Here is a 70677-nt window from a genome sequence, read left to right on the forward strand (position 1 = left end):
AGCCCCAACCCCAGCCCCAACTATCCCAACCATAACCCTAGCCCCAACCTAACCCTAGCCCAACCCTAGCCCCACCTAGCCCCAACCCTAGCCCCAACAACCCTAGCCCAACCCTAGCCCAACCCTACCCAAAGCCCCACTAACCCAGCCCACCACCTAGCCCCAACCCGTACCCTAGCCCCCAAACCCTAACCCTAGCCCCAAACCCTAACCCTAGCCCCAACCCTAACCCTAGCCCCAACCTAACCCACCCTAACCCAACCCTAGCCCACCCTACCCAAACCCTAGCCCCAACCCTAACCCAGCCCCAACCTAACCCTAAGCTAGCCCCAACCCTAACCCCAACCCTAACCCTAAAGCTCCCAACCAACCCTAGCCCCAACCCTAACCCCAACCCTACCCTAAGCCCCAACCCTAACCCTAGCCCCAACCCTAACCCTAGCCCCAACCCTAACCTAGCCCAAACCCTAACCCAAACCAACCCTAGCCCCAACCTAAACCTTGCCCCAACCAACCCTAGCCAACCATAACCCTGCCCCAACCCTAACCCTAACCCACCCTTACCCTAAAGAGCCCCAACCCTAACCCTAAAGCTAGCCCAACCCAACCCTAGCCCCAACCCTAACCATAACCCTAGCCCCAACCCAACCATAAACCTAACCCCACCTCCTAACCCACAAGTCCCAACCCTTAACCCTAAAGCTACCCCAAACCTAAGCCCAACCCTAACCCTAGCCCCAAACCTAACCTAGCCCCAACCCCATCCCTAGCCCCAACCCTAACCCTACCAACCCTAGCCCCAACCCTACCCTAGCCCCAGCCCCAGCCCCAACCCTAACCCTAACTAGCCCCAACCCAACCCTAGCCTCAACTCTAACCCTAGTCCAAGCCTAACCCTAACCCCCTAGCCCCAACCTACCCTAGCCCCAACCCAACCCTAGCCCCAACCCAACCCTAACCCTAGCCCAAACCTAACCCTCACCCCAACCCTAACCCTAGAACCCCACACCCTAGCCCCAACCCCTAGCCCAAAACCCTAGCCCCCAACCTAGCCCCAACCCTAGCCCCAACCCCTAGCCCACCCTAGCCCCAACCCCTAGCCCCAACCCTAGACCCAACCCTAGCCCCAACCCTGACCCTAGCCCTAACCCTAACTTAGCCCCAACCCTAACCTCTAGCCCAACCCTAACCCACCCTAACCCCAACCTAGCCCCAACCAACCTTAGCCCCAACCCAACCCTACCTTAGCCCTAACCCCAAACTACTAGCCCCAACCCAACCATAGCCCTAGCCCACACTAGCCCCAACCCTAGCCCCAACCTTATCCCAAACCCAATAGCCCCAACCAACCGAACCCTAGCCCAAGCCTAACCCTAGCCCCAACCTAACCCTAGCCCAACCCTAACCCTAGCCCAACCTTCTAAACCTGCAAACCTACCCCTAACCCTAGCCCCAACCCGGAACCCTAGCCCAACCCTAGCCCCAACCCTAACCGACCTAGCCCCAACCCTAACCCTAGCCCCAACCTAACCCCTAGCCCCAACCTAACCCTAGCCCCAACCTAACTAAACCCTCCCCAAACCTACGCACCCAACCCTAGCCCCAACCCTAACCTTAGCCCCAACCCTAACCCTGCCCCAACCCTAGCCCCAACCCTAAGCCCCAACCCCTAGCCCCAACCCTAGCCCCAAACCTAGCCCCAACCCTTAGCCCCCAACCTAACCCCCAACCCTAGCACCAACCCTAGCCCACCCTAGCCATAGCCCCACCCTAACCCTAGCCCCAACCCTACCCTAGCCCCAACTTTAAGCCCTAAAACCCTAGCCACCAACCCGTAGCCCCAACCCTAGCCCCTAACCTAGCCCCCAACCCTAGCCCCAACCCTAGCCCCCCAACCAAGCTAGCCCCAACCCTAGCCCCAACCCCAACCCTAGACCCAACCTTACCCTTACGCCCAAACCCTTGCCCCAACCCTACCCCCAACCCCTAAACCTAGCCCCAACTCTAGCCCTAGCCCCTAACCCTAGCACCCAAACCTAACCCTAGCCCCCCTAACCTAAGCCCCAACCCTTAGCCCAATACCCCTAACCTAACCCCAACCCTAACCTTAGCCCCAACCCTAACCTTAGCCCCAACCCATAACTCGTAGCCCCAACCCTAACCTTAGCCCCAACCCTAACCTTAGCCCCAACCCTAGCCCTAGCCCTAACCCTAGCCCCTGACCCTAACCCAACCCCACCCTAGCCCCAACAACCCTAGCCCCAACCCTAGCCCCAACCTTAACCCTAGCCCAACCCTAAGCCCTAGCCCCAACCCTACCCTAAGCTCCACCTTAACCTAGCCCCAACCCTAACCCTAGCCCCAACCCGATAACCCTAGCCCCAACCCTAGCCCCAACCCTAACCTCAACCCTAACCCTAACACTAGCCCCAACCCTAGCCCAAGCCCCAACCCTAACCCTAACCCTAACCCTAAACCCTAGCCCCAAACCCTAGCCCCAACCAGCCCCAACCCTAACCTACTAGCCCCAACCCTAACCTACCCTAGCCCCAACCTAGCCCCAACCCTAACCCTAGCCCAACCCTAACCTAGCCCACCTTAAACCACCTACCAAACTACCTAACCTAGCCCCACCCTAACCCAACCGCCCCTACCTACTACCCTAGAACCCATCACCCTACGCCACTGTACACAAACCTACCCTAGACCCCAACCCTAACCCTAGCCCCACCAACCTAGCCCCAACCCTAGCCCAGCCCCAACCTACCCTAGCCCCAACCCTTGCCCTACCTAGCCCCTAACCCTAGCCCCAACCCTAGCCCCAACCCTAGCCCTAGCACCCCAACCCCAACCCTAACCCTAGCCCCAACCCTAGCCCCAACCCTACAACCTAGCCCCAACCCCTCCTAACCTTAGCCCAAACCCTAACCCTAGCCCCAAACCCCATTAGCCCAACCTAGCCCCAACCCTAGCCCCAACCCGAACCCTAGCCCCAACCATAACCCAGCCCCAACCTACGCCCCAACCTGAACCCTAGCCCCAACCCTAGCTCCAACCCTAGCCCGCAACCCTAGCCCAAACCCAAGCCCCAACCCCTACCCTAAACCCAGCCCAACCCTAGCCCAAACCCTAGCCCCAACCCTAGCCCAGCCCCAACCCTAGCCCCAAACATAACCCTAGCCCAAACTCTAGCCCCAACCTAACCCCAACCCTAACCCTAATAGCCCCAACCTTAGCCCCAACTCTAGCCCCAACCCTAACACTAGCCTAGACCCAACCCTAGACCCAACCCTAGCCCCAACCCGAACCCTAGCCCCAACCATAACCCCAGCCCCCAACCCCAACCATAACCCTAGCCGCAACCCTAGCCTCAACTCTAACCCTAGTCCCAACCCTAACCCTAAAGCTAGCCCCAACCCTAACCCTAGCCTCAACCCTAACCTTAAGCTAGCCCCAACCCTAACCCCAACCCTAGCCCCAACCCTAACCCTAAAGCTAGCCCCAACCCTAACTCTAACCCTAACCCCAACCCTAACCCTAAAGCTATCCCCAACCCTAGCCCCAACCCTAACCCCAACCCTAACCCTAAAGCTATCCCCAACCCTAACCCCAACCCTAACCCTAGCCCCAACCATAACCCTAACCCTAGCCCCAACGCTAACCCTAGCCCCAACCCTAACCCTAGCCCCAACCCTAACCCTAAAACTATCCCCAACCCTAGCCCAAACCCCAACCCTAGCCCCAACCATAACCCTAACCCTAGCCCAAACCCCAACCCTAACCCTAGCCCCAACCATAACCCTAATCCTAGCCCCAACGCTAACCCTAGCCCCAACCCTAACCCTAAAACTATCCCATAACCCTAACCCCAACCCTAACCCTAGCCCCAACCATAACCCTAACCCTAGCCCAAACCCCAACCCTAGCCCCAACCCCAACCCTAGCACCAACCCCAACCCTAGCACCAACCCCAACCCTAACCCCAACCCCGACCCTAGCCCCAACCCCGACCCTAGCCCCAACCCTAACCCTAAAGCTATCCCCAACCCTAACCCCAACCCTAACCCTAGCCCCAACCCTAACCCTAGCCCAAACCCCAACCCTAACCCTAGCCCAAACCCCAACCCTAACCCTAGCCCAAACCCCAACCCTAACCCTAGCCCAAACCCCAACCCTAGCCCCAACCCTAGCCCCAACCCTAGCCCCAACCCTAGCCCCAACCCTAGCACCAACCCCGACCCTAACCCCAACCCCGACCCTAACCCCAACCCCGACCCTAGCCCCAACCCCAACCCTAGCCCCAACCCCAACCTTAGCCCCAACCCCAACCCTAGCCCCAACCCCAACCTTAGCCCCAACCTTAGCCCCAACCCCAACCTTAGCCCCAACCCTAATCTTAGCCCCAACCCAAACCCTAACCCCAACTTTAGCCCCAACCTTAGCCCCAAACCTAACCTTAGCCCCAACCCTAACCATAGCCCTAGCCCCAACACTAGCCCCAACCCCAGCCCCAACCTTATCCCCAAGCCGAACCCTAGCCCCAAGCCGAACCCTAGCCCCAAGCCGAACCCTAGCCCCAAGCCGAACCCTAGCCCCAAGCCGAACCCTAGCCCCAAGCCGAACCCTAGCCCCAAGCCGAACCCTAGCCCCAAGCCGAACCCCTAGCCCCAACCCTAACCCTAGCCCAACCCTAACCCTAGCCCCAACCCTAACCCTAGCCCCAACCCTAACCCTAGCCCCAACCCTAACCCTAGCCCCAACCCTAACCCTAGCCCCAACCCCAACCTTAGCCCCAACCCCAACCTTAGCCCCAACCCTAATCTTAGCCCCAACCCTAACCCCAACTTTAGCCCCAACCTTAGCCCCAACCCTAGCCCCAACCCCAGCCCCAACCTTATCCCCAAGCCGAACCCTAGCCCCAAGCCGAACCCTAGCCCCAAGCCGAACCCTAGCCCCAAGCCGAACCCTAGCCCAAGCCGAACCCTAGCCCCAAGCCGAACCCTAGCCCCAAGCCGAACCCTAGCCCCAAGCCGAACCCTAGCCCCAAGCCGAACCCTAGCCCCCAAGCCGAACCCTAGCCCCAAGCCGAACCCTAGCCCCAAGCCGAACCCTAGCCCCAAGCCGAACCCTAGCCCCAAGCCGAACCCTAGCCCCAAGCCGAACCCTAGCCCCAAGCCGAACCCTAGCCCCAACCCGTACCCTAGCCCCAACCCGAACCCTAGCCCCAACCCGAACCCTAGCCCCAACCCTAACCCTAGCCCCAACCCCAACCCTAACCCTAGCCCCAACCCTAGCCTCAACCCTAACCATAACCCTAGTCCCAACCCTTACCCTAAAGCTAGCCCCAACCCTAACCCTAAAGCTAGCCCCAACCCTAACCATAACCCTAGCCGCAACCCTAGCCTCAACTCTAACCCAAGTCCCAACCCTAACCCTAAAGCTAGCCCCAACCCTAGCCCCAACCCTAACCCTAGCCCCAACCCTAACCCTATCCCCAAACCTAACCCTAGCCCCAAACCTAACCCTAGCCCCAAACCTAACCCTAGCCCCAACCCTAACCCTAAAGCTAGCCCCAACCCTAACCCTAGTCCCAGCCCCAACCCTAACCCTAGCCCCAACCCTAACCCTAAACCTAGCCCCAACCCTAACCCTAGCCCCAACCCTAACCCTAACCCTAGCCCCAACCCTAACCCTAGCCCCAACCCTAACCCTAGTCCCAGCCCCAACCCTAACCCTAGCCCCAACCCTAACCCTAAAGCTAGCCCTAACCCTAACGCTAGCCCCAACCCTAAAGCTAGCCCCAACCCTAACCCTAACACCAACCCTAACCCTAGCCCCAACCCTAACCTTAGCCCCAACCCTAACCCTAAAGCTAGCCCCAACCCTAACCCTAGCCCCAACCCTAACCCTAACCCTAGCCCCAACCCTAACCCTAGCCCCAACCCTAACCCTAGCCCCAACCCTAACCCCAACCCTAACCCTAGCCCCAACCCTAACCCTAGCCCCAACCCTAACCCTAAAGCTAGCCCCAACCCTAACCCTAGCCCCAACCCTAACCCTAGTCCCAACCCTTACCCTAAAGCTAGCCCCAACCCTAAAGCTAGCCCCAACCCTAACCATAACCCTAGCCCCAACCCTAACCATAACCCTAGCCGCAACCCTAGCCTCAACTCTAACCCAAGTCCCAACCCTAACCCTAAAGCTAGCCCCAACCCTAGCCCCAACCCCAAACCTAACCCTAGCCCCAACCCTAACCCTAGCCCCAACCCTAGCCCCAGCCCCAACCCTAGCCCCAACCCTAACCTTAGCCCCAACCCTAACCCTAAAGCTAGCCCCAACCCTAACCTAACCCTAGCCTCAACTCTAACCCTAGACCCAACCCTAACCCTAGCCCCAACCCTAACCCTAGCCCCAACCCTAGCCCCAACCCTAACCCTAGCCCCAACCCTAACCCTAGCCCCAACCCTAGCCCCAACCCTAACCCCAACCCTAGCCCCAACCCTGACCCTAGCCCTAACCCTAGCCCCAACCCTAACCTTAGCCCCAACCCTAACCTTAGCCCCAACCCTAACCCAAACCCTAACCCCAACCTTAGCCCCAAACCTAACCTTAGCCCCAACCCTAACCCCAACCCTAACCTTAGCCCTAACCCCAAACCTAACCTTAGCCCCAACCCTAACCATAGCCCTAGCCCCAACACTAGCCCCAACTCTAGCCCCAACCTTATCCCCAACCCTAGCCCCAACCCGAACCCTAGCCCCAACCCCAACCATAACCCTAGCCCCAACCCTAGTCCCAACCCTAAAGCTAGCCCCAACCCTAACCCTAAAGCTAGCCCCAACCCTAACCCTAAAGCTAGCCCCAACCCTAACCCTAGCCCCAACCCTAACCCTAGCCCCAACCGTAACCATAACCCTAGCCCCAACCCTAACCCTAACCCTAGCCCCAACCCTAACCATAACCCTAGCCCCAACCCTAACCCTAACCCTAGCCCCAACCCTAACCCTAACCCTAGCCCCAACCATAACCCTAGCCCCAACCCTAACCATAACCCTAACCCTAGCCCCAACCCTAACCCTAGCCCCAACCCTAACCCTAACCCTAGCCCCAACCCTAACCCTAACCCTAGCCCCAACCCTAACCATAACCATAACCCTAGCCCCAACCCTAACCATAACCCTAGCCGCAACCCTAGCCTCAACCATAACCCAACCCTAACCCTAGCCCCAACCCTAACCCCAACCCTAACCATAACCCTAGCCCCAACCCTAACCATAGCCGCAACCCTAGCCTCAACTCTAACCCTAGTCCCAACCCCAACCCTAAAGCTAGCCCCAACCCTAACCCTAGCCCCAACCCTAACCCTAGCCCCAACCCTAACCCTAGCCCCAACCCTAACCCTAGCCCCAACCCTAACCCTAGCCCCAACCCTAACCCTAGCCCCAACCCTAACCCTAGCCCCAACCCTAACCCTAGCCCCAAACCTAACCCTAGCCCCAACCCTAACCCTAGCCCCAACCCTAACCCTAGCCCCAACCCTAACCCTAGCCCCAACCCTAGCCCCAACCCTGACCCTAGCCCCAACCCTGACCCTAGCCCCAACCCTGACCCTAGCCCTAACCCTAGCCTCAACCCTAGCCCCAACCCTGACCCTAGCCCTAACCCTAATCTTAGCCCCAACCCTAACCCAAGCCCCAACCCTAACCCTAGCCCCAAACCTAACCCTATCCCGAACCCTAACCCTATCCCGAACCCTAACCCTAGCCCCAACCCTAACCCTAGCCCCAACCCTAACCCTAGCCCCAACCCTAACCCTATCCCGAACCCTAGCCCCAAACCTAACCCCAACATTAACCCCAACCCTGACCCTAGCCCCAACCCTAACCCTATCCCTAGCCCCAAACCTAACCCCAACATTAACCCCAACCCTGACCCTAGCCCCAACCCTAACCTTAGCCCCAACCCTAACCTTAGCCCCAACCCTAACCCTAGCCCCAACCCTAACCCTAGCCCCAACCCCAACCCTAGCCCCAACCCTATCCCTATCCCCAACCCTAGCCCTAACCCCAACCCTACCCTGTTGAGACAGTCACTTATGACGGGTAAGTTCTGTATAAAGGGGCACATAAAATCCCCCAGTGTCCCCTATAAAGCCAACCCAAGGCAGGTGAGGTAGGAGATAAAGGTATATAAATATACTATATATGCAAGGTATAAAGTAGAATATAAAAGTCAAATATACCATCTTATAAAATCACAAGGGCCAGACACGATAGTGCTGATTGGCTAAGCCCCTACATGCACTTAGTATTTGCCCAGCTGGAAGCCCAGAGCCACATACAGTTGTACAAGGGGCATCATATACTATTTAGATAAGGTCTGTCCTCTATAAAGGCTGAGACTGTCAGGGCCTCGTTGGAGGCCGTTAGTGACCCATTTCAGTTGCTGAAGCCCCCCAGGCTCCGTGTTTGATGAATAAAGCCTCAGTTATAGTGAGAGCCGTGTCTCAGGGGCTTGTTGTATAGTGAGGTTCTGATTGGTTAAAATTACCAACAGGGTCGGACGCCCCTTTCACAGGGGTCACATAAGACTATGGGAAAACACATATTTCCGACGGTTTTGGGAATCATTTTATGGGTGGGGGTCCCCCCTGTACATGAGGGGCTGTTATAGGGGCACGGCATTAGGGAGAAGCACTGGTCTAAGGTTCCTCCCTCGGCAACGGCCATAGCAACGAGGCAGCGGTGTATGGAATTAGTGGGGCGACTGGGTAGTGAGAGCCCTAGGGACTTACCCCCCGTCACTCTGTTGGGTGCCTTTACCCTGCCCGTACTCTACATGAGAGGGATAAACCCGGGGACTTACCTGCCCGTACTCTAGAGAGAAACTTACCAGAACCCCCAGAGCTTGCACTCTTTCCTGCCATTCACCATAAGGTTCAGTCGTGCCCTGGGGTTGGCAGCTTCCCATGGGCATCACAGTGTTATGGGCCCAGTTGGCCACACCCTCCAGCTCCATGTGTTTGTATCTAATTGGCCCATTCCCACCCCGTGGGCACCCACAGGGAGCAAACAGGAATAAGACCATGTGATCCTCATCTCCTTACTATACCCATGGTGGGGGCACAACCAACAAGAATGAGCCCAGCGCCAAGCCCCAGGGTGGCACCGGAGGAGATCAAAGTCACAACCAACCTGAGTGGCTCCTATGGCCAAACTACCACCCTATAGGGCGATGCCACCCTGACCCACAGGTAGGAAAAAGGCTGCTGCCTAGAGGAGGGGCTTATGGGTGTGGCTGACGTTTGGGAGGCGGAGTGTTTCCTACCTGTGGGAGGGGACATCTCACCCCCCCCGGCGGATCAGTTCCCAGTTGTTCTGTTGCAAAAGAAACAAACCCGGGGGAGAGAACGTTCTATAAAACAGAAGTCATTTATTATGTGCAATAGATAAAGGGAGAATATGGGCGGTACCGGTACCTCGGCCCAGTTATATAAATCCTACCGTTTGTATCAAACTCATAGTTATAAAAACAAATAATAAAAAAATGTTTGTAAAACAAAAAGAGAGGAGATAAGTCCTGCCCTGGCGGAGTCCTTCATGATACAGGCACTTAGTGTGAGGGGTAGAGGTTCTGCCAGGGACCCCCACAGGGGCAATTACATCCCAACTTGGGCCCCACTAATCCCTATGGCGTGGGTGTCAGCCACGAGACCAGTCGGGCCTGTAACAGAATCACAGGAATTATGGGTCATTGTAGTGACGTCACTCAGAGAGAGAACCCCCCGCAGGGTATTTGCCCTTAACAAAAAGCACAACAGCAGCACTGAGTGGGGTAACAGCATGGTGGGGTAACAGCCCTGGGGGGGGGGGGGGGCAGAGGGCCCGGGAGGAGCCAGACAGAAGGTCCAAGGGCCTGAGAGGAGAACAGATAGTACATCCTTCATCTGAACCTTGGGGCAAACATAAATGGCAAAAAAAAAGAACTAAATGCCCCGTGCTCCCACCTTGAAAGTGCTGAATCTCCTGATTCCAGTTCCTAGTTGCACAGTTACCCCTACATGGGCCAATTTGAGCATTGCCTACCATGAATAAAGGGCAAGGATCAATCTTGTCAGGGATAAAGGTCCCCCATGGACCAATCCGCCCATCTCCTGCCAGGGATAAAGGTCCCCCATGGACCAATCCGCCCATCTCCTGCCAGGGATAAAGGTCCCCCATACGCCCAGCTGCCCATCTCCTGCCAGGGATTAAGGTCCCCCATGGACCAATCTGCCCATCTCCTGCCAGGGATAAAGGTCCCCCATACACCCAGCTGCCCATCTCCTGCCAGGGATAAAGGTCCCCCATACACCCAGCTGCCCATCTCCTGCCAGGGATAAAGGTCCCCCATACACCCAGCTGCCCATCTCCTTCCAGGGATAAAGGTCCTCCATAGACCAATCTGCCCATCTCCTGCCAGGGATTAAGGTCCCCCATAGACCAATCTGCCCATCTCCTGCCAGGGATAAAGGTCCCCCATAGACCAATCTGCCCATCTCCTGCCAGGGATTAAGGTCCCCCATAGACCAATCTGCCCATCTCCTGCCAGGGATAAAGGTCCCCCATACACCCAGCTGCCCATCTCCTGCCAGGAATTAAGGTCCCCCATGGACCAATCTGCCCATCTCCTGCCAGGGATAAACGTCCCCCATACACCCAGCTGCCCATCTCCTGCCAGGGATAAAGGTCCCCCATACACCCAGCTGCCCATCTCCTGCCAGGGATAAAGGTCCCCCATAGACCAATCTGCCCATCTCCTGCCAGGGATAAAGGTCCCCCATGGACCAATCTGCCCATCTCCTGCCAGGGATAAAGGTCCCCCATGGACTAATCTGCCCATCTCCTACCAGGGATAAAGGTCCCCCATGGACCAATCAGCCCATCTCCTGCCAGGGATAAAGGTCCTCCATGGACCAATCTGCCCATCTCCTGCCAGGGATAAAGGTCCCCCATGGACCCATCTTGTTCCAGGGATAAAAGTCCCCTATGGACACATCTCATGCCAGGGATAAAGGTCCCCAAGGACCAATCAGCTGTTCTCGTACCAAGGGTAAATATCCCACAATGAACACCCTTTCCCGTACTATTTCGATAAAAGACACTGGAGGAGGGGAAAATAATGTGAAAAGAACGTTCCATGCCAAGGTCTCCACTAGGAATGGGGTCACATAAAGCAGCTTCGGGGGGCCCCCTCACCCCTTCCCCAGGGCTGTACCCCCTTGTACCGATAATGTAACATGATGGAGACTGAATAAATATGGGGGTGCATGAGACATACAATTAGTGTTAATGAGCTGATGCTTCTCTATGTACATACGGGCATCAGAGCGGGCATGCATGCTGCCAGGGGGCGGAGTCTCTGCTTGTGCTTGTGAGGGTTCCGCAATAGGAAGGAATGGAGACGAGTTCATATCAATCCCCCCGATCATCGGCCTGTGCTTTATATCCCGGTGTATATGGCGTGGGCACCGGTGCCAGCCTGGCAGCAGGGTCTGTGTGGCCAAATCTGCCTTTACCTGTAGGCATTTCCTGAGGCAGACTCTTTCTGGGGATGGCCGGCCCGGCAAGCTCACCCTTGGGTTTTGCTGCTGGAAGTTAAATCCCCGAGAGTGTTGACTATTTCACTAAAGGAGGGTCGGTCCTTGGGGCTGGGGGCCCAGCAGCGCTGCATCAGTCTGTAGATCCGGGAGGAACAGCCCTCGGGGGCCGCCAGTTTCAGGGAGCCGTTCTGTAGGCCTAGGGGGCAACACACAGCGTATTAGAACCCGGAGAGAAATATGGGACCCAGGGTAAGCCCCTCCCACTGCAGGGCGACACACAACGAAGGAACAGGAAGTTAGCAGGGCAACAATGGCTTCCCTCCATCCTGCGTCTGTGGCTAAACCTTCCCTGCCTCCAATACAATCAATGGGACTGAAGCCAAATTATGGGCGGAGCCTGACACCATTACTGGCACCACCAGCTACCTACCAGCAAGCACCTCCTCATCGGGCAGAGAGGTGTAGGGCAGCTCCCCCAGGGTGAAGACCTCCCACATTAGCACCCCAAAGGACCAAACGTCAGATTTGGTGGAGAAGTCGTCTTCCTGCACTGCCTCGGGGGGCATCCAGCGTAGGGGCACCTTGGCCTGGCGTAGGGGGTGGTACTCGCTGGGAGGGAAGAGGTGACAGTTAGAAACTTAGAACAAGGTGCAAGGGAAGCAGTTAAAGTCAGGATTCAACTCTGAGCCGTGTCGCAAAGGGGCACCTTAGCCTGGCACAGGGGGTGGTACTTTGGGCATAGAGGCGGTGACTGATAATATGGGATCCCCAGTCATTCATCCCAGGGTTCTAAACGGGCTCAGCTCTTCCCTTAATTTCCCAGGATTCATTGGGGTCTGGCATGGTGCCGTGAGACTGGTGAATTGCTAATGTGGTGCCGTTATTCACAAAGGGATTCCGTTCTCAGCCTGAAAACTATAGGCCTGTTAGTCTGACTTCAGGGGTAGGAAAGCTTCTGGAAGGGGTAATAAGGGATAGGGTACTTGAATACATTGCAGCTCACAATACTATTAGTTTGTGCCACATGGGTTTATGGGTAACAGATCTTGCCAGACTCATTTATTTGTCTTTTATGGGGAGGTGAGTAGGAAGCTAGTCTCTGAGATGGCAGTGGATGGGATTGGACTTTGCTAAAGCGTTTGATACAGTACCTCACAGAGGGTTAATGATCAAATTGAGGAATATTGGCCTAGAACATAATATTTGTAATTGGATAGAGAACTGGCTGAAGGGTAGATTACACAGAGAGGGGGGAAATGGAATAGTTTCTAATTGGGCCAGTGTGGTTAGTGGGTACCGCACGGTGAGGGCAGCGAGGAGGTTGGGGAATGCCCTGCCGGGGGTGTTGGGTAGGGGGTTCCCGAACCAATATGTCCCAAGGCAGGTGGGTCATGCCCAGTACCAACATGTCCCAAGACAGGTGGGTCGGGCCCAGTACCAACATGTCCCAAGACAGGTGGGTCGGGCCCAGTACCAACATGTCCCAAGACAGGTGGGTCGGGCCCAGTACCAACATGTCCCAAGACAGGTGGGTCGGGCCCAGTACCAACATGTCCCAAGACAGGTGGGTCGGGCCCAGTACCAACATGTCCCAAGACAGGTGGGTCGGGCCCAGTACCAACATGTCCCAAGGCAGGTGGGTCGGGCCCAGTACCAACATGTCCCAAGGCAGGTGGGTCGGGCCCAGTACCAACATGTCCCAAGGCAGGTGGGTCGGGCCCAGTACCAACATGTCCCAAGACAGGTAGGTCGGGCCCAGCACCAACATGTCCGAAGGCAGGTGGGTCGGGCCCAGTACCAACATGTCCCAAGGCAGGTGGGTCGGGCCCAGTACCAACATGTCCCAAGGCAGGTGGGTCGGGTCCAGTACCAACATGTCCCAAGGCAGGTGGGTCAGGTCCAGTACCAACATGTCCCAAGGCAGGTGGGTCGGGCCCAATACCAACATGTCCCAAGGCAGGTGGGTCGGGCCCAGTACCAACATGTCCCAAGGCAGGTGGGTCGGGCCCAGTACCAACATGTCCCAAGGCAGGTGGGTCGGGCCCAATACCAACATGTCCCAAGGCAGGTGGGTCGGGCCCAGTACCAACATGTCCCAAGGCAGGTGGGTCGGGCCCAGTACCAACATGTCCCAAGGCAGGTGGGTCGGGCCCAGTACCAACATGTCCCAAGGCAGGTGGGTCGGGCCCAGTACCAACATGTCCCAAGGCAGGTGGGTCGGGCCCAGTACCAACATGTCCCAAGGCAGGTGGGTCGGGCCCAGTACCAACATGTCCCAAGGCAGGTGGGTCGGGCCCAGTACCAACATGTCCCAAGGCAGGTGGGTCGGGCCCAGTACCAATATGTCCCAAGGCAGGTGGGTCATGCCCAGTACCAACATGTCCCAAGGCAGGTGGGTCGGGCCCAGTACCAACATGTCCCAAGGCAGGTGGGTCGGGCCCAGTACCAACATGTCCCAAGGCAGGTGGGTCGGGCCCAGTACCAACATGTCCCAAGGCAGGTGGGTCGGGCCCAGTACCAACATGTCCCAAGGCAGGTGGGTCGGGTCCAGCCCCACCCAATAACTTATCTACCCAATAAGCCACATGTGGAACCCTGGCATCAGGGGGACAGCACTTAGGGAGCAGCTATAGGAGCTTCATGGCGACACAAAGACCCTGGGCCCCTATTTACCCCCCAAGTACAAATTAGAATGACAGCATCAGCAGCCAGTAATGGGGGGCTCCCCCCACTAACCTGCTGTACACGTCCTTGCTCAGGCCCAGGGCAGAGACCTTCACCAACCGCTGGGCACTGACGAGACAGTTCCGGGCTGCAAGGTCCTTGTGCACAAAGCGACTGTTAGACAGATGCTCCATCCCCAGAGCCACCTGAGAGCAGAGAGAGACCTGCCACAAGCACAGACATGGGGGTAAGAAGGGGGTAAGAGCTTGGGGAAACAGTGGGGGCAATCCATGCACTGGCTGAAGTATCTGAGTGCTGGTGTGAATGGAGTTTATAGGAATGTGTGGGGCGACATCAAATCCCATCCCATAATATCCCCGCCTCTATCATAGGGAACCCGCCCTCCCATAATATCCCCGCCTCGATCATAGGGAACCCGCCCTCCCATAATATCCCCGCCTCTATCATAGGGAACCCGCCCTCCCATAATATCCCCGCCTCGATCATAGGGAACCCGCCCTCCCATAATATCCCCGCCTCTATCATAGGGAACCGCCCTCCCATAATATCCCCGCCTCTATCATAGGGAACCCGCCCTCCCATAATATCCCCGCCTCTATCATAGGGAACCCGCCCTCCCATAATATCCCCGCCTCGATCATAGGGAACCCGCCCTCCCATAATATCCCCGCCTCTATCATAGGGAACCGCCCTCCCATAATATCCCCGCCTCTATCATAGGGAACCACCCTCCCATAATATCCCCGCCTCTATCATAGGGAACCGCCCTCCCATAATATCCCCGCCTCTATCATAGGGAACCCGCCCTCCCATAATATCCCCGCCTCTATCATAGGGAACCCGCCCTCCCATAATATCCCCGCCTCTATCATAGGGAACCCGCCCTCCCATAATATCCCCGCCTCTATCATAGGGAACCGCCCTCCCATAATATCCCCGCCTCTATCATAGGGAAACCGCCCTCCCATAATATCCCTGCCTCTATCATAGTGAAGCTGCAATCCCCTTTACATCCAATTAGAAGAATCCCATGGAGCTGCCCGATTGGTTGTAGGGCTGATGGGTAAGGGGGGGCAGTAGGGTGGGGGTAGGGGAGAGGGTGCTGTATATGGGGGAGAAGTGAATTCACCTTGTGCTTGGAGCTTAGGGGCTTCGGCTTCTCATCTCGACTCCTGGAGATCCGTAGGAACTGCTTCAGATCCCCCTGCAGCACAAACAAATGGGGGTTACCCCTTATACTGGCATGTAGCATAGAGCAGAGAGGAAATTGGGGGGTCAGTGCTCCCTATAGGACCCACAGGTAAGTACCACCGGCAGGTACCATAGGGCAGAGAGGAAATTGGGGGGGTCAGTGCTCCCTATAGGACCCACAGGTAAGTACCACGGGCAGGTACCATAGGGCAGAGAGGAAATTGGGGGGGCAGTGCTCCCTATAGGACCCACAGGTAAGTACCACGGGCAGGTACCATAGAGCAGAGAGGAAATTGGGGGGGTCAGTGCTCCCTATAGGACCCACAGGTAAGTACCATAGAGCAGAAAGGAAATTGAGGGTGTCAGTGCTCCCTATAGGACCCCCAGGTAAGTACCATGGGCAGGTACCATAGGGCAGAGAGGAAATTGGGGGGGTCAGTGCTCCCTATAGGACCCACAGGTAAGTACCACGGGCAGGTACCATAGAGCAGAGAGGAAATTGGGGGGGTCAGTGCTCCCTATAGGACCCACAGGTAAGTACCACCGGCAGGTACCATAGGGCAGAGAGGAAATTGGGGGGGTCAGTGCTCCCTATAGGACCCACAGGTAAGTACCACGGGCAGGTACCATAGGGCAGAGAGGAAATTGGGGGGGTCAGTGCTCCCTATAGGACCCACAGGTAAGTACCACCGGCAGGTACCATAGGGCAGAGAGGAAATTGGAGGGGTCAGTGCTCCCTATAGGACCCACAGGTAAGTACCACCGGCAGGTACCATAGGGCAGAGAGAAAATTGGGGGGGTCAGTGCTCCCTAAAGGACCCACAGGTAAGTACCATGGGCAGGTACCATAGGGCAGAGAGGAAATTGGGGGGGCAGTGCTCCCTATAGGACCCACAGGTAAGTACCACGGGCAGGTACCATAGAGCAGAGAGGAAATTGGGGGGGTCAGTGCTCCCTATAGGACCCACAGGTAAGTACCACGGGCAGGTACCATAGGGCAGAGAGGAAATTGGGGGGGTCAGTGCTCCCTATAGGACCCACAGGTAAGTACCACCGGCAGGTACCATAGGGCAGAGAGGAAATTGGGGGGGTCAGTGCTCCCTAAAGGACCCACAGGTAAGTACCACGGGCAGGTACCATAGGGCAGAGAGGAAATTGGGGGGGCAGTGCTCCCTATAGGACCCACAGGTAAGTACCACGGGCAGGTACCATAGAGCAGAGAGGAAATTGGGGGGGTCAGTGCTCCCTATAGGACCCACAGGTAAGTACCACGGGCAGGTACCATAGGGCAGAGAGGAAATTGGGGGGGTCAGTGCTCCCTATAGGACCCACAGGTAAGTACCACAGGGCAGAAGTTGGGGGGTCAGTGCTCCCTACAGGACTCACAGGTAAGTACCACGGGCAGGTACCATAGAGCACAGAGGATATTGGAGGGTCAGTGCTCCCTACAGGACCCACAGGTAAGTACCACAGGCAGAAGTTGGGGGGTCAGTGCTCCCTACAGGACCCACAGGTAAGTACCAGTGACAGGTACCATAGGGCAGAAGTTGGGGGGGGGGTGGTCAGTGCTCCCTACAGGACCCACAGGTAAGTACCAGTGACAGGTACCATAGTGCAGAAGTTGGGGGGGTCAAGTGCTCCCTACAGGACCCACAGGTAAGTACCAGTGACAGGTACCATAGGGCACAAGTTGGGGGGGGGGTCAGTGCTCCCTACAGGACCCACAGGTACGTACCAGTGACAGGTACCATAGGGCAGAAGTTGGGGGGGGGTCAGTGCTCCCTACAGGACCCACAGGTAAGTACCAGTGACAGGTACCATAGGGCAGAAGTTGGGGGGGGGGGGTCAGTGCTCCCTACAGGACCCACAGGTAAGTACCAGTGACAGGTAACATAGGGCAGAAGTTGGGGGGGGGGGTCAGTGCTCCCTACAGGACCCACAGGTAAGTACCAGTGACAGGTACCATAGGGCAGAAGTTGGGGGGGGGGGGGGGGGGGTCAGTGCTCCCTACAGGACCCACAGGTAAGTACCAGTGACAGGTACCATAGGGCAGAAGTTGGGGGGGGGGGGTCAGTGCTCCCTACAGGACCCACAGGTAAGTACCAGTGACAGGTACAATAGGGCAGAAGTTGGGGGGGGGGGGGTCAGTGCTCCCTACAGGACCCACAGGTAAGTACCAGTGACAGGTACCATAGGGCAGAAGTTGGGGGGGGGGGGTCAGTGCTCCCTACAGGACCCACAGGTAAGTACCAGTGACAGGTACCATAGGGCAGAAGTTGGGGGGGGGGGTCAGTGCTCCCTACAGGACCCACAGGTAAGTACCAGTGACAGGTACCATAGGGCAGAAGTTGGGGGGGGGGGGTCAGTGCTCCCTACAGGACCCACAGGTAAGTACCAGTGACAGGTACCATAGGGCACAAGTTGGGGGGGGGGGGGGGGGTCAGTGCTCCCTACAGGACCCACAGGTAAGTACCAGTGACAGGTACCATAGGGCACAAGTTGGGGGGGGGGGGGGTCAGTGCTCCCTACAGGACCCACAGGTAAGTACCAGTGACAGGTACCATAGGACAGAAGGTGGGGACAGGCTACTAACTAACATGGCAGTTAAGAGAAGCAAGAGGGTAGAGGATTGGGACGAGATCAGAACCAAAAACCTGCTCTTCTCACCAGGTCAACATATTCCAGAACCATATAGTGAGGTTCTGCCTCGCGGCACTGCCCCACCAGGCGCACCACGTTGGAATGGTTCAGTTTGGAGAACATGTCCAATTCCCGCCTGAAATCCATCTGGAGCTGCTCGTCCCGGGTCTGTAGCGCCTTCACCAGAACCACCGACTCCCCCGCCGCCGAATCTGCACTGGGGGCCTTAGCCAGGAACACCTCCCCGAACTCACCCCGACCTGCCGGAGCCAACACACGGGGGTCACTTACTGTGCAACGGGGGGTACAGCACCCAAAGCTTGGGGAATGCAGGGGCACAGTAACATATAGGGGAGTAGAAGGTTATCGGGGCACAGTAACATATAGGGGAGTAGAAGGTTATGGGGGCACAGTACCATATAGGGGAGTAGAAGGTTATGGGGGCACAGTAACATATAGGGGAGTAGAAGGTTATCGGGGCACAGTAACATATAGGGGAGTAGAAGGTTATGGGGGCACAGTAACATATAGGGGAGTAGAAGGTTATGGGGGCACAGTAACATATAGGGGAGTAGAAGGTTATCGGGGCACAGTAACATATAGGGGAGTAGAAGGTTATGGGGGCACAGTAACATATAGGGGAGTAGAAGGTTATGGGGGCACAGTAACATATAGGGGAGTAGAAGGTTATGGGGGCACAGTAACATATAGGGGAGTAGAAGGTTATGGGGGCACAGTAACATATAGGGGAGTAGAAGGTTATGGGGGCACAGTAACATATAGGGGAGTAGAAGGTTATCGGGGCACAGTAACATATAGGGGAGTAGAAGGTTATCGGGGCACAGTAACATATAGGGGAGTAGAAGGTTATCGGGGCACAGCTTTGGCTTTAAAGAGAGCGAATGCCTGGAGGAACATAAGAAAGAGAGGGGGGGGGGCAGCACCCACACACATTCGTACCAAGGGTGGTGATAGGGTGCAGACTGGCACGTGGGAAAGTGATCTTGTCACCAGAGCTGTGCCTTTTGTTGCCCAGTGTGGTGAGTGGAACCTCCTCAGGGATCTCAGCCGTGGTCTGGCCATTCTGCAGCAATGTGCCACCTGGGGAGAGACTGGGTCAGCCAACTGTGCCAATATAGTGCCGCCCCCCACTGCCCCTTAATCTGCTCATTAGGTGCCAATATAGTGCCGCCCCCCACTGCCCTATAATCTGCTCATTAGGTGCCAATATAGTGCCACCTCCTAATCTGCTCATTAAGTGCCAATATAGTGCCACCCCCCATAATCTGCTCATTAGGTGCCAATATAGACCACCCCCCATAATCTGCTCATTAGGTGCCAATATAGTGCCACCCCCCCATAATCTGCTCATTAGGTGCCAATATAGTGCCGCCCCCCACTGCCCCTTAATCTGCTCATTAGGTGCCAATATAGTGCCGCCCCCACTGCCCCTTAATCTGCTCATTAGGTGCCAATATAGCGCAGCCCCCCACTGCCCCATAATCTGCTCATTAGGTGCCAATATAGTGCCGCCCCCCCACTGCCCCATAATCTGCTCATTAGGTGCAAATATAGTGCCGCCCCCCCACTGCCCCATAATCTGCTCATTAGGTGCAAATATAGTGCCGCCCCCCACTGCCCCATAATCTGCTCATTAGATGCCAATATAGTGCCACCCCCCCACTGCCCCATAATCTGCTCATTAGGTGCCAATATAGTGCCGCCCCCCACTGCCCCATAATCTGCTCATTAGATGCCAATATAGTGCCACCCCCCACTGCCCCTTAATCTGCTCATTAGGTGCCAATATAGTGCCGCCCCCCACTGCCCCATAATCTGCTCATTAGGTGCCAATATAGTGCCACCCCCCCACTGCCCCATAATCTGCTCATTGGGTGCCAATATAGTGCCGCCCCCCACTGCCCCTTAATCTGCTCATTAGGTGCCAATATAGTGCCACCCCCCACTGCCCCTTAATCTGCTCATTAGGTGCCAATATAGTGCCGCCCTCCACTGCCCCATAATCTGCTCATTAGGTGCCAATATAGTGCCGCCCCCCCACTGCCCCATAATCTGCTCATTAGGTGCCAATATAGTGCCACCCCCAATGCCCCTTAATCTGCTCATTAGGTGCCAATATAGTGCCTCCCCCCACTGCCCCATAATCTGCTCATTAGGTGCCAATATAGTGCCGCCCCCCACTGCCCCATCTGCTCATTAGGTGCCAATATAGTACCACCCCCCACTGCCCCATAATCTGCTCATTAGGTGCCAATATAGTGCCGCCCCCCACTGCCCCATAATCTGCTCATTAGGTGCCAATATAGTGCCGCCCCCCACTGCCCCATAATCTGCTCATTAGGTGCCAATATAGTGCCGCCCCCCCACTGCCCCATAATCTGCTCATTAGGTGCCAATATAGTACCACCCCCCACTGCCCCATAATCTGCTCATTAGGTGCCAATATAGTGCCGCCCCCCACTGCCCCATAATCTGCTCATTAGGTGCCAATATAGTGCCTCCCCCCACTGCCCCATAATCTGCTCATTAGGTGCAAATATAGTGCCGCCCCCCACTGCCCCTTAATCTGCTCATTAGATGCCAATATAGTGCCACCCCCCACTGCCCCATAATCTGCTCATTGGGTGCCAATATAGTGCCAACCCCCACTGCCCCTTAATCTGCTCATTTGGTGCCAATATAGTGCCACCCCCCACTGCCCCTTAATCTGCTCATTAGGTGCCAATATAGTGCCGCCCCCCCACTGCCCCATAATCTGCTCATTAGGTGCCAATATAGTGCCACCCCCAATGCCCCTTAATCTGCTCATTAGGTGCCAATATAGTGCCTCCCCGCACTGCCCCATAATCTGCTCATTAGGTGCCAATATAGTGCCGCCCTCCACTGCCCCATAATCTGCTCATTAGGTGCCAATATAGTGCCGCCCCCCACTGCCCCTTAAGCTGCTCATTAGGTGCCAATATAGTGCCTCCCCCCACTGCCCCATAATCTGCTCATTAGGTGCCAATATAGTGCCGCCCCCCACTGCCCCATCTGCTCATTAGGTGCCAATATAGTACCACCCCGCACTGCCCCATAATCTGCTCATTAGGTGCCAATATAGTGCCGCCCCCCACTGCCCCATAATCTGCTCATTAGGTGCCAATATAGTGCCGCCCCCCACTGCCCCTTAATCTGCTCATTAGGTGCCAATATAGCGCAGCCCCCCACTGCCCCATAATCTGCTCATTAGGTGCCAATATAGTGCCGCCCCCCACTGCCCCATAATCTGCTCATTAGGTGCCAATATAGTGCCTCCCCCCACTGCCCCATAATCTGCTCATTAGGTGCCAATATAGTGCCGCCCCCCACTGCCCCATCTGCTCATTAGGTGCCAATATAGTGCCACCCCCCCATAATCTGCTCATTAGGTGCCAATATAGTGCCGCCCCCCCACTGCCCCATAATCTGCTCATTAGGTGCCAATATAGTGCCGCCCCCCACTGCCCTATAATCTGCTCATTAGGTGCCAATATAGTGCCGCCCCCCACTGCCCCTTAATATGCTCATTAGGTGCCAATATAGTACCACCCCCCACTGCCCCTTAATCTGCTCATTAGGTGCCAATATAGTGCCGCCCCCCACTGCCCCATAATCTGCTCATTAGGTGCCAATATAGTGCCGCCCCCCACTGCCCCTTAATCTGCTCATTAGGTGCCAATATAGTGCCGCCCCCCACTGCCCCTTAATATGCTCATTAGGTGCCAATATAGTGCCGCCCCCCACTGCCCCTTAATATGCTCATTAGGTGCCAATATAGTGCCGCCCCCCACTGCCCCTTAATCTGCTCATTAGGTGCCAATATAGTGCCGCCCCCCCACTGCCCCATAATCTGCTCATTAGGTGCCAATATAGTGCCTCCCCGCACTGCCCCATAATCTGCTCATTAGGTGCCAATATAGTGCCACCCCCCACTGCCCCATAATCTGCTCATTAGGTGCCAATATAGTGCCGCCCTCCACTGCCCCATAATCTGCTCATTAGGTGCCAATATAGTGCCACCCCCCACTGCCCTTAAGCTGCTCATTAGGTGCCAATATAGTGCCTCCCCCCACTGCCCCATAATCTGCTCATTAGGTGCCAATATAGTGCCGCCCCCCACTGCCCCATCTGCTCATTAGGTGCCAATATAGTACCACCCCGCACTGCCCCATAATCTGCTCATTAGGTGCCAATATAGTGCCGCCCCCCACTGCCCCATAATCTGCTCATTAGGTGCCAATATAGTGCCGCCCCCCACTGCCCCTTAATATGCTCATTAGGTGCCAATATAGTACCACCCCCCACTGCCCCATAATCTGCTCATTAGGTGCCAATATAGTGCCGCCCCCCACTGCCCCATAATCTGCTCATTAGGTGCCAATATAGTACCGCCCCCCACTGCCCCTTAATCTGCTCATTAGGTGCCAATATAGTACCACCTCCCACTGCCCCATCTGCTCATTAGGTGCCAATATAGTGCCGCCCCCCACTGCCCCTTAATATTCTCATTAGGTGCCAATATAGTGCCGCCCCCCACTGCCCCTTAATCTGCTCATTAGGTGCCAAAATAGTGCCGCCCCCCACTGCCCCATAATCTGCTCATTAGGTGCCAATATAGTGCCGCCCCCCACTGCCCCATAATCTGCTCATTAGGTGCCAATATAGGGCCGCCCCCCACTGCCCCATAATCTGCTCATTAGGTGCCAATATAGTGCCGCCCCCCACTGCCCCATAATCTGCTCATTAGGTGCCAATATAGTACCACCTCCCACTGCCCCATCTGCTCATTAGGTGCCAATATTGTGCCGCCCCCCACTGCCCCTTAATATGCTCATTAGGTGCCAATATAGTACCACCCCCCACTGCCCCTTAATATGCTCATTAGGTGCCAATATAGTGCCACACCCCACTGCCCCATAATGTGCTCATTAGGTGCCAATATAGTGCCGCCCCCCACTGCCCCATAATCTGCTCATTAGGTGCCAATAAAGTGCCGCCCCCCACTGCCCTATAATCTGCTCATTAGGTGCCAATATAGTGCCGCCCCCCCACTGCCCCTTAATATGCTCATTAGGTGCCAATATAACCCCCGCCTTAATGCCAAGGCCAAAGGCCGCCCCCACTGCCCCTTAATCTGCTCATTAGGTGCCAATATAGTGCCGCCCCCCACTGCCCCTTAATCTGCTCATTAGGTGCCAATATAGTGCCGCCCCCCACTGCCCCATAATCTGCTCATTAGGTGCCAATATAGTGCCGCCCCCCTGCCCTTATCTGCTCATAGGCCAATAGTGCCCCCCTGCCCATAATCTGCTCATTAGGTGCCAATATAGTGCCGCCCCCCACTGCCCTATAATCTGCTCATTAGGTGCCAATATAGTGCTGCCCCCCACTGCCCCTTAATATGCTCATTAGGTGCCAATATAGTGCCGCCCCCCACTGCCCCTTAATCTGCTCATTAGGTGCCAATACAAAAATGCTGGCACAGAATTGGTGGCCTGTGACAAGAAGCTCACCGTTTAGGCACTCCATCTCTGGCTCCTCCCCCTCAGGCTTGTCCCGCCTCCTAGCTTTCCTGCGCTTCTTGCAGTACAACATGAGCCCCAAGACGATGATGATGTAAGTGACAGCGGCAACCACGGAGAGCACAATGGTCTGGATGAGTTTGTATGGGGAATCCGTCTCGCTGGCGCCCCCTGGTGGCTTGTCTGTAGGGAGATACAACTGACATTACTACAGGCACCCCGGTGGCACAGGATCCGGATCCATGCCAAGGTAAGTACATTGCCCGCAACATTGCTCCGCCCCTTACCCACAACATAAAGGAACGTGTCTCGGTGCTTAATGTCGCAGGCATTCCCCGCAATGCACGTGTATTTCCCAGCATCCTCGTTGCTCACGCGGTAGATGGCTAATGAGCCATTTGGCATAATCTGTATCCTGGGGAGGGAGAGACTTGTGTTACTTACTGTACTGCGCTGCGGAATATGTTGGCGCTTTATAAATAAATGTTAATAATAATACTGCAGTCGGTAGGCACAGAGTGGGTGGCAAAGGGCAGGTGGGCACGCAGAGGGAGGGCAGTAGGGAAGCCTGTGGGAGGTACATTGGCAAGAGGAGGGCAGAGCGGGGCAGTTCCCGGGAGAGAGAGGAGGGCAGAGCGGGGCAGTTCCCGGGGAGAGAGAGAAGAGCAGAGCGGGGCAGTTCCCGGGGAGAGAGAGGAGGGCAGAGCGGGGCAGTTCCCGGGAAGAGAGGAGGGCAGAGCGGGGCAGTTCCCGGGGAGAGAGAGGAGGGCAGAGCGGGGAAGTTCCCGGGGTGAGAGAGGAGGGCAGAGCGGGGCAGTTCCCGGGAAGAGAGAGGAGGGCAGAGCGGGGCAGTTCCCGGGGAGAGAGAGGAGGGCAGAGCGGGGCAGTTCCCGGGGAGAGAGAGGAGGGCAGAGCGGGGCAGTTCCCGGGAAGAGAGAGGAGGGCAGAGCGGGGCAGTTCCCGGGAAGAGAGAGGAGGGCAGAGCGGGGCAGTTCCCAGGGAGAGAGAGGAGGGCAGAGCGGGGCAATTCCCAGGGAGAGAGAGGAGGGCAGAGCGGGGCAGTTCCCGGGAAGAGAGAGGAGGGCAGAGCGGGGCAGTTCCCGGGGTGAGAGAGGAGGGCAGAGCGGGGCAGTTCCCGGGAAGAGAGAGGAGGGCAGAGCGGGGCAGTTCCCGGGGAGAGAGAGGAGGGCAGAGCGGGGCAGTTCCCGGGAAGAGAGAGGAGGGCAGAGCGGGGCAGTTCCCGGGAAGAGAGAGGAGGGCAGAGCGGGGCAGTTCCCAGGGAGAGAGAGGAGGGCAGAGCGGGGCAATTCCCAGGGAGAGAGAGGAGGGCAGAGCGGGGCAGTTCCCGGGAAGAGAGAGGAGGGCAGAGCGGGGCAGTTCCCGGGGTGAGAGAGGAGGGCAGAGCGGGGCAGTTCCCGGGGTGAGAGAGGAGGGCAGAGCGGGGCAGTTCCCGGGGAGACAGAGGAGGGCAGAGCGGGGCAGTTCCCGGGAGAGAGAGGAGGGCAGAGCGGGGCAGTTCCAGGGAGAGAGAGGAGGGCAGAGCTGGGCAGTTCCCGGGGAAAGAGAGGAGGGCAGAGCGGGGCAGTTCCCGGGGAGAGAGAGGAGGGCAGAGCGGGGCAGTTCCCGGGGAGAGAGAGGAGGGCAGAGCTGGGCAGTTCCCGGGGAAAGAGAGGAGGGCACAGCGGGGCAGTTCCCGGGGAAAGAGAGGAGGGCACAGCGGGGCAGTTCCCGGGGAGAGAGAGGAGGGCAGAGCGGGGCAGTTCCTGGGGAATGCGCAAAGGGGAGCAGATGATCCCCAGGAGTGGGCATAAGTTCAGACTGGTACTGTATTTGCCTGGCACATTAGGGGCACAATGCCATAGCTCCGTACCGTGGGTAATGCTTGACATCCACCATGACGTCCCTGCTCTGCCACTGGATGCGAGGGGTAGGGTCGCCCCCTGCCTGGCAGTGCAGCACCGCGGTGTGGCCCTGGTACACAGTCGTGTTCTCTGGTTCTATCTTGAAGCTGATCAGAACTGGGAGAAAAGGGAGGAGTTAGAGACACACACACACACACACGTGTATTTACTTGCCCTTTATAGCTACAGGGACTGACCTGCTACAGTCAGCTGCACCGCTGCTCGTATCTCCCCCTGCTGGCTGTTAGAGGCAATACAGGTGTAATTCCCAGCATCCCTCCGGGTCACGGGCTGAAAGTGCAGGAGGCCCGCCTTAGACTCCACATGTGCAGGGAGGTCACTGCCATCTGGGGCAAAACAGGAAGAAAAGGTAAGAGATTGGGGGGTGCCAGGGGATCCAGAAATTGGGGGGTGCCAGGGGATCCAGAGATTGGGGGGTGCCAGGGGATCCAGAGACTGGGGGGTGCCAGGGGATCCAGAGACTGGGGGGTGCCAGGGGATCCAGAGACTGGGGGGTGCCAGGGGATCCAGAGACTGGGGGGTGCCAGGGGATCCAGAGATAGGGGGGTGCCAGGGGATCCAGAGACTGGGGTGCAGAAAGTAGTTGTGCAGCCTGCGGGGTTGCAGATAATGCATTGCGCTTGCATACAGCAGGGGAGGGGCTTGCACTAACGTGCGTACTTATGTGCTTTTGGGGCTCGGGGGCACCACTCATGGGCTGGGGATGGGCAGATGCCAGGGCGGTACTTACCTCCTTTAGTCCACTGTATAAGGGGCTTCTGGCGCCCCGTGGCGGAACAATGCACCGTTATCTCCTTATCCAGCTCCATGCACTGCTGCGGCCGGGGGACCGGCGTGAACTTCAGATTCTCTGCACGGCAGGAGGAACGGCTGTTAGCAGGGGAGGCAGCAGGGGGCGCTGCACCCTATACAGTGCTTACTCAGTCTGTACTTACCCTGTACGGTCACTCGGGCCTGGGCATCGATGGCGCCAGCAGGGGTGGCACTCACACATCTGTACGTAATGCCGTCGTACACCTCCACGTGCAGGATCTTTAGGGTCCCATTGGGGAAGATCTCAAAGCGAGAGTCCTGCGGGTCACATGTGCCCCATTATATACAGAGATATAGAACCAACCACTGACGGGCACTGCCAACTCTACACACCACCTGCTTGTGGGCGGAGCTGGCACATGGGGCAGGGCCAAACATACACACAGCAGCGTTACTGACCTTGCCGATTGGGTTGGTGTTACGGTACCAAGTCACATTGGGTTCCAGAGACGCTCTGCTGAGACAGTGCAGAAACCCAGGCTTTCCCTCTTCCATCAGACTGTCTGTCGGTCTCTCCAGCCACTCAGGAACCGCTGTGATTGGAACAGTAAGGCTTAGTAATAGGGCACAGTGAATAGGCATACTGCCCCCCCCCCTTATATATAGTGACCCCCCCTTAACTGCCCCTTCCCCAGTGTAACCAATCCCAACTGGGCCAGCCTTTCCCCATAACTGAGCCCATTCCCTTTATCAGCTTAGTCGCTCTTCCCTGTACTTTCTCTATTTCATTACTGCCCCCCCCTTATATATTTATATATAGTGACCCCCCCTTAACTGCCCCCCCCCCCCAGTGTAACCAATCCCAACTGGGCCAGCCTTTCCCCATAACTGAGCCCATTCCCTTTATCAGCTTAGTCGCTCTTCCCTGTACTTTCTCTATTTCATTACTGCCCCCCCCTTATATATTTATATATAGTGACCCCCCCCCCTTAACTGCCCCCCCCCCCCCCCAGTGTAACCAATCCCAACTGGGCCAGCCTTTCCCCATAACTGAGCCCATTCCCTTTATCAGCTTAGTCGCTCTTCCCTGTACTTTCTCTATTTCATTACTGCCCCCCCCCTTATATATTTATATATAGTGACCCCCCCTTAACTGCCCCTTCCCCAGTGTAACCAATCCCAACTGGGCCAGCCTTTCCCCATAACTGAGCCCATTCCCTTTATCAGCTTAGTCGCTCTTCCCTGTACTTTCTCTATTTCATTACTGCCCCCCCTTATATATTTATATATAGTGACCCCCCCTTAACTGCCCCCCCCCCCCCAGTGTAACCAATCCCAACTGGGCCAGCCTTTCCCCATAACTGAGCCCATTCCCTTTATCAGCTTAGTCGCTCTTCTCTGTACTTTCTCTATTTCATTACTGCCCCCCCTTATATATTTATATATAGTGACCCCCCCTTAACTGCCCCTTCCCCAGTGTAACCAATCCCAACTGGGCCAGCCTTTCCCCATAACTGAGCCCATTCCCTTTATCAGCTTAGTCGCTCTTCTCTGTACTTTCTCTATTTCATTACTGCCCCCCCCTACACAAGGAAAGACCCAAGGGGGGGCACCCACACACAGACAATTGGGCACTTACTCGCCACAGTGATCTGCAGCTCCTGTTTGCGTTCCCCAGCCTTGTTGGCAGCATGGCAAATGTAAATGCCCGAATCCTCCTTAGTAATGGGTCTGAATACCAACTCGGTGCCATCCTGATAAACTCTGCCCTCAGCAGGGACCGGCTTTCCATCTCTCTCCCACCAGACGGTAGGTGGGGGCAAGCCTTGCGGCCGGTTGCAGGCAATGCGCTGAAACGTGTCTGCAGTTAACACTTGTGGAGAGAGGGGTCGCATTTCATCGATATCTGCAAAGTAATCAGGGCAGTGGGGTACAGCACAGGTAAATCAGTGATGTGAGAAGGGCAGAGACCGTTAGAAGAGTGAGGCTGGGGCAGGAGGGAGAGAGGCAGGAAACACAGGGCAGGAGAGAGAGAGGGGGGTAGGACACAGGGCAGGAGAGGCAGGAAACACAGGGCAGGAGAGAGAGAGAGAGAGAGAGGGGTAGGACACACAGAGCAGGAGAGAGAGAGGCAGTACACAGGGCAGGAGAGAGAGGGGGGTAGGAGACAGGGCAGGAGAGAGAGGCAGGAAACACAGGGCAGGAGAGAGAGAGGCAGTACACAGGGCAGGAGAGAGAGGGGGGTAGGAGACAGGGCAGGAGAGAGAGGCAGGAAACACAGGGCAGGAGAGAGAGAGGGGGGTAGGACACAGGGCAGGAGAGGCAGGAAACACAGGGCAGGAGAGAGAGAGAGAGAGAGGGGTAGGACACACAGAGCAGGAGAGAGAGAGGCAGTACACAGGGCAGGAGAGAGAGGGGGGTAGGAGACAGGGCAGGAGAGAGAGGCAGGAAACACAGGGCAGGAGAGAGAGAGGCAGTACACAGGGCAGGAGAGAGAGGGGGGTAGGAGACAGGGCAGGAGAGAGAGGCAGGAAACACAGGGCAGGAGAGAGAGAGGCAGTACACAGGGCAGGAGAGAGAGAGGCAGTACACAGGGCAGGAGAGAGAGAGGCAGTACACAGGGCAGGAGAGAGAGAGGCAGTACACAGGGCAGGAGAGAGAGAGGCAGGAGAGAGAGAGGCAGGACACAGGGCAGGAGAGAGAGAGAGGCAGGACACAGGGCAGGAGAGAGAGAGGCAGGACACAGGGCAGGAGAGAGAGAGAGGCAGGACACAGGGCAGGAGAGAGAGAGAGGCAGGACACAGGGCAGGAGAGAGAGAGAGGCAGGACACAGGGCAGGAGAGAGAGAGAGAGAGAGGGGTAGGACACACAGGGCAGGCTGGGGCAGAAGAGAGAGAGGCAGGACACAGGGCAGGCTGGGGCAGGAGAGAGAGAAAGAGGCAGGACACAGGGCAGGAGAGAGAGAGAAAGAGGCAGGACACAGGGCAGGAGAGAGAGAGAAAGAGGCAGGACACAGGGCAGGCTGGGGCAGAAGAGAGAGAGGCAGGACACACAGGGCAGGAGAGAGAGAAAGAGGCAGGACACAGGGCAGGCTGGGGCAGGAGAGAGAGAGAAAGAGGTAGGACACAGGGCAGGCTGGGGCAGGAGAGAGAGAGAGAAAGAGGCAGGACACAGGGCAGGCTGGGGCAGGAGAGAGAGAGAAAGAGGTAGGACACAGGGCAGGCTGGGGCAGGAGAGAGAGAGAGAAAGAGGCAGGACACAGGGCAGGCTGGGGCAGGAGAGAGAGAGAAAGAGGTAGGACACAGGGCAGGCTGGGGCAGGAGAGAGAGAGAAAGAGGTAGGACACAGGACAGGCTGGGGCAGGAGAGAGAGAGAGAAAGAGGCAGGACACAGGGCAGGCTGGGGCAGAAGAGAGAGAGGCAGGACACACAGGGCAGGAGAGAGAGAAAGAGGCAGGACACAGGGCAGGCTGGGGCAGGAGAGAGAGAGAAAGAGGTAGGACACAGGGCAGGCTGGGGCAGGAGAGAGAGAGAAAGAGGTAGGACACAGGACAGGCTGGGGCAGGAGAGAGAGAGAGAAAGAGGCAGGACACAGGGCAGGCTGGGGCAGAAGAGAGAGAGGCAGGACACACAGGGCAGGAGAGAGAGAAAGAGGCAGGACACAGGGCAGGCTGGGGCAGGAGAGAGAGAGAAAGAGGCAGGACACAGGGCAGGCTGGGGCAGGAGAGAGAGAGCAAGAGGCAGGACACAGGGCAGGCTGGGGCAGGAGAGAGAGGGGTAGGATACAAGGCACCACCTGGGGGTGGGGGGTGAGTATGGGGCACTACAGTAGCAGAGACAGAGCACAATGGAGAGAAAGTGAGATAATTCAGATAGACAGGAGGGCAGAGACCCAGTGCCCAGTATAGTGCCCAGAGAGCAACAGGGGGCAAAGCTAAAGAGGAATTTACCTGCCAGGCGCAGAGAGGCCTTGAGAACAGCCTTCTTGCCACGATGCCCTGTGCCCACACAGCTATACACCCCACTGCTACGTGGCCTCACCGAGCTGATGAGCAGGGAACCGTTCTGGAACACAGTCACGCTGCGTGGAAAGGGGAGAGCGGGATGAGATGGGATAATGGGGGCGCAGTGCTGATTGGTTGGTTCTATGGAAAGGGGAGAGCGGGATGAGATGGGATAATGGGGGCGCAGTGCTGATTGGTTGGTTCTATGGAAAGGGGAGAGCGGGATGAGATGGGATAATGGGGGCGCAGTGCTGATTGGTTGGTTCTATGGAAAGGGGAGAAGCGGGAATGAGATGGGATAATGGGGGCGCAGTGCTGATTGGTTGGTTCTATGGAAAGGGGAGAGCGGGATGAGATGGGATAATGGGGGCGCAGTGCTGATTGGTTGGTTCTATGGAAAGGGGAGAGCGGGATGAGATGGGATAATGGGGGGCGCAGTGCTGATTGGTTGGTTCTATGGAAAGGGGAGAGCGGGATGAGATGGGATAATGGGGGCGGCAGTGCTGATTGGTTGGTTCTATGGAAAGGGGAGAGCGGGATGAGATGGGATAATGGGGGCGCAGTGCTGATTGGTTGGTTCTATGGAAAGGGGAGAGCGGGATGAGATGGGATAATGGGGGCGCAGTGCTGATTGGTTGGTTCTATGGAAGGGGAGAGCGGATGAGATGGGATAATGGGGGCGCAGTGCTGATTGGTTGGTTCTATGGAAAGGGGAGAGCGGGATGAGATGGGATAATGGGGGCGCAGTGCTGATTGGTTGGTTCTATGGAAAGGGGAGAGCGGGATGAGATGGGATAATGGGGGCGCAGTGCTGATTGGTTGGTTCTATGGAAAGGGGAGAGCGGGATGAGATGGGATAATGGGGGCGCAGTGCTGATTGGTTGGTTCTATGGAAAGGGGAGAGCGGGATGAGATGGGATAATGGGGGCGCAGTGCTGATTGGTTGGTTCTATGGAAAGGGGAGAGCGGGATGAGATGGGATAATGGGGGCGCAGTGCTGATTGGTTGGTTCTATGGAAAGGGGAGAGCGGGATGAGATGGGATAATGGGGACTATTAGTATGTAGGTGCTGATTGGTTGGTTCTATGGAAAGGAAGGGGCGGGATGAGATGGGATAATGGGGACTGTTAGTGTGTAGGTGCTGATTGGTTGGTTCTATTGAAAGGAAGGGGCGGGATGAGATGGGATAATGGGAACCAATTAGGAACCAATATCCAAGTATTGGGGTGAGTGCCAGTTCATACAGAGCTAAAGGGGGGCACTGGAAGATGTCTGATTTAATAACAGGTAGCAAAAGCCTGCACCCCAATCCTAGTACCCGGTGTGTGGGGTTTGTGATCCCCACTGTCTGTATGTCCGTGCCTAATACTTCACTTGGCTTCCACAAGAGCCAATCCCAGGGAGCTGGGGCAGAACCCACGCAGGCAGCATACAGAGTGCTAGCCCACATGCACAGCAGTGATACAATCTGCCCACATAAGCCCCACCCCAGAGGGTTCCCATCCAATGACAAAGCAGAACCCTGGCAGGTACCCACCGACTCTTGTTACTGAGAGGAACCTGATCTTCAAAGAACCATTCCTGTGTGGGGGCCGGCGTGGCGCTGAACTGGCAGTGAAACATGGCGTCCTCGTTCTTATTCACCACCTGATCCTCGGGGGTCACCGCGGCCTGCGGGAAGCTCTCATCTGGGGAGAAAGGGCGCCAGTTACCCACAGTGACGCGGGGCCCCCCCCCATGCCCATTTAGCAGGGAACAGAGTGCCCGTGAGTGGCGGTGACACGGGGCCCCCCCATACCCATTTAGCAAGGAACAGAGTGCCCGTGAGTGGCGGTGACGCGGGGCCCCCCCCCATACCCATTTAGCAGGGAACAGAGTGGCCATGAGTGGCAATGACACGGGGCCCCCCCATGCCCATTTAGCAGGGAACAGAGTGCCCGTGAGTGGCGGTGACACGGGGCCCCCCCATGCCCATTTAGCAGGGAACAGAGTGCCTGTGAGTGGCGGTGACACGGGGCCCCCCCATACCCATTTAGCAGGGAACAGAGTGCCCGTGAGTGGCGGTGACGCGGGGCCCCCCCATACCCATTTAGCAGGGAACAGAGTGCCCGTGAGTGGCGGTGACACGGGGCCCCCCCATACCCATTTAGCAGGGAACAGAGTGCCCGTGAGTGGCGGTGACACGGGGCCCCCCCATACCCATTTAGCAGGGAACAGAGTGCCCGTGAGTGGCGGTGACACGGGGCCCCCCCATGCCCATTTAGCAGGGAACAGAGTGCCCGTGAGTGGCGGTGACGCGGGGCCCCCCCATACCCATTTAGCAGGGAACAGAGTGCCCGTGAGTGGCAGTGACGCGGGGCCCCCCCATACCCATTTAGCAGGGAACAGAGTGCCCGTGAGTGGCGGTGACGCGGGGCCCCCCCATACCCATTTAGCAGGGAACAGAGTGCCCGTGAGTGGCAGTGACGCGGGGCCCCCCCATACCCATTTAGCAGGGAACAGAGTGCCCGTGAGTGGCAGTGACACGGGGCCCCCCCATGCCCATTTAGTGCCCGCGAGTGGCACCAGCTTGGGCGCCACACTACTCTCTCACCTATGATACTCAGGGTGAAGTTGCGGTTGCTGCAGACGGAGCCGGCCGCATTGTGGGCGCAGCAGTAATACTCGCCGCTGTCGTCGGGGCCCGCGCTGTGCAGGGTCAGTGTGCGCTCCTTGTTGCTTAGCGATGTGGCCTGCCCGTCATCCACCAGCGCCGTCCCGTCCCTGAACCACTGGCAGATTGGGCTGTGGGAGAGAAAAGGGCAGGTTGTGTGTCACTAATCACTGTGCCAGTCTAGCTGCTGCCACTTACTTGCCATGGGCAGCACCACCCTAATCACCAACCAACCAGAGGGGCAGCTGTTCCTCACCCCTCCATTCTCTGGCGCCTGTGTGACCCAATGCCCTACAGGCAACACTTACCGAGGGTGCCCATCTATGTGGCATCGCAGCACGACCCGAGAGGAGCTCTGGATGTCGCTGGCACTGCCCGGATACTGCAGGGTGACACCGCCGCTCTCTATCCCTGTATGAGAAACATACATGGTGCAAGGGAATCAGCACTCACTGGGGCACGGCGCCAGCCCAGGCTCACTGGGGCACGGGGGCGGAGCCAGCCCGGGGGCGGCGCCAGCCCAGGCTCACTGGGGCACGGGGGCGGCGCCAGCCCAGGCTCACTGGGGCACGGGGGCGGCGCCAGCCCAGGCTCACTGGGGCACGGGGGCGGCGCCAGCCCAGGCTCACTGGGGCACGGGGGCGGTGCCAGCCCAGGCTCACTGGGGCGGCGCCAGCCCAGGCTCACTGGGGCACGGGGGCGAAGCCAGCCCAGGCTCACTGGGGCACGGGGGCGGCGCCAGCCCAGGCTCACTGGGGCACGGGGGCGGCGCCAGCCCAGGCTCACTGGGGCACGGGGGCGGCGCCAGCCCAGGCTCACTGGGGCACGGAGCCAGCCCAGGCTCACTGGGGCACGGAGCCAGCCCAGGCTCACTGGGGCACGGAGGCGGAGCCAGCCCAGGCTCACTGGGGCACGGGGGCGGAGCCAGCCCAGGCTCACAGGGGAGGAGCCAGCCCAGGCTCACTGGGGCACAGGGGTGGAGCCAGCCCAGGCTCACTGGGGCACAGGGGTGGGAGCCAGCCCGGGCTCACTGGGGCACGGGGGCGGCGCCAGCCCAGGCTCACTGGGGCACGGGGGCGGTGCCAGCCCAGGCTCACTGGGGCGGCGCCAGCCCAGGCTCACTGGGGCACGGGGGCGAAGCCAGCCCAGGCTCACTGGGGCACGGGGGCGGCGCCAGCCCAGGCTCACTGGGGCACGGGGGCGGCGCCAGCCCAGGCTCACTGGGGCACGGGGGCGGCGCCAGCCCAGGCTCACTGGGGCACGGAGCCAGCCCAGGCTCACTGGGGCACGGAGCCAGCCCAGGCTCACTGGGGCACGGAGGCGGAGCCAGCCCAGGCTCACTGGGGCACGGGGGCGGAGCCAGCCCAGGCTCACAGGGGAGGAGCCAGCCCAGGCTCACTGGGGCACAGGGGTGGAGCCAGCCCAGGCTCACTGGGGCACAGGGGTGGAGCCAGCCCAGGCTCACTGGGGCACAGGGGTGGAGCCAGCCCAGGCTCACTGGGGCACAGGGGCGGAGCCAGTGGGGGACACGGGGACAGTGTGAGCGAGTGCACCGGTTAGTCACTAAATGGTGCACAGGTGGCCCCATGGGTTAGGACCACCCCAGAGGTAAAGGCCAAGTACTCACACTTAATGTTGAAGGAAGCCACGTTGCTCCTCCCCTCTTCCCCTGTTGTAGGGTTCCGTGCGACACACTGGAAGGTTCCGCCATCTTGTTTCCTGTCCACGGCCGTGAATGTCAGACTCCCGCCCTCCTGGTAGCGCCTCTCCGTGTCTCGAACTGGCACCCCATTCTGCAGCCACTCAAACTGCACCCCCTCAGGATCCTCAACTTCACAGCGCAGTATGGCGCTCCTACCGTGCAATGCATCCTGGGAGGACGGCTGCTTAGTGAACAGGATAGCTGCTCTGGCGCCCGCCACTGTACGGAGACAAAATCTGGGTTAGAAAAGTCCCTGTGTCCTGCTGGTCTTGCACACGCGAGTATACACACGCACACGCACACACATAGCACACGCGTGTACAAACACACACACACATAGGCACACGCGTGTACAAACACACACACACATAGTCACACGCGTGTACAAACACAAACACACAGGCACACGCGTGTACAAACACACACACGCGCGTGCACACACACATAGGCACACGCGTGCACAAACACACAGGCACACGCGTGCACAAACACACACACGCGCGCGCACACACACACACACAGGCACACACACACAGGCACACGCGTGTACAAACACACACACATAGGCACACGCGTGCACACACACATGGGCACACGCGTGTATACACACACGCACAGACACACACACATAGGCACACGTGTATACACACATACACACACATAGGCACACGTGTATACACACATACACACACATAGGCACACGCGTGTACAAACAAACACACACACGGGTCATTTCCCTGCACACTGGGGTTGGTTGGCAAGGGCAGGAGCTGCCATACTGATTCTCTGCACAATGAAGGGTGGCTTTCAGTGGCTGGGAATGGCACATACACTGGCCGTATCTACTCATTAGCCGGGTAGCGCTGCTTCAGCTTAGGGCATTGGGCACCCAATTCCCCACTGATCAGGAAGACCACCAGGCCTGCTGGGGCCACAGGGTGCTGGGGGGAGGGGCCAGAGAGTGGAAAGGGAAGTCTCATCCATCACTGGAGATACCCCCCCCCCCCCATCCTGTAGGACTGAAATGGGAGCCAGGGGGCAGGGGGGGGGGAGAGAAGGGAACAATGGGTGGGGGAGGGGGCCCTAAGTGCAACAACAGGTAAAGGATGGAATGTCAGCTCAACCCTACCATTAACCCCTTCCCAGCTGGGCAGGAAACAACTACACCGCTGACAGACATGCACACAATTACCTGGCTCACTGCCACATACCCCGAGCAACCCCTTCCCTGCCATGTTACGGCCTAGCCCTTAACCCTTCCCTGGCCCATCTACTATTACCTGCTCATGCACATAGCCATTAACCCATCTTCTGCCAGGAAAGGATGCTGCCGACAGCCCTGCAGAGAGTTGGTGTGTGTATATAGTGAGTGTGTGAGTGTGTGTGAGTGTGAGTATATAGTGAGTGTGTGTGAGTGTGTGTATATAGTGAGTGTGTGTAAATAGTGTGTGTAAATAGTGTGTGTGTGTGTGTATATATAGTGAGTGTGTGTGTGTGTGTGTGTCTGTATATAGTGAGTGTGTGTGTGTGTGTGTGTGTGTGTATATAGTGAGTTGGTGTGTGTTGGTGTGTGTGTGAGTGTGTGTGAGTGTGTGTGAGAGTGTGTGTATATAGTGAGTGTGTGTGTGCGTGCGAGTGTGTGTATATAGTGTGTGTGCGAGTGTGTGTATATAGTGAGTGTGTGTGTATATAGGGAGTGTGTGTGTATATAGGGAGTGTGTGTGTGTATATAGTGAGTGTGTGTATATCGTGAGTGAGTGTGTGTGTGTGTGTCTGTATATAGTGAGTGTGTGTGTGTGTGTGTATAGTGAGTTGGTGTGTGTGTGAGTGTGTGTATATAGTGAGTGTGTGTATATAGTGAGTTGGTGTGTGTGTGAGTGTGTGTGTGTGAGAGTGTGTGTATATAGTGAGTTGGTGTGTGTGTGAGTGTGTGTGTGTGAGAGTGTGTGTATATAGTGAGTTGGTGTGTGTGTGAGTGTGTGTATATAGTGAGTTGGTGTGTGAGTGTGTGTGAGTGTGTGTGTGTGTATATAGTGAGTTGGTGTGTGTGTGTGTGTGTGTGTATATAGTGAGTTGGTGTGTGTGTGTGAGTGTGTGTGTGTGTGAGAGTGTGTGTATATAGTGAGTTGGTGTGTGTGAGTGTGTGTATATAGTGAGTTGGTGTGTGAGTGTGTGTATATAGTGAGTTGGTGTGTGAGTGTGTGTGTGTGAGTGTGTGTATATAGTGAGTTGGTGTGTGTGAGTGTGTGTATATAGTGAGTGTGTGTATATAGTGAGTTGGTGTGTGTGTGAGTGTGTGTGTGTGTGTGAGTGTGTGTATATAGTGAGTTGGTGTGTGTGAGTGTGTGTATATAGTGAGTTGGTGTGTGTGAGTGTGTGTATATAGTGAGTTGGTGTGTGAGTGTGTGTATATAGTGAGTTGGTGTGTGAGTGTGTGTATATAGTGAGTTGGTGTGTGTGTGAGTGTGTGTGTGTGTGTGTGTGTGTGAGTGTGTGTATATAGTGAGTTGGTGTGTGTGAGTGTGTGTATATAGTGAGTGTGTGTATATAGTGAGTTGGTGTGTGTGTGAGTGTGTGTGTATATAGTGAGTTGGTGTGTGTGAGTGTGTGTATATAGTGAGTGTGTGTATATAGTGAGTTGGTGTGTGAGTGTGTGTATATAGTGAGTTGGTGTGTGTGTGAGTGTGTGTGTGTGTATATAGTGAGTTGGTGTGTGTGTGTGAGTGTGTGTGTGTGTGTATATAGTGAGTTGGTGTGTGTGTGAGTGTGTGTGTGAGAGTGTGTGTATATAGTGAGTTGGTGTGTGTGAGTGTGTGTATATAGTGAGTTGGTGTGTGAGTGTGTGTATATAGTGAGTTGGTGTGTGTGAGTGTGTGTGTGTGTGTGAGTGTGTGTATATAGTGAGTTGGTGTGTGTGAGTGTGTGTATATAGTGAGTGTGTGTATATAGTGAGTTGGTGTGTGTGTGAGTGTGTGTGTGTGTGAGTGTGTGTATATAGTGAGTTGGTGTGTGTGAGTGTGTGTATATAGTGAGTTGGTGTGTGTGAGTGTGTGTATATAGTGAGTTGGTGTGTGAGTGTGTGTATATAGTGAGTTGGTGTGTGAGTGTGTGTATATAGTGAGTTGGTGTGTGTGTGAGTGTGTGTGTGTGTGTGAGTGTGTGTATATAGTGAGTTGGTGTGTGTGAGTGTGTGTATATAGTGAGTTGGTGTGTGAGTGTGTGTATATAGTGAGTTGGTGTGTGTGTGAGTGTGTGTGTGTGTGTGTATATAGTGAGTTGGTGTGTGTGAGTGTGTGTATATAGTGAGTGTGTGTATATAGTGAGTTGGTGTGTGTGTGAGTGTGTGTGTGTGTGTGTATATAGTGAGTTGGTGTGTGTGAGTATGTGTATATAGTGAGTGTGTGTATATAGTGAGTTGGTGTGTGAGTGTGTGTATATAGTGAGTTGGTGTGTGAGTGTGTGTATATAGTGAGTTGGTGTGTGTGAGTGTGTGTATATAGTGAGTGTGTGTATATAGTGAGTTGGTGTGTGAGTGTGTGTATATAGTGAGTTGGTGTGTGAGTGTGTATATAGTGAGTTGGTGTGTGAGTGTGTGTATATAGTGAGTTGGTGTGTGTGAGTGTGTGTGTATATAGTGAGTGTGTGTATATAGTGAGTTGGTGTGTGTGAGTGTGTGTATATAGTGAGTTGGTGTGTGAGTGTGTGTATATAGTGAGTTGGTGTGTGAGTGTGTGTATATAGTGAGTGTGTGTATATAGTGAGTTGGTGTGTGTGAGTGTGTGTATATAGTGAGTGTGTGTATATAGTGAGTTGGTGTGTGTGAGTATGTGTATATAGTGAGTGTGTGTATATAGTGAGTTGGTGTGTGTGAGTGTGTGTATATAGTGAGAGTGTGTGTATATAGTGAGTTGGTGTGTGTGAGTGTGTGTATATAGTGAGTTGGTGTGTGAGTGTGTGCATAGAGTGCATTAACTGTCTCACTGCCTTGCACACACAGGCCAATGAACAGTAACCCCTTCCCTGCTGGACTGGAGTCAGTACCTCCCATTAACCATCTGCTCCTGGGAAGCTTCCGCCTACTGCATGACCATTAACTCCTTCTACCCCACGCAGCTACAGGGCTGTTCTCCAAGAAGACATGAATGACCCTAGGTGAGCACTAGTTAACCCATTCACTACATGTAACCTGTAGCACGAGGACTAGTTGATTCTCTCGCACACAGACATATATGCGCCGGGGCATTAGAGTGCAGCGTTTCCCTATTGTGGCAGCAAGAAGAGGGGCCAGTAATCCCCATTATGAGCCACTGAATGGGCCCCGTCCCCCTCCCATGGGGCCAGGTGCTATTTATACCTTTTATTTACTTACAGGTAACTGATCCCAGTACTGGTCCTGCCGGCCCGGCCCTTCCTCCTCCATGGGAGTGTGCTGCTGCCTAGTAACTCCGCTACGAACAATGGGACCGGCCTGTCTGCTCTCACACGGACTCCCAGACCCCTTGTACTGACTCAGTACAGCATCCGGGCCCTCCAATAGCCAGGGAACCCCCCCCCAGTACTGACCCAGGTGGGCACAGCCACAGAGATATGGTACCCAGAGCCTATACCCAGGGAACCCCCCCCAGTACTGACCCAGGTGGGCACAGCCACAGAGATATGGTACCCGGAGCCTATACCCAGGGAACCCCCCCCCCCCCAGTACTGACCCAGGTGGGCACAGCCACAGAGATATGGTACCCGGAGCCTATACCCAGGGAACCCCCCCCCCCCCAGTACTGACCCAGGTGGGCACAGCCACAGAGATATGGTACCCGGAGCCTATACCCAGGGAACCCCCCCCCAGTACTGACCCAGGTGGGCACAGCCACAGAGATATGGTACCCGGAGTATATACCCAGGGAACCCCCTCAGTACTGACCCAGGTGGGCACAGACAGAGATATGGTACCTGGAGCCTATACCCAGGGAACCCCCCTCAGTACTGAACCAGGTGGGCACAGCCACAGAGATATGGTACCCGGAGTATATACCCAGGGAACCCCCTCAGTACTGACCCAGGTGGGCACAGACAGAGATATGGTACCCGGAGCCTATACCCAGGGAACCCCCCCTTAGTACTGACCCAGGTGGGCACAGACAGAGATATGGTACCCGGAGCCTATACCCAGGGAACCCCCCTTAGTACTGACCCAGGTGGGCACAGCCACAGAGATATGGTACCCGGAGTCTATACCCAGGGAACCCCCCTTGGTACTGACCCAGGTGGGCACAGACCGAGATATGGTACCCGGAGTCTATACCCAGGGAACCCCCTCAGTACTGACCCAGGTGGGCACAGACAGAGATATGGTACCCGGAGCCTATACCCAGGGAACCCCCCCTTAGTACTGACCCAGGTGGGCACAGACAGAGATATGGTACCCGGAGCCTATACCCAGGGAACCCCCCTCAGTACTGACCCAGGTGGGCACAGCCACAGAGATATGGTACCCGGAGTCTATACCCAGGGAACCCCCCTTGGTACTGACCCAGGTGGGCACAGACCGAGATATGGTACCCGGAGTCTATACCCAGGGAACCCCCTTTAGTACTGACCCAGGTGGGCACAGCCACAGAGATATGGTACCCGGAGTCTATACCCAGGGAACCCCCCTTGGTACTGACCCAGGTGGGCACAGCCACAGAGGAAACAACCCTGCCCTAAACTCCTTTCCCATTAAACCCAACAGAACACAAGCCAGCCCAGTTATGACAAGGGTTAGTGCTGGAATGGGCCCCAGGATACCAGAAGACTCCCAGTGGGCCCTCATTCTCACCAACCCATGTGGCCTTTGTGGGTGCCAGCACCCCAGTTTGCAAGCGATAAGGCTATTGCCAACACTGTTTAGCCCTGTATGCAATGCGGTCCCATAAACCCCTGGGAGCAATCGTTTCATTCATGGGAAGAATAAAGAGCAAGCCCCCAGCCCAGTTGCCCGAGGGGCAGTTACATAAGGAGGGTGGCTGTGCAGGTGGTGGCAGTAAAATGCCCCTAATTGCAGCCATGAAAGTACAACTCTCTTTAAATAATAGGGGTATTGGGGCGGGGCAGAGGAAGTGAGGGAGGGGCTACAGTAAGTACAGGGTAGTTGCACAGAAACTCACATATACCCCCAGGGTACAACCTCCAGTATCCGCTGCAGGCCCGGATTGGGATACAAAATACACCCCGGCATTCCCAGTACCCAGGGGCCCAAACAGTCCCCCCAGCGACCCATTCACCTCAATCAGATTGGGTGCAGTACTGTATATATATATATATATATATATACACACACACAGGAGTATATAGATAGGATTGTATAGAGATATACACCTGTACAGCCCTATCTATATACTCTATATTCTGTACATTTACTGCTATAGACATACAGGTATGGGCTCTATCATCCAGAACCCTCAGGACCTGGGTTTTTTTTGATAAGGGATCTTTCTATAATTTGGGTCTCCATACTTGAAGTCTACTAAAAATCATTTAAACATTAAACAACTGGATTTTTAATTATATCTTAGTTGGGATCAAGTACAGGTACTGTTTTATTATTACAGAGAAAAGGGGATCATTTAACCATGAAATAAACCCAATAGGGCTGTTCTGCCCCCAATAAGGGGTAATTATATCTTAGTTGGGATCAAGTACAGGTACTGTTTTATTATTACAGAGAAAAGGGAATCATTTAACCATTAAATAAACCCAATAGGGCTGTTCTGCCCCAATAAGGGGTAATTATATCTTAGTTGGGATCAAGTACAGGTACTGTTTTATTATTACAGAGAAAAGGGAATCATTTAACCATTAAATAAACCCAATAGGGCTGTTCTGCCCCCAATAAGGGGTAATTATATCTTAGTTGGGATCAAGTACAGGTACTGTTTTATTATTACAGAGAAAAGGGAATCATTTAACCATTAAATAAACCCAATAGGGCTGTTCTGCCCCCAATAAGGGGTAATTATATCTTAGTTGGGATCAAGTACAGGTACTTTTTTATTACAGATAAAAAAAGGAAACAATTTAAATCATTTAAAAATCTGAATTATTTGATTCAAATGGATTCTATAGGGACGGCCTTCCTGTAACTGAGAGCTTTTTGAATAACAGGTTTCCGGATAACAGATCCCATACCTGTACACACAGAGCTCCATAACAGCCCCAGAACAGAACTTTCCTACACCAGTGCTGCCCCTGAGTAGCCAGAGCCCCCCAATCAGTATAGCCCCATAGGGACACAGGGCCCAGACCTTTATTGCGCAATGAGCCCACTGAGGAACCCTTGGCTCCGCCCCCACTCGTTCCGCCATTGGTTTCTATGTATGAAAGCTTATTTCTATTTTCCCAGGAAAACTTGAAATTCCAGTTACTGATGTGACTGCTTTTCCTACTAAGATTCTGGATTCACATAGCTGAGGGGTTTGCTGGAGGCCGGGGGGGGGACCCATTTGATGCTGTGCAGGCCCTTTCCTTTCAGGACAATGAACTGTGTGACACCAGGAAGGAAGGGATTCCTACACACCGTGTGGATATCATGGCTGTTTACTTACAGCTCCCTTCCCTCCCACCTGGAGAATGAGGGGCCCAATGGGGGGCTGGGTTCTGCATGAGCACCAGGCAGGTATGAATGACACTACGGGCTGCGGCAGGTGTGAGAAAGGGGAGGGGCAAGAGCTTGGCTTTCCTTTCATTCAGAAACTTCTATCTTCCTGCTCCTGCCTTCCCCTATCCTCCCGTATCCCCTTCCCCTGCCTTCCCCTATCCTCCATTCTCCCCTTCCCCTGTCCTCCCGTATCCCCTTCCCCTGCCTTCCCCTATCCTCCCGTATCCCCTTCCCCTGCCTTCCCCTATCCTCCATTCTCCCCTTCCCCTATCCTCCCGTATCCCCTTCCCCTGCCTTCCCCTATCCTCCATTCTCCCCTTCCCTATCCTCCCGTATCCCCTTCCCCTGCCTTCCCCTATCCCCTTCCCCTGCCTTCCCCTATCCCCTTCCCCTGCCTTCCCCTATCCCCTTCCCCTATCCTCCCGTATCCCCTTCCCCTGCCTTCCCCTATCCTCCCGTATCCCCTTCCCCTGCCTTCCCCTATCCTCCCGTATCCCCTTCCCCTATCCTCCCGTATCCCCTTCCCCTATCCTCCATTCTCCCCTTCCCCTGCCTTCCCCTATCCTCCATTCTCCCCTTCCCCTATCCTCCCGTATCCCCTTCCCCTGCCTTCCCCTATCCTCCATTCTCCCCTTCCCCTGCCTTCCCCTATCCTCCCGTATCCCCTTCCCCTATCCTCCCGTATCCCCTTCCCCTATCCTCCCGTATCCCCTTCCCCTGCCTTCCCCTATCCTCCCTTCTGCCCTTCCCGTATCCTCCCTTCTGCCCTTCCCCTATCCTCCCGTATCCCCTTCCCCTATCCTCCCGTATCCCCTTCCCCTGCCTTCCCCTATCCTCCATTCTCCCCTTCCCCTGCCTTCCCCTATCCTCCCGTATCCCCTTCCCCTATCCTCCCGTATCCCCTTCCCCTGCCTTCCCCTATCCTCCCTTCTGCCCTTCCCGTATCCTCCCTTCTGCCCTTCCCTATCCTCCCGTATCCCCTTCCCCTATCCTCCCGTATCCCCTTCCCCTATCCTCCCGTATCCCCTTCCCCTATCCTCCCGTATCCCCTTCCCCTATCCTCCCGTATCCCCTTCCCTATCCTCCCGTATCCCCTTCCCTATCCTCCCGTATCCCCTTCCCCTGCCTTCCCCTATCCTCCCGTATCCCCTTCCCCTGCCTTCCCCTATCCTCCATTCTCCCCTTCCCCTATCCTCCCGTATCCCCTTCCCCTGCCTTCCCCTATCCTCCATTCTCCCCTTCCCCTGCCTTCCCCTATCCTCCCGTATCCCCTTCCCCTATCCTCCCGTATCCCCTTCCCCTGCCTTCCCCTATCCTCCCTTCTGCCCTTCCCGTATCCTCCCTTCTGCCCTTCCCCTATCCTCCCTTCTGCCCTTCCCGTATCCTCCCTTCTGCCCTTCCCCTATCCTCCCGTATCCCCTTCCCCTGCCTTCCCCTATCCTCCATTCTCCCCTTCCCCTATCCTCCCGTATCCCCTTTCCCTATCCTCCCGTATCCCCTTCCCCTGCCTTCCCCTATCCTCCCTTCTGCCCTTCCCCTATCCTCCCTTCTGCCCTTCCCCTATCCTCCATTCTCCCCTTCCCCTGCCTTCCCCTATCTTCCCTTCTGCCCTTCCCCTATCCTCCCTTCTCCCCTTCCCCTGCCTTCCCCTATCTTCCCTTCTCCCCTTCCCCTATCCTTCCTTCTGCCCTTCCCCTAGCCTCCCTTCTGCCCTTCCCCTAGCCTCCCTTCTGCCCTTCCCCTAGCCTCCCTTCTGCCCTTCCCCTAGCCTCCCTTCTGCCCTTCCCCTAGCCTCCCTTCTGCCCTTCCCCTAGCCTCCCTTCTGCCCTTCCCCTAGCCTCCCTTCTGCCCTTCCCCTGCCTTCCCCTATCCTCCCTTCTCCCCTTCCCCCCCTTCCCCTGCCTTCCCGTATCCCCTTCCCCTGCCTTCCCCTATCCTCCCTTCTCCCTTTCCCCTATCCTCCCTTCTCCCCTTCCTTCCCCTATCCTCCCTTCTCCCCTTCCCCTATCCTCCCTTCTCCCCTTCCCCTGCCTTCCCCTATCCTCCCTTCTCCCCTTCCCCTGCCTTCCCCTATCCTCCCTTCTCCCTTTCCCCTATCCTCCTTTCCCCTATCCTCCCTTCCCCTATCCTCCCTTCTCCCCTTCCCCTGCCTTCCCCTATCCTCCCTTCTCCCCTTCCTCTGCCTTCCCGTATCCTCCCTTCTCCCCTTCCCCTGCCTTCCTCTATCCTCCCTTCTCCCCTTCCCCTATCCCCCCCCCCTTCCCCATATTCTATTTTACACCCCACTTTCTCTATTAATGCCCAAGTGCCAAGATGATATTGGCTTCACTCCATGCAGGGCCAAAGAGCATGCTGGGAGTGGGGTTTAACCCTCTAGGCGCCACGGGCCGATCCCTACGCAGTGCGCCTGCAGCGGAGCCGCTGAATTATTCATTTCCCATTCGGAACAAGTGCGAGTGGGGGGAAACTCGGCCCCTGGGGACCCGCACAGGAGTAGGAGCTTCCGGAACCAGTCAATGGGGCTGCCCAGTAAGGGGGTTCCTGGGCCAGTAAGGGGGTTCCTGGGCCCCGTAAGGGGGGTTCCTGGGCCCGTAAGGGGGGTTCCTGGGCCCGTAAGGGGGGTTCCTGGGCCAGTAAGTACCCGTATAGCCAGGGAGGGAGCACTCACATAGCCCCAGTGGCACATAGAGCTGCCCTACAGCCAGTTTGCCCCGGAGATGCCCAATGTGCCCCATAAGCAGGAGCTCGGGGGGGGGGGAGGAAAGAGCGGGGGGAAGTGCAGAGTCTGACGGTAACGAGACCCCCCCCCCCCCCGGGGGCTGTGAGTGCAGAAAGGAACCATCTGCATAACAAAGGCAGCTAAACAGTGTGTGTATTGTCTGTCCCTCCGGCCCCCCCTCCCTCCCCTCCCCTACCCACCTACTATCCCTCTGCCCCCAATCTACTACCCCCTGCCCTCCCCTACCCACCTACTATCCCTCTGCCCCCAATCTACTACCCCCTGCCCTCCCCTACCCACCTACTATCCCTCTGCCCCCAATCTACTACCCCCTGCCCTCCCCTACCCACCTACTATCCCTCTGCCCCCAATCTACTACCCCCTGCCCTCCCCTACCCACCTACTATCCCTCTGCCCCCAATCTACTACCCCCTGCCCTCCCCTACCCACCTACTATCCCTCTGCCCCCAATCTACTACCCCCTGCCCTCCCCTACCCACCTACTATCCCTCTGCCCCCAATCTACTACCCCCCTGCCCTCCCCTACCCACCTACTATCCCTCTGCCCCCAATCTACTACCCCCCTGCCCCCCCCTACCCACCTACCATCCCTCTGCCCCCAATCTACTACCCCCCTGCCCTCCCCTACCCACCTACTATCCCTCTGCCCCCAATCTACTACCCCCTGCCCTCCCCTACCATCCCTCTGCCTCCAATCTACTACCCCCCTGCCCTCCCCTACCCACCTACCATCCCTCTGCCTCCAATCCACTACCCCCCTGCCCTCCCCTACCCACCTACCATCCCTCTGCCTCCAATCTACTACCCCCCTGCCCTCCCCTACCCACCTACCATCCCTCTGCCCCCAATCTACTACCCCCCTGCCCTCCCCTACCCACCTACCATCCCTCTGCCTCCAATCTACTACCCCCTGCCCTCCCCTACTCACCTACCATCCCTCTGCCTCCAATCTACTACCCCCCCTGCCCTCCCCTATCCACCTACCATCCCTCTGCCTCCAATCTACTACCCCCTGCCCTCCCCTACCCACCTACCATCCCTCTGCCTCCAATCTACTACCCCCCTGCCCTCCCCTACCCACCTACCATCCCTCTGCCTCCAATCTACTACCCCCCTGCCCTCCCCTACCCACCTACCATCCCTCTGCCTCCAATCTACTACCCCCTGCCCTCCCCTACTCACCTACCATCCCTCTGCCTCCAATCTACTACCCCCCCTGCCCTCCCCTACCCACCTACCATCCCTCTGCCTCCAATCTACTACCCCCCCTGCCCTCCCCTATCCACCTACTATCCCTCTGCCTCCAACCCTATGGCCACATTGCAATGTAATCTCTCTTCCCTGCCATCCAATCCCTTGGCTCCTTCCATTCCCCGGCTCCAAATCTATCCAATCCCAGAGCCCATAAATAAAAGAAGGGCCCAATCTGTGTGAGTGACACATCCTGTTGTGCCCGGGGGGCGGGGCTATACCCTCTGCTGAATGATTCTGCCAATCAATTTGGAATCCTAGTCAGTCCAACAGAAAATGCAGCCAAATGGGTTCTGGCCCGACACACACATGGGCCGACTGCCGGTACCTACTGAGTGCCGAGGGGGATACACACACACGATTGCTACCCGGCCCCTGTGCCATCAATGCCACGCTCTCAGGCGCCACCCTTGGGCTTTGGGGCAGGGGCATCTCCCCATCGGGCAGCCTGGCAGAACAGTTTGGGTTGGGCAGTGCCAGGGGCATCTCCCCATCGGGCAGCCTGGCAGAACAGTCTGGGTTGGGCAGTGCCAGGGGCTGGGGTAAGCGCGGCACAAAGATGGCGTCTGGGCACATTCCAGCCCCGCCGGGGGGTCAGGGAAACAGAACCGAGGGGCACAGACCCGACCCAAGTGATTGGTGCCACTTTGTACTTACCCTTCAATCCACTCGGGGGCAGATTTATCCAAATGTGAGATTACAGCTCCCCACAAAAACACCCGCCCCCACTTTCTATTTATTCCTGTGGGATTAGTAGCGGCGCATTTACCCAACGCTGAACTGTAACTCTCACCCAATGATACTATCCCACAGGAACCAATAGAAATTGTGCCCCTTGGTTTGGGAATAACATTGGGCAGGCAGGCAGGGGCCAATCAGCACACAGCAGGAGTGGGGGTCACAAGGCCCCCAGTATAACTGCCCCACACACTGCCAGCTCTATGGGAATATTTGGTACCACTGCCTGTACCCCATATTATATGCCAGGGATTGGACCAACTGCAACGGGGTAAAGAACCCCGACAGCCCCCCCACTCCTTGCCCAGGGGGCTACATTAAAGGCCAAGTAAAGCAACAGACCTGCCCCCCACCAGCCATGGTTACACACACCCGGGGCAGTAGCAGGAGGGATGGGGGGCTCATACACACACCCGGGGCAGTAGCAGGAGGGCTGGGGGGCACATACACACACCCGGGGCAGTAGCAGGAGGGCTGGGGGGCACATACACACACCCGGGGCAGTAGCAGGAGGGATGGGGGGCTCATACACACACCCGGGGCAGTAGCAGGAGGGATGGGGGGCACATACACACACCCGGGGCAGTAGCAGGAGGGCTGGGGGGCACATACACACACCCGGGGCAGTAGCAGGAGGGATGGGGGGCTCATACACACACCCGGGGCAGTAGCAGGAGGGATGGGGGGCACATACACACACCCGGGGCAGTAGCAGGAGGGATGGGGGGCTCATACACACACCCGGGGCAGTAGCAGGAGGGATGGGGGGCACATACACACACCCGGGGCAGTAGCAGGAGGGATGGGGGGCTCATACACACACCCGGGGCAGTAGCAGGAGGGATGGGGGGCACATACACACACCCGGGGCAGTAGCAGGAGGGATGGGGGGCTCATACACACACCCGGGGCAGTAGCAGGAGGGCTGGGGGGCACATACACACACCCGGGGCAGTAGCAGGAGGGATGGGGGGCACATACACACACCCGGGGCAGTAGCAGGAGGGATGGGGGGCACATACACACACCCGGGGCAGTAGCAGGAGGCACATACACACACCCGGGGCAGTAGCAGGAGGGCTGGGGGGCTCATACACACACCCGGGGCAGTAGCAGGAGGGATGGGGGGCACATACACACACCCGGGGCAGTAGCAGGAGGGCTGGGGGGCTCATACACACACCCGGGGCAGTAGCAGGAGGGCTGGGGGGCACATACACACACCCGGGGCAGTAGCAGGAGGGATGGGGGGCACATACACACACCCGGGGCAGTAGCAGGAGGGATGGGGGGCACATACACACACCCGGGGCAGTAGCAGGAGGGCTGGGGGGCACATACACACACCCGGGGCAGTAGCAGGAGGGCTGGGGGGCTCATACACACACCCGGGGCAGTAGCAGGAGGACTGGGGGGCTCATACACACACACGGGGCAGTAGCAGGAGGGATGGGGGGCTCATACACACACCCGGGGCAGTAGCAGGAGGGATGGGGGGCACATACACACACCCGGGGCAGTAGCAGGAGGGCTGGGGGGCTCATACACACACCCGGGGCAGTAGCAGGAGGGCTGGGGGGCTCATACACACACCCGGGGCAAAGCATGGGGGTCCCAAGGTTCCCAAATGTCACTGATGCGCAACCAACAAACAGAAGCCTTTACTTTACCATTAGATTGAAAGCTCTTGTGCACCGGGCCTCTAACCTCCCTGTTCCATTGCTTAACCCTGCAGGGCCCATTTCATCCCATACCCCCATGTGTTACAGCAATCTGCCCCTGTTCCAGAGTACTGCCCCAGCAGCAACTAACTGCCCCCACGCAAACTACCACGTACAGTGATATTACCCCCCTGCACACCCAAACTGCCCCAGTACATCAGTACAGTGATATTACCCCCCTGCACACCCAAACTGCCCCAGTACATCAGTACAGTGATATTACCCCCCTGCACACCCAAACTGCCCCAGTACAGTGATATTGCCCCCCTGCACACCCAAACTGCCCCAGTACAGTGATATTACCCCCCTGCACACCCAAACTGCCCCAGTACAGTGATATTGCCCCCCTGCACACCCAAACTGCCCCAGTACAGTGATATTACCCCCCTGCACACCCAAACTGCCCCAGTACAGTGATATTACCCCCCTGCACACACAAACTGCCCCAGTACAGTGATATTACCCCCCTGCACACCCAAACTGCCCCAGTACAGTGATATTGCCCCCTGCACACCCAAATTGCCCCAGCAGCCACTAACTGCCCCCACGCAAACTACCACGTACAGTGATATTGCCCCCTGCACACCCAAACTGCCCCAGTACATCAGTACAGTGATATTACCCCCCTGCACACCCAAACTGCCCCAGTACATCAGTACAGTGATATTACCCCCCTGCACACCCAAACTGCCCCAGTACATCAGTACAGTGATATTACCCCCCTGCACACCCAAACTGCCCCAGTACAGTGATATTGCCCCCCTGCACACCCAAACTGCCCCAGTACAGTGATATTACCCCCCTGCACACCCAAACTGCCCCAGTACAGTGATATTACCCCCCTGCACACCCAAACTGCCCCAGTACAGTGATATTGCCCCCCTGCACACCCAAACTGCCCCAATACAGTGATATTACCCCCCTGCACACCCAAACTGCCCCAGTACATCAGTACAGTGATATTACCCCCCTGCACACCCAAACTGCCCCAGTACAGTGATATTACCCCCCTGCACACCCAAACTGCCCCAATACAGTGATATTACCCCCCTGCACACCCAAACTGCCCCAGTACAGTGATATTACCCCCCTGCACACCCAAACTGCCCCAGTACAGTGATATTACCCCCCTGCACACCCAAACTGCCCCAGTACAGTGATATTACCCCCCTGCACACCCAAACTGCCCCAGTACAGTGATATTACCCCCCTGCACACCCAAACTGCCCCAGTACAGTGAAATTACCCCCCTGCACACCCAAACTGCCCCAGTACAGTGATATTACCCCCCTGCAAACCCAAACTGCCCCAGTACAGTGATATTACCCCCCCTGCACACCCCAAACTGCCCCAAGTACAGTGATATTACCCCCCTGCAAACCCAAACTGCCCCAGTACAGTGATATTACCCCCCTGCAAACCCAAACTGCCCCAGTACAGTGATATTACCCCCCTGCAAACCCAAACTGCCCAGTACAGTGATATTACCCCCCTGCAAACCCAAACTGCCCCAGTACAGTGATATTACCCCCCTGCAAACCCAAACTGCCCCAGTACAGTGATATTACCCCCCTGCACACCCAAACTGCCCCAGTACAGTGATATTACCCCCCCTGCACACCCAAACTGCCCCCAGTACAGTGATATTACCCCCCTGCACACCCAAACTGCCCCAGTACAGTGATATTACCCCCCTGCACACCCAAACTGCCCCAGTACAGTGATATTACCCCCCCGCACACCCAAACTGCCCCAGTACAGTGATATTGCCCCCCTGCACACCCAAACTGCCCCAGTACAGTGATATTACCCCCCTGCAAACCCAAACTGCCCCAGTACAGTGATATTACCCCCCTGCAAACCCAAACTGCCCCAGTACAGTGATATTACCCCCCTGCAAACCCAAACTGCCCCAGTACAGTGATATTACCCCCCTGCACACCCAAACTGCCCCAGTACAGTGATATTACCCCCCTGCACACCCAAACTGCCCCAGTACAGTGATATTACCCCCCTGCACACCCAAACTGCCCCAGTACAGTGATATTACCCCCCTGCACACCCAAACTGCCCCAGTACAGTGATATTACCCCCCCGCACACCCAAACTGCCCCAGTACAGTGATATTACCCCCCCGCACACCCAAACTGCCCCAGTACAGTGATATTGCCCCCCTGCACACCCAAACTGCCCCAGTACAGTGATATTACCCCCCTGCACACCCAAACTGCCCCAGTACAGTGATATTGCCCCCTCCCCGCACAATTCCCACAGTACAATGATTCTACCCCTCACACAGTAGCTCTCCCTCACACACAGACATAGGGCAGATATTTGCCCCAGCCCGGGGTACTTACCGACCAGCAGGATGAGCGCAGAGAGCGCCCTCAGCCCCATGTTTGCGCCCCGGATCCTCTCACCGCATCGCGGCCTCTCACTGGGATCCCGGGGACCCGCACCAACTCCTTCCCACAATCCCCCTGTGCCGGAGGCGTGGCATGAGCAGCCGACGTCACCGCATTCTGGGGCGGAAACGCAAAAGATAAAGTCGCCATCTTGCCTCAGGGCACCATTTAGCCCTCAAGCGTTACGCAGTGCGTGCATCCCCCTAGCGCCGCCATCTTTGTTCAGGGAAGCCCAGCATTGCCCAGTAAGGTGTGGGTGACTGCTTTATCCTTCTGTGCCAGAGAGGAGTACCCCTTGTAATGTTCTCATATTCCCACCTAAAGTGTGTGATATTGGCCTAATTGTCTGGCCCAGAGCCAACCACCATATCAAGCAGCCAGTGCCCCCCCATATCTGAGGGAAAATCAACCCTGCCCCATCTTAGGCCATCTTTATTTGTACAGAGCAACTTACTCCCTCCCCATGCTTTCCTGCAGCTCCTCCATGTACCGCTCATTCATCCGCCATTAGAGTGTAAGCTCTGCGCCTCAGTGGGATGGGGGGCAAATGGCACCAGGGATTCCAGATGCCCACCCTGTACTCCTCCTGCCAGTGGGGTAACTACCATATGGGCATGGGGGCCCCGCCGCTGTGGGGTCTGCAAACCATGGAGGGCACTACCCAAAGTAGGCAGGGCCGTAGGGCAAATGCCACCATGTCAGTGGGGACTGGCACTCAGGGAGAGAGGGGACTGGCACTCAGGGAGAGAGGGGACTGGCGGCACACTGGAGAGAGGGGACTGGCACTCAGGGAGAGAGGGGACTGGCACTCAGGGAGGAGGGACTGGGCACTCAGGGAGAGGGGGACTGGCACTCAGGGAGAGAGGGGACTGGCGCACAGGGAGAGAGGGGACTGGCACTCAGGGAGAGAGGGACTGGCACTCAGGGAGAGAGGGGACTGGCACACAGGGAGAGAGGGGACTGGCGCACAGGGAGAGAGGGGACTGGCACTCAGGGAGAGAGGGGACTGGCACTCAGGGAGAGAGGACTGGAGGGAGAGAGGGGACTGGCACTCAGGGAGAGAGGGGACTGGCACTCAGGGAGAGAGGGGCTGGCACACAGGGAGAGAGGGGACTGGCACTCAGGGAGAGAGGGGACTGGCACTCAGGGAGAGAGGGACTGGCACTCAGGGAGAGAGGGGACTGGCACTCAGGGAGAGAGGGGACTGGCACTCAGGGAGAGAGGGGACTGGCACTCAGGGAGAGAGGGGACTGGCACTCAGGGAGAGAGGGACTGGCACACAGGGAGAGAGGGAACTGGCACTCAGGGAGAGAGGGGACTGGCACACAGGGAGAGAGGGGACTGGCACTCAGGGAGAGAGGGGACTGGCACACAGGGAGAGAGGGAACTGGCACTCAGGGAGAGAGGGGACTGGCACTCAGGGAGAGAGGGAACTGGCACTCAGGAGAGAGGGGACTGGCACTCAGGGAGAGAGGGGACTGGCACTCAGGGAGAGAGGGGACTGGCACTCAGGGAGAGAGGGGACTGGCACACAGGGAAGAGGGAACTGGCACTCAGGGAGAGAGGGGACTGGCACTCAGGGAGAGAGGGAACTGGCACTCAGGGAGAGAGGGGACTGGCACTCAGGGAGAGAGGGAACTGGCACTCAGGGAGAGAGGGAACTGGCACTCAGGGAGAGAGGGGACTGGCACACAGGGAGAGAGGGGACTGGCACTCAGGGAGAGAGGGGACTGGCACACAGGGAGAGAGGGAACTGGCACTCAGGGAGAGAGGGGACTGGCACTCAGGAGAGAGGGACTGGCACCAGGGAGAGGGACTGGCACTCAGGGAGAGGGGACTGGCACTCAGGGAGAGAGGGGACTGGCACACAGGGAGAGAGGGAACTGGCACTCAGGGAGAGAGGGGACTGGCACTCAGGGAGAGAGGGACTGGCACACAGGGAGAGAGGGGACTGGCACTCAGGGAGAGAGGGGACTGGCACACAGGGAGAGAGGGGACTGGCACACAGGGAGAGAGGGGACTGGCACTCAGGGAGAGAGGGGACTGGCACACAGGGAGAGAGGGGACTGGCACTCAGGGAGAGAGGGGACTGGCACTCAGGGAGAGAGGGGACTGGCGCACAGGGAGAGAGAGGGGACTGGCACACAGGGAGAGAGGGGACTGGCACTCAGGGAGAGAGGGGACTGGCACACAGGGAGAGAGGGGACTGGCACACAGGGAGAGAGGGGACTGGCGCACAGGGAGAGAGGGGACTGGCACACAGGGAGAGAGGGGACTGGCACTCAGGGAGAGAGGGGACTGGCACACAGGGAGAGAGGGGACTGGCACACAGGGAGAGAGGGGACTGGCACTCAGGGAGAGAGGGGACTGGCGCACAGGGAGAGAGGGGACTGGCACTCAGGGAGAGAGGGGACTGGCGCACAGGGAGAGAGGGAACTGGCACTCAGGGAGAGAGGGGACTGGGCACTCAGGGAGAGAGGGGACTGGCGCACAGGGAGAGAGAGGGACTGGCACTCAGGGAGAGAGGGGACTGGCGCACAGGGAGAGAGAGGGGACTGGCACTCAGGGAGAGAGGGGACTGGCACACAGGGAGAGAGGGGACTGGCACTCAGGGAGAGAGGGGACTGGCACACAGGGAGAGAGGGGACTGGCGCACAGGGAGAGAGGGGACTGGCGCACAGGGAGAGAGGGGACTGGCGCACAGGGAGAGAGGGGACTGGCACTCAGGGAGAGAGGGGACTGGCACTCAGGGAGAGAGGGGACTGGCACTCAGGGAGAGAGGGGATTGGCACACGGAGAGAGGGACTGGCACTCAGGGAGAGAGGGGACTGGCACACAGGGAGAGAGGGGACTGGCGCACAGGGAGAGAGGGGACTGGCACACAGGGAGAGAGGGGACTGGCGCACAGGGAGAGAGGGGACTGGCGCACAGGGAGAGAGAGGGGACTGGCGCACAGGGAGAGAGGGGACTGGCGCACAGGGAGAGAGGGGACTGGCGCACGAGGGAGAGAGGGGACTGGCGCACAGGGAGAGAGGGGACTGGCACAGGGAGAGAGGGGACTGGCACTCAGGGAGAGAGGGGACTGGCGCTCAGGGAGAGAGGGACTGGCGCACAGGGAGAGAGGGGATGGCGCACAGGGAGAGAGGGGACTGGCACACAGGGAGAGAGGGGACTGGCACTCAGGGAGAGAGGGGACTGGCACTCAGGGAGAGAGGGGACTGGCACTCAGGGAGAGAGGGGACTGGCGCACAGGGAGAGAGGGGACTGGCACTCAGGGAGAGAGGGGACTGGCACACAGGGAGAGAGGGGACTGGCACTCTCAGGGAGAGAGGGGACTGGCACTCAGGGAGAGAGGGACTGGCACCAGGGAGAGAGGGGACTGGCACACAGGGAGAGAGGCGACTGGCACACAGGGAGAGAGGGGACTGGCGCACAGGGAGAGAGAGGGGACTGGCGCACAGGGAGAGAGAGGGGACTGGCGCACAGGGAGAGAGGGGCTGGCAAACGGAGAGAGGGAACTGGCACACAGGGAGAGAGGGGACTGGCACTCAGGGAGAGAGGGGACTGGCACTCAGGGAGAGAGGGGACTGGCACTCAGGGAGAGAGGGGACTGGCACACAGGGAGAGAGGGGACTGGCACACAGGGAGAGAGGGGACTGGCACACAGGGAGAGAGGGGACTGGCACTCAGGGAGAGAGGGGACTGGCACACAGGGAGAGAGGGGACTGGCACTCAGGGAGAGAGGGGACTGGCACACAGGGAGAGAGGGGACTGGCACACAGGGAGAGAGGGGACTGGCACACAGGGAGAGGAGGGACTGGCGCACAGGGAGAGGGGACTGGCGCACAGGGAGAGAGGGGATTGGCACACGGAGAGAGGAACTGGCACACAGGGAGAGAGGGGACTGGCACACAGGGAGAGAGGGGACTGGCACACAGGGAGAGAGAGGGGACTGGCGCACAGGAAGAGAGTGGACTGGCACACGGAGAGAGGGAACTGGCACACAGGGAGAGAGGGGACTGGCACACAGGGAGAGAGAGGGGACTGGCGCACAGGAAGAGAGGGGATTGGCACACGGAGAGAGGGAACTGGCACACAGGGAGAGAGGGGACTGGCACACAGGGAGAGAGGGGACTGGCACACAGGGAGAGAGGGGGCTGGCACACAGGGAGAGAGGGGACTGGCACACAAGGAGAGAGGGGCTGGCACTCAGGGGGGGACTGGCCAGGAGAGGGGACTGGCACTCAAGGGAGAGAGGGGACTGGCACACAGGGAAAATGACAAGGAGAGGGGATGGCCAGGAGAGAGGGGACTGGCACACGGAGAGAGGGGACTGGCACACAGGGAGAGAGGGGACTGGCACACAGGGAGAGAGGGGACTGGCACTCAGGGAGAGAGGGGACTGGCACACAGGGAGAGAGGGGACTGGCACTCAGGGAGAGAGGGGACTGGCACACAGGGAGAGAGGGGACTGGCACACAGGAGAGAGGGGACTGGCACACAGGGAGAGAGGGGCTGGCACTCAGGGAGAGAGGGGACTGGCACTCAGGGAGAGAGGGGACTGGCACTCAAGGAGAGAGGGGCTGGCACTCAGGGAGAGAGGGGACTGGCACACAGGGAGAGAGGGGACTGGCACTCAAGGAGAGAGGGGCTGGCACTCAGGGACGAGGGGACTGGCACTCAGGGAGAGAGGGGACTGGCACTCAAGGAGAGAGGGGACTGGCACACAGGGAGAGAGGGGACTGGCACACAGGGAGAGAGGGGACTGGCACACAGGGAGAGAGGGGACTGGCACACAGGGAGAGGGACTGGCACACAGGGAGAGAGGGGACTGGCACTCAGGGAGAGAGGGGTACTGGCACACAGGGAGAGAGGGGACTGGCACTCAGGGAGAGAGGGGACTGGCACACAGGGAGAGAGGGGACTGGCACACAGGGAGAGAGGGGACTGGCACACAGGGAGAGAGGGGCTGGCACTCAGGGAGAGAGGGGACTGGCACTCAGGGAGAGAGGGGACTGGCACTCAAGGAGAGAGGGGCTGGCACTCAGGGAGAGAGGGGACTGGCACACAGGGAGGAGGGGACTGGCACTTCAGGAGAGAGGGGACTGGCACACAGGGAGAGAGGGGCTGGCACTCAGGGAGAGAGGGGACTGGCACACAGGGAGAGAGGGGACTGGCACTCAAGGAGAGAGGGGCTGGCACTCAGGGAGAGAGGGAACTGGCACTCAGGGAGAGAGGGGACTGGCACTCAGGGAGAGAGGGGACTGGTACTGTAGTGATAGAAATGGGTAAGGGGGAACAAGAGCACAATATCACATTCCCATCAGCCCCTGCCCCAGTGAGCTTACAATCTATTGTCCCTATCCCATTCCCATCAGCCCCTGCCCCAGTGAGCTTACAATCTAAGGTCCCTATCCCATTCCCATCAGTCCCTGCCCAGTGAGCTTACAATCTAAGGTCCTATCCCAATTCCCATCAGCCCCTGCCCCAGTGAGCTTACAATCTAAGGTCCCTATCCCATTCCCATCAGTCCCTGCCCCAGTGAGCTTACAATCTAAGGCCCCTATCCATTTCCATCAGCCCCTGCCCCAGTGAGCTTACAATCTAAGGTCCCTATCCCATTCCCATCAGCCCTGCCCCAGTGAGCTTACAATCTATTGTCCCTATCCCATTCCCATCAGTCCCTGCCCCAGTGAGCTTACAATCTAAGGTCCTATCCCATTCCCATCAGCCCCTGCCCCAGTGAGCTTACACTCTAAGGGCCCTATCCCATTCCATCAGTCCCTGCCCCAGTGAGCTTACAATCTAAGGTCCCTATCCCATTCCCATCAGTCCCTGCCCCAGTGAGCTTACAATCTAAGGTCCCTATCCATTCCCATCAGCCCCTGCCCCAGTGAGCTTACAATCTAAGGTCCTATCACATTCCCATGAGCCCCTGCCCAGTGAGCTTACACTCTAAGGGCCCTATCCATTCCCATCAGTCCCTGCCCCAGTGAGCTTACAATCTAAGGTCCCTATCCCATTCCCATCAGTCCCTGCCCAGTGAGCTTACAATCTAAGGTCCCTATCCCTTCCTCAGCCCCTGCCCCAGTGAGCTTACAATCTAAGGTCCCTATCACATTCCATGAGCCCCTGCCCCAGTGAGCTTACAATCTAATGTCCCTATCCCATTCCATCAGCCCCTGCCCAGTGAGCTTACAATCTAAGGTCCCTATCTCATTCCATCAGCCCCTGCCCCAGTGAGCTTTAAAATCTAAGGTCCCTATCACATTCCCATCGCCCCTGCCCCAGTGAGCTTACAATCTAATGTCCTATCCATTCCCATCAGCCCCTGCCCCAGTGAGCTTACAATCTAAGGTCCTATCCCATTCCCATCAGCCCCTGCCAGTGAGCTTACAATCTAAGGTCCTATCAATTCCCATCAGCCCTGCCCCAGTGAGCTTACAATCTAATGTCCCTATCCCATTCCCATCAGCCCTGCCCCAGTGAGCTTACAATCTAATGTCCCTATCCCATTCCCATCAGCCCCCTGCCCCAGTGAGCTTACAATCTAATGTCCCTATCCCATTCCCATCAGCCCCTGCCCCAGTGAGCTTACAATCTAATGTCCCTATCCCATTCCCATCAGCCCTGCCCAGTGAGCTTACAATCTAAGGTCCCTATCCCATTCCCATCAGTCCCTGCCCGTGAGCTTACAATCTAATGTCCCTATCCATTCCCATCAGCCCCTGCCCCAGTGAGCTTACAATCTAAGGTCCTATTCCATTCCCATCAGCCCCTGCCCAGTTGAGCTTACAATCTAATGTCCCTAATCCCAGTTCCCATCAGCCCCTGCGCAGTGAGCTTACAATCTAAGGTCCCTATCACATTCCATCAGCCCCTGCCCCAGTGAGCTTACAATCTAATGTCCCTATCCCATTCCCATCAGCCCCTGCCCCAGTGAGCTTACAATCTAATGTCCCTATCCCATTCCCATCACGCCCTGCCCCAGTGAGCTTACAATCTAATGTCCCTATGCCATTCCCATCAGCCCCTGCCCCAGTGAGCTTACAATCTAATGTCCCTATCCCATTCCCATCAGCCCCTGCCCAGAAGAGCTTACAATCTAAGGTCCTATCCCATTCCCATCAGCCCTGCCCAGTGAGCTTACAATCTAAGGTCCCTATCCCATTCCCATCAGCCCCTGCCCCAGTGAGCTTACAAATCTAAGGTCCCTATCCCATTCCCATCAGCCCCTGCCCCAGTGAGCTTACAATCTAAGGTCCCTATCCCATTCCCATCAGCCCCTGCCCAGTGAGCTTACAATCTAAGGTCCCTATAACATTCCCATCAGCCCCTGCCCCAGTGAGCTTACAATCTAAGGTCCCTATCCCATTCCCATCAGTCCCTGCCCCAGTGAGCTTACAATCTAAGGTCCCTATCACATTCCCATCAGTCCTGCCCCAGTGAGCTTACAATCTAGGTCCTATCCCATTCCCATCAGTCCCTGCCCAGTGAGCTTACAATCTAAGGTCCCTATCCATTCCCATCAGCCCTGCCAGTGGGAGCTTACAATCTAAGGGCCTATCACAATTCCATCTGTCCTGACCCCAGTGAGCTTACTAATGTAAGGTCCCTATCCCATTCCATCAGTCGCCTGCCAGTGAGCTTACAATCTAAGGCCCCTATCACATTCCCATCAGTCGCCTGCCCAGTGAGCTTACACTCTAAGGCCCCTATCACATTCCCATCAGTCCCCTGCCCCAGTGAGCTTACAATCTAAGGTCCCTATCCCATTTCCATCAGCCCCTGCCCCAGTGAGCTTACATCTAAGGTCCCTATCACATTCCCATCTGTCCTGCCCCAGTGAGCTTACAATCTAAGGTCCCTATCCCATTCCCATCAGCCCCTGCCCCAGTGAGCTTACACTCTAAGGTCCCTATCACATTCCCATCAGTCCCTGCCCCAGTGAGCTTACAATCTAAGGTCCCTATCACATTCCCATCTGTCCCTGCCCCAGTGAGCTTACAATCTAAGGTCCCTATCCCATTCCCATCAGCCCCTGCCCCAGTGAGCTTACACTCTAAGGTCCCTATCCCATTCACTTATAATCTAAGGCAGGGGTCTTCAAACTTTTTAAACAGGGGGGCAGTTCACGGTCCCTCAGAGTGTTGGGGGCCAGACTAGCGTTTTGTCCTCAAACTACGCGTCCTCACCCCACCTGTCTGCCTCAGTGTGGTGTTTGGCCCCAGCGCATCACATCCCTGTGTCACACCGGCCGACGCAAATGACGCTCAAGTAGTAGCCAGAGGTGACATATTTCCAGGCCAACCTCCGACCTGCTCAGGGCTGAGAGAAGGAGATATACGCTTCCTGTGACCCCGCCATAAGGGCTGAGAGAGCGGCACATGGAGGTGTTACAGTGAGGGGCAGCCCTGGCTGTGAGAGACATAGGGAGCTTATATATATATATGTGGGTGTATGGTGTTACAGTGAGGGGGCAGCCCTGGCTGAGAGACATAGGGAGCTTATATATATATATATGTGGGTGTATGGTGTTACAGTGAGGGGCAGCCCTGGCTGTGAGAGACATAGGGAGCTTATATATATATATATGTGGGTGTATGGTGTTACAGTGAGGGGCAGCCCTGGCTGTGAGAGACATAGGGAGTTTATATATATATATATGTGGGTGTATGGTGTTACAGTGAGGGGCAGCCCTGGCTGTGAGAGACATAGGGAGCTTATATATATATATATATGTGGGTGTATGGTGTTACAGTGAGGGGGCAGAAGGCGTTTGGGGCTGATTTATAACGGGATGAATGTATAGTATATCACTGGCAGCCATAGAGCTCCCCTGCATCTCCCCCCCCCCCCGGGTCCCTCAGACACAACAAACACCTCAGGAGCCGCTACTTTCCCGCCACACTTTCCCCTTCGCCCCGCCCCTATTGGAATGACGCGCTCCAGCGGGGACACGTGATTGTGACGTACCCGGATGTCCTTGTCTCTGTGAGGTCAAAGCCGCTGTCATGGCGGCGCCGCTCTTTTCCCCGGTGTTCCGTCTCCTGCGGGCGGGGATTGGGCTCCTACCCCGCGTACTGACCGGCCCGGCCGCTCTTGGGACCCGGGGGCTGCGCCAATGTGAGTGGGAGGGAGACTGGGGGCTCCGCTTGGGGAAGGGACCGGGGGCTCCGCTTGGGGAAGGGACTGGGGAAGGGACCGGGGGCTCCGCTTGGGGAAGGGACTGGGGAAGGGACTGGGGCAGTTCCGGGGCTGAGAGGTTACTGGGGGGGGGGAGGCTGTTCCTGGGCCCCAACTCAATCTCCTTCTGTTTCTTTACTACAGTGACGGAAGTAAAAGATGGAAAAACAACAACAGTGAGTATTGTGCCCCCCACCCCCATTCTGTGTGCCCCCCCCACCCCCATTCTGTGTGCCCCCCCACCCCCATTCTGTGTGCCCCCACCCCCATTCTGTGTGTGCCCCCCACCCCCATTCTGGGTGCCCCCCCCACCCCCATTCTGTGTGCCCCCCCACCCCCATTCTGTGTGCCCCCCCACCCCCATTCTGTGTGTGCCCCCCCACCCCCATTCTGGGTGCCCCCCCACCCCCATTCTGTGTGCCCCCCCCCCATTCTGTGTGCCCCCACCCCCCATTCTGTGTGCCCCCCCCCCCCATTCTTGTGCCCCCACCCCATTCTGTGATGCCCCCCCACCCCCCATTCTTGTGTGCCCCCCACCCCCATTTCTGTGTGTGCCCCCCACCCCCATTCTGGGTGCCCCCCCACCCCCATTCTGTGTGTGCCCCCCCCACCCCCCATTCTGTGTGTGCCCCCCACCCCCATTCTGGTGTGCCCCCCACCCCCATTCTGTGTGCCCCCCCCACCCCCATTCTGTGTTGCCCCCCCACCCCCATTCTGTGTGCCCCCCCACCCCATTCTGTGTGCCCCCCCCACCCCCATTCTGGTGCCCCCCCACCCCATTCTGTGTGCCCCCCCACCCCCATTCTGTGTGCCCCCCCACCCCCATTCTGTGTGTGCCCCCCACCCCCATTCTGGGTGCGCCCCCACCCCTTCCCCTCTGTCTGCGGTACTGGGTCTGGGTGCGCCCCCCCACCCCTTCCCCTCTGTCTGCGGGTACTGGGTCTGGGTGCGCCCCCCACCCCTTCCCCTCTGTCTGCGGGTACTGGGGTCTGGGTGCGCCCCCCACCCCCTTCCCCTCTGTCTGCGGGTACTGGGTCTGGGTGCGCCCCCCACCCCTTCCCCTCTGTCTGCGGGTACTGGGTCTGGGTGCGCCCCCCACCCCTTCCCCTCTGTCTGCGGGTACTGGGTCTGGGTGCGCCCCCCACCCCTTCCCCTCTGTCTGCGGGTACTGGGTCTGGGTGCGCCCCCCACCCCTTCCCCTCTGTCTGCGGGTACTGGGTCTGGGTGCGCCCCCCACCCCTTCCCCTCTGTGTGAAAACACAACCGCCTGGGGTAGTTGTCAGTAGAGCAGGTCACTGCCCTGTTGCCCTTTTGCCAGGCTTTGGGCGGAGTCAGACTTGATGCATTCACAGTATAAACCTTTTCCATTCGCTGCGGTGCTGCACGTGCGCCAGTGATGCCAGAGTAGGTAGGGCAACATGGCGGCGGCCTGACCTACTAATAACTACCCTAAAGGGAAGCCCTAGGGTAAAAGGATAGTGACTCTTCCTCTCCTTGTCCGTTTATTACAGATAAGTAAAATATGTGCTTGCTGTGTGTTGGGGCGTACTTCCCCTTTACTTCTCCATTCTGTCTGGGGCTGAGTTTGGGCAGGTAGCGCCAGTTTGATCCAATAGAATTGTAGGGTTAATGGGTCCCCCCTGGCCCTTGTGCCTAGTGCCCCCAACTCTGTAATGTACCTTATTGCTTGATTTGCCCAATAATGTAGCTGTGTAACTTCATTACTGCTTGTCATTGGCCAGGGCTGGGGGGGGCGTGTCTGGCTCTTATCTGCACTCCATGTTGTTCCCTTGGCCGAGTCCGACCCCAAAGCGCTGGGCCACCCCTCAGTTAACGTTTAGTGCAACGTAGTGATATTCTGAGACAACTTGCAATTGGTCTTCATTTTTTATTTGTAGTGGTTTAATCATTTCAACTTTTGTACAGCGGATCTCCAGTTTGGCATTTCAGCAGCTGTCTGGTTGCTAAGGTCCAAATTACCCTAGCAACCTGAGAGTGGTTTGAATGAGATACGTGTATATAAATGAGAGGACCTGAATAGAAAAATACATTATAAAAGAAAAAAGTAACAATAAACCTGGAGCCTCACAGAGCAATAGGGTTTGGCTGCCGGGGTCAGTGACCCCTATTTGAAAGCTGCAAAGAGTTGGAAGAAGGGAAATTAAAAACCTATAAGTAATAATAAAGACCAATTGAAAAGTTGCTTGGAATTGGCCATTCTATAACCTACTAAAAATGAATGTTGAGCCTCCCCGCCCCCCCTATAAGGAGTCTGAAGCTGCATTTTCCCGGGATTTCTGCTGGGGGCTTCTCTCTCTCTCCAGACTCCCCGCTTGCGCCCCCTACTGCTGCTGAGCTCATTACACCGCAACTGAACTGGAACTGAAAGCTTTAAGCTGAGCTTATTACCCCAGTCGGCCAATACAGGGATCCCCCTTACGCCATTTTTGTTATGATTCACATCAAACAATTTCCTTCCCCTTTAACAGATTGAAGGGCGACTTGTGGAGGATAAAGCCGCTGCCTCTCCCCCCAACCCGGCTGGGCAGTGCCCCATCTGTCGCTGGAACCTCAAGCACAAATACACATATACGGTAAGTCCGAGCCCACGGGGCCCAAGCGTAGCTGCTGTCTGCTGCTTGTGTTATTGCCCCAGAGATGGAGGCCAGACTAGTCCAGTTACCCCAGGGTGGAGGGGTGGGACTTAGTTTCAAAGAAATGTGGGGCCACTAAGTTTGCTCTTAGGGTTTAACCTTGTTTATATTCCCATGATGGGCACAGTCGGGTTCACTCGGTGTAAATATCGGCGTTCCTTTAGGGCCCTATGGAGTGAAACTGTGGGGCCACTGTCACTGCTCATCTCTGGGGGGGCACAGACCTTCCCTGCTGAGGGGCTGAGGTTGCCCTGCGCTGGTACAGAAGCCCATAACATAATGTACAACCTTTCTATGGCTTTACTTCTCCTTTAATCTGCTCCCCCTCCCCTGTAGGACGTTCTGCTCCTGAGTCAGTTCATCCGCTCTGATGGGGGCATGTTGCCTCGCAGGGTCACCAGCCTGTGTACCGAGGAGCATAGGAAGGTGGAAACGTGTGTGAAAATGGCGCACCGAGCAGGTAAGTAGCCACAGGGACAATAGGGAAAATCCTGCACTCTCGTTCTGGATATTACGGTGTTAATCCTGCTGGTGCTTGTGCCCCCAGGCCTCCTGCCCAACCATCGGCCGGCGCTGCCCGAGGGACACGTCCCACAGCCAAAGTTTCAGCTGAACAGGTGAGTGTGGCCCTTGAGAGTTATCAGGGGTCCCTGTAACAATATTTCTGCCCCTTTAAATCTTTGGGTCCTGGGGCTATATGGCGCTATGAGTAAAGGGGTACACCCTGACTAACGTTTGGCTCCGCCCCTCTCCCCAGGTACCTCACCCCTAGGTCTCCTCCCCATTGGGGCAGGTTGTACAGCTCTGGCCGGCACCTATATGCGCTATGAGGTAAAGGGGTCCACCCTGACTAACGTTTGGCTCCGCCCCCTCTCCCCAGGTACCTCACCCCCTAGGGCTCACTCCCCTTGGGGCAGTTGTAACATGCTCTGGGGCCACCTATATGGCCTATGAGTAAAGGGGTACACCCTGGACTAACGTTTAGCTTCCACCCCCTCTCCCCAAGGTACCTCACCCCTAGAGTCTCCTCCCGCTTGGGGCAGTTGTACAGCCTCTGCCGGCACCTATATGGCGCTATGAGGTAAAGGGGGTACACCCTGGACTAACGTTTTAGCTCCACCCGCTCTCCCCAGGTACCTGACCCTAGGTCTGCCTCCCTTGGGGCAGTTGTACAGCTCTGGGCACCTATATGGCGCTATGAGTAAAGGGGTATCCCCTGACTAACGTTTGGCTCCGCCCCTCTCCCCAGGTACCTCACCCCTAGAGTCTCCTCCCCTTGGGGCAGTTGTACAGCTCTGGGCACCTATATGGCGCTATGAGTAAAGGGGTATCCCCTGACTAACGTTTGGCTCCACCCCTCTCCCCAGGTACCTCACCCCTAGAGTCTGCTTCCCCTGGGGCAGTTGTACAGCTCTGGGCACCTATATGGCGCTATGAGTAAAGGGGTACACCCTGACTAACGTTTGGCTCCACCCCTCTCCCCAGGTACCTGACCCGATGGTCTGTGGGATCCAGCAAACCCATCCTGAGGAAGGGGCTGAAGTGGTGCAAAGTGCGGATGCCTGTGGGAGACCCCATACTGAAGGACAACGTGCGCTATGGAAGGAAGCCCCTCTGCTTAAAGCACTGAGCTCAGCTGGGGGCCCCCCAGTCACCCCGGGATTCATTCTGTTACTCAGCACTGACCCTGTGGGACATTGTACATAATTCTCCCCATTTGCCCAGTAAAGTCTCTGCATTTCTGTAGGAATCTGTGTGGTGTGTGTGGAACTACGGGGAAAAGCCCCGGGGCACAGACATGGGGCAGGAAGCACGGGGCTATTACGTGTTTATAAAGCACCAACCTATTCTGCAGCGCTGTACAGTATATAGGTACCATACATAGCAACCAGTGACTGATACAGGAGAGCCCAAGAGCTTGCAGCCCAGAGGGTAGTTACCCAGTACCATTGTAGCATGTAGCAGCTACTGGAGCTAGGGAGAGGGGTAAGTGCCTCATTAGGCTCTGTGTGGGGCGCACTGACCTGCACGGCTGGGGGTCAGTCAGGACTGCAGCTGCCCATGCATGGCCCCCTCTCTCCTAGGGGTGGGGCCCCTCCTCTCTCTCCTAGTGATCACTGGCCCAAGAACTAGCAATCAGAGCAGCCAGATCTGGCCGAGTGCTGGTGGGGCGGGGCTGTCCTGCCCAATAATCACTCAGTTCTGCTTGGCCGCAAGGTGCCACCCTAATGGGAGCTGCCATGTTGCATAAACCCAACCTTGGCAGGCAGCACTCTGCTCATTGGGTCTTACCAGTAATTTGCATGTCTCCGCCCACAGGTTAATGTTTCACGTGGTGAAAAACCACAGCAGCCTCACCCAGGTGGCACAGACATGCACGCTTGCGGATTTGGGGCTGATATCTGCCCCTCGTGAGTGCTGACTGGCACCAGAACACAGGGTGGGTGGGATCACATTGGTGGGCTCTCTGACAGCAGAAAAAACCCAAATGTGCCATTATCCTGGGGTATATGGCAGGGCAGATACTGTGCCATCCTGCCCCTCTGTCACTGTATAGACTGTAAGGGATCTCTACCCTGGGGTATATGGCAGGGCAGATACTGTGCCATCCTGCCCCTCTGTCCCTGTATAGACTGTAAGGGATCTCTACCCTGGGGTATATGGCAGGGCAGATACTGTGCCATCCTGCCCCTCTGTCACTGTATAGACTGTAAGGGATCTCTACCCTGGGGTATATGGCAGGGCAGATACTGTGCCATCCTGCCCCTCTGTCACTGTATAGACTGTAAGGGATCTCTACCCTGGGGTATATGGCAGGGCAGATACTGTGCCATCCTGCCCCTCTGTCCCTGTATAGACTGTAAGGGTCTCTACCCTGGGGTATATGGCAGGGCAGATACTGTGCCATCCTGCCCCTCTGTCACTGTATAGACTGTAAGGGATCTCTACCCTGGGGTATATGGCAGGGCAGATACTGTGCCATCCTGGCTCTCTGGCAAATACCATTTCCTATATACAGTGACAGGGCACTGAGGGTAAGGGCTAGTGAATATGTGGGCTGGACTATTACTGGTTTGTGCCCAACACCTATAAGTGGGGCAGCAGAGAATATATGGTAGTTAAGTGCCCCTGATAGCCGACTTCCCCCACTATAAACCCCTTATGGTGCCCCAATACTGCCCTATCCCAGGCCAAGCAAGCATACTATAACTATACTATAACTATACTATAACTATACTATAACTATACTATAACTATACTATAACTATACTATAACTCACTTATAAATAATAATAAACCCGCGGCGCTTATTCTCCATATTTAACTCGTTACTTCATCCCTCCCCTAACGAATCACCCCCCCCCCCCCCCCCCCCCCCCCCAGGACTTTGTCACTTCTTTAAAAGCAAAGTCGTTTCTATCCGCAATCAATTTTCCCAACTCTCAGATATCGGTAATCTCAGCCTTCCTAAATCTCCTCTCTCCGTCTCTCCCTATTCAGCTCCTTCAGTCTCGTAACTGAGTCTGGAGTCTCTCAGCTTCTCCGATCCTCTCCCCCTACTCCCTGCTCACTGGGCCCTATGCCCCCATCCCTACTAACAGTGTGCCCCTGCCCTTACTCCAGCTCTTACCCACATATTCAGTTCCTCTCCGCCTACTCCCTGCTCACTGGGCCCTATGCCCCCATCCCTACTAACAGTGTGCCCCTGCCCTTACTCCAGCTCTTACCCACATATTCAGTTCCTCTCCGCCTACTCCCTGCTCACTGGGCCCTATGCCCCCATCCCTACTAACAGTGTGCCCCTGCCCTTACTCCAGCTCTTACCCACATATTCAGTTCCTCTCCGCCTACTCCCTGCTCACTGGGCCCTATGCCCCCATCCCTACTAACAGTGTGCCCCTGCCCTTACTCCAGCCCTTACCCACATATTCAGTCCCTCTCCCCCTACTCCCTGCTCACTGGGCCCTATGCCCCCATCCCTACTAACAGTGTGCCCCTGCCCTTACTCCAGCTCTTACCCACATATTCAGTCCCTCTCCCCCTACTCCCTGCTCACTGGGCCCTATGCCCCCATCCCTACTAACAGTGTGCCCCTGCCCTTACTCCAGCCCTTACCCACATATTCACTTCCTCTCTCCCTACTCCCTGCTCACTGGGCCCTATGCCCCCATCCCTACTAACAGTGTGCCCCTGCCCTTACTCCAGCCCTTACCCACATATTCAGTTCCTCTCCCCCTACTCTCTGCTCACTGGGCCCTATGCCCCCATCCCTACTAACAGTGTGCCCCTGCCCTTACTCCAGCTCTTACCCACATATTCACTTCCTCTCCCCCTACTCCCTGCTCACTGGGCCCTATGCCCCCATCCCTACTAACAGTGTGCCCCTGCCCTTACTCCAGCTCTTACCCACATATTCACTTCCTCTCCCCCTACTCCCTGCTCACTGGGCCCTATGCCCCCATCCCTACTAACAGTGTGCCCCTGCCCTTACTCCAGCCCTTACCCACATATTCACTTCCTCTCCCCCTACTCCCTGCTCACTGGGCCCTATGCCCCCATCCCTACTAACAGTGTGCCCCTGCCCTTACTCCAGCCCTTACCCACATATTCAGTTCCTCCCCCCTACTCCCTGCTCACTGGGCCCTATGCCCCCATCCCTACTAACAGTGTGCCCCCTGCCCTTACTCCAGCCCTTACCCACATATTCACTTCCTCTCCGCCTACTCCCTGCTCACTGGGCCCTATGCCCCCATCCCTACTAACAGTGTGCCCCTGCCCTTACTCCAGCCCTTACCCACATATTCAGTTCCTCTCCCCCTACTCCCTGCTCACTGGGCCCTATGCCCCCATCCCTACTAACAGTGTGCCCCTGCCCTTACTCCAGCCCTTACCCACATATTCACTTCCTCTCCCCCTACTCCCTGCTCACTGGGCCCTATGCCCCCATCCCTACTAACAGTGTGCCCCTGCCCTTACTCCAGCCCTTACCCACATATTCACTTCCTCTCCGCCTACTCCCTGCTCACTGGGCCCTATGCCCCCATCCCTACTAACAGTGTGCCCCTGCCCTTACTCCAGCTCTTACCCACATATTAACTTCCTCTCCCCCTACTCCCTGCTCACTGGGCCCTATGCCCCCATCCCTACTAACAGTGTGCCCCTGCCCTTACTCCAGCCCTTACCCACATATTCAGTTCCTCTCCCCCTACTCCCTGCTCACTGGGCCCTATGCCCCCATCCCTACTAACAGTGTGCCCCTGCCCTTACTCCAGCCCTTACCCACATATTCACTTCCTCTCCCCCTACTCCCTGCTCACTGGGCCCTATGCCCCCATCCCTACTAACAGTGTGCCCCTGCCCTTACTCCAGCCCTTACCCACATATTCACTTCCTCTCCCCCTACTCCCTGCTCACTGGGCCCTATGCCCCCATCCCTACTAACAGTGTGCCCCTGCCCTTACTCCAGCCCTTACCCACATATTCAGTTCCTCCCCCCTACTCCCTGCTCACTGGGCCCTATGCCCCCATCCCTACTAACAGTGTGCCCCCTGCCCTTACTCCAGCCCTTACCCACATATTCACTTCCTCTCCGCCTACTCCCTGCTCACTGGGCCCTATGCCCCCATCCCTACTAACAGTGTGCCCCTGCCCTTACTCCAGCCCTTACCCACATATTCAGTTCCTCTCCCCCTACTCCCTGCTCACTGGGCCCTATGCCCCCATCCCTACTAACAGTGTGCCCCTGCCCTTACTCCAGCTCTTACCCACATATTCAGTCCCTCTCCCCCTACTCCCTGCTCACTGGATCCTATGCCCCCATCCCTACTAACAGTGTGCCCCTGCCCTTACTCCAGCTCTTACCCACATATTCAGTCCCTCTCCCCCTACTCCCTGCTCACTGGGCCCTATGCCCCCATCCCTACTAACAGTGTGCCCCTGCCCTTACTCCAGCCCTTACCCACATATTCACTTCCTCTCTCCCTACTCCCTGCTCACTGGGCCCTATGCCCCCATCCCTACTAACAGTGTGCCCCTGCCCTTACTCCAGCCCTTACCCACATATTCAGTTCCTCTCCCCCTACTCTCTGCTCACTGGGCCCTATGCCCCCATCCCTACTAACAGTGTGCCCCTGCCCTTACTCCAGCTCTTACCCACATATTCACTTCCTCTCCCCCTACTCCCTGCTCACTGGGCCCTATGCCCCCATCCCTACTAACAGTGTGCCCCTGCCCTTACTCCAGCCCTTACCCACATATTCACTTCCTCTCCCCCTACTCCCTGCTCACTGGGCCCTATGCCCCCATCCCTACTAACAGTGTGCCCCTGCCCTTACTCCAGCCCTTACCCACATATTCAGTTCCTCCCCCCTACTCCCTGCTCACTGGGCCCTATGCCCCCATCCCTACTAACAGTGTGCCCCCTGCCCTTACTCCAGCCCTTACCCACATATTCACTTCCTCTCCGCCTACTCCCTGCTCACTGGGCCCTATGCCCCCATCCCTACTAACAGTGTGCCCCTGCCCTTACTCCAGCCCTTACCCACATATTCAGTTCCTCTCCCCCTACTCCCTGCTCACTGGGCCCTATGCCCCCATCCCTACTAACAGTGTGCCCCTGCCCTTACTCCAGCCCTTACCCACATATTCACTTCCTCTCCCCCTACTCCCTGCTCACTGGGCCCTATGCCCCCATCCCTACTAACAGTGTGCCCCTGCCTTACTCCAGCTCTTACCCACATATTAACTTCCTCTCCCCCTACTCCCTGCTCACTGGGCCCTATGCCCCCATCCCTACTAACAGTGTGCCCCTGCCCTTACTCCAGCCCTTACCCACATATTCAGTTCCTCTCCCCCTACTCCCTGCTCACTGGGCCCTATGCCCCCATCCCTACTAACAGTGTGCCCCTGCCCTTACTCCAGCCCTTACCCACATATTCAGTTCCTCTCCCCCTACTCCCTGCTCACTGGGCCCTATGCCCCCATCCCTACTAACAGTGTGCCCCTGCCCTTACTCCAGCCCTTACCCACATATTCACTTCCTCTCCCCCTACTCCCTGCTCACTGGGCCCTATGCCCCCATCCCTACTAACAGTGTGCCCCTGCCCTTACTCCAGCCCTTACCCACATATTCACTTCCTCTCCCCCTACTCCCTGCTCACTGGGCCCTATGCCCCCATCCCTACTAACAGTGTGCCCCTGCCCTTACTCCAGCCCTTACCCACATATTCAGTTCCTCCCCCCTACTCCCTGCTCACTGGGCCCTATGCCCCCATCCCTACTAACAGTGTGCCCCCTGCCCTTACTCCAGCCCTTACCCACATATTCACTTCCTCTCCGCCTACTCCCTGCTCACTGGGCCCTATGCCCCCATCCCTACTAACAGTGTGCCCCTGCCCTTACTCCAGCCCTTACCCACATATTCAGTTCCTCTCCCCCTACTCCCTGCTCACTGGGCCCTATGCCCCCATCCCTACTAACAGTGTGCCCCTGCCCTTACTCCAGCTCTTACCCACATATTCAATTCCTCTCTGGCTTCTGGTACTTTTCCCTCTCTATACAAACAAGCCTATGTCAAACCCATTCTTAAAAAGGCTACACTGGACTCATCCTGCCTTTCTAACTACCGTCCCGTCTCTCTCCTGCCCCCCCCCCGT

The 70677-nt window shown here is 57.1% G+C and overlaps 2 protein-coding genes across 3 annotated transcripts; one reads left to right on the forward strand and one right to left on the reverse strand.

Annotated features, from left to right (window-relative positions):
- Nucleotides 1-9412: 9412 nt before the first annotated feature.
- Nucleotides 9413-51302, reverse strand: ptk7 (protein tyrosine kinase 7 (inactive)). Of its 2 annotated transcripts, none has more exons than XM_031902710.1 (20): nucleotides 51135-51302; nucleotides 34620-34913; nucleotides 33301-33403; nucleotides 32933-33123; nucleotides 31877-32027; nucleotides 30286-30416; nucleotides 27976-28242; nucleotides 26796-26929; nucleotides 26519-26654; nucleotides 26314-26433; nucleotides 25760-25909; nucleotides 25532-25679; nucleotides 23949-24076; nucleotides 23653-23844; nucleotides 19058-19198; nucleotides 18125-18357; nucleotides 15396-15470; nucleotides 14318-14469; nucleotides 12012-12190; nucleotides 9413-11777 (listed from the first exon to the last, which is right to left on the reverse strand). In XM_031902710.1, the coding sequence occupies exons 1-20, from the start codon at nucleotides 51172-51174 to the stop codon at nucleotides 11611-11613; spliced, it is 3132 nt and encodes a 1043-aa protein (XP_031758570.1). In that variant the 5' UTR covers nucleotides 51175-51302; the 3' UTR covers nucleotides 9413-11610. The 2 variants fall into 2 exon arrangements, with proteins under 2 accessions (XP_031758570.1, XP_031758571.1); XM_031902711.1 differs by lacking the exon at nucleotides 51135-51302 and adding an exon at nucleotides 35526-35559.
- Nucleotides 51303-60120: 8818 nt separating this feature from the next.
- Nucleotides 60121-64772, forward strand: mrps18a (mitochondrial ribosomal protein S18A). Its single transcript, XM_031902572.1, has 6 exons — nucleotides 60121-60308; nucleotides 60513-60544; nucleotides 62858-62962; nucleotides 63359-63482; nucleotides 63570-63639; nucleotides 64508-64772. Exons 1-6 carry the CDS (start codon nucleotides 60197-60199, stop codon nucleotides 64650-64652), a joined length of 588 nt encoding a protein of 195 aa, XP_031758432.1. The 5' UTR covers nucleotides 60121-60196; the 3' UTR covers nucleotides 64653-64772.
- Nucleotides 64773-70677: the final 5905 nt, after the last annotated feature.

This window comes from Xenopus tropicalis, chromosome 5 (genome assembly GCF_000004195.4).
Source record: "Xenopus tropicalis strain Nigerian chromosome 5, UCB_Xtro_10.0, whole genome shotgun sequence".
NCBI lineage: Eukaryota > Metazoa > Chordata > Amphibia > Anura > Pipidae > Xenopus > Xenopus tropicalis.

Coding starts and splice junctions, on each gene's coding strand:
- ptk7 (XM_031902710.1), bottom strand. CDS start 51,174: ATGGGGCTGAGGGCGCTCTCTGCGCTCATCCTGCTGGTCG. Junction 26,930..27,975: donor GCTGCAGATCACTGTGGCGA/GTAAGTGCCCAA, acceptor TTCCAATCACAG/CGGTTCCTGAGTGGCTGGAG. Junction 19,199..23,652: donor AGAGATGGAGTGCCTAAACG/GTGAGCTTCTTG, acceptor GTCTCTCCCCAG/GTGGCACATTGCTGCAGAAT.
- mrps18a (XM_031902572.1), top strand. CDS start 60,197: ATGGCGGCGCCGCTCTTTTCCCCGGTGTTCCGTCTCCTGCGGGCGGGG. Junction 60,545..62,857: donor AAGATGGAAAAACAACAACA/GTGAGTATTGTG, acceptor CCCCTTTAACAG/ATTGAAGGGCGACTTGTGGA. Junction 63,483..63,569: donor GAAAATGGCGCACCGAGCAG/GTAAGTAGCCAC, acceptor TTGTGCCCCCAG/GCCTCCTGCCCAACCATCGG.